Genomic DNA, 72,089 nt, shown 5'->3' with positions numbered 1-72,089 from the left:
ATCGAGGTAACTTTTGTTTACAAATAAATGGTCAGACTACTGACACTGGAAAAGGAAAGAGTGTTTGTTCCCATACATACATTCACACATCTCAGAATTCACCACCGTTAGTACTCTATTCTAAGTCTACATCTGTTCCCTTCCATTTCGGTCCCCTCTTTGCCTGTAAGCTCTTATATCCCTTAAAGATCAAAACCAAGAATATTGTGCAAAGAGCAATTATCACTAGTGGCTTCAAGATGGATCCCACTAATCCACTTCCCAAATCTCCAAACCATCAACCTACTGAAGCAAATCCATTTCCAATTGCTTCCCAAGCACCTGTTGATTCTAACTCCTTCAAATCTCCCTTCAGATCAGAGATGTTTTTGATAAAATTCTTCAACTCTTTGCTTTTGTCAGGGTTGAAAATACAGCATTGTTTGACCTTTAACAGCCGACAGACTCAACCCTCTTTTGCGAGCAGGCTATCTAAAACAAGAGGATTCTGCAAAACCACGGATCTTACAGCAACCATTTCAGTATCTACAACTAATAAAGCTCTTGCTGTACTGGTGGAACGTTTATCCACTATGGTGGACAACTTTGTAATTTTTATGTCATTTCAAAATCACACCTTCGGATGGAGTCATTGCACCAAAAATATCTCCTAGTACTTCTCCAGCACTAGCTCCTCTTTTAGGTCTAGCCTTCTTCTCCCACACAGGGTCCTCAAAATGTTCCACATACTAAATGTTCGTGAAAACCTAAATAACCTAAATAACATGTATCATACCTTCCTTTGGGCAACCAAAAATATGCATATACTCCACAAACATAATAAACTCCAGGAGTAGCAGGATCTTTACCTGCCAATAATGACTCCCAATGTCCTTTAGCTTTGAAGATGTGTTCACATTCACTCTTTCCCATAAATGTTGTGTCAGCTGTAGACTTTCCCCTAAATATGAATAATTTACCTTTGTGTCTCCAATCTAGTTCAATGCTGCTTGATTTCTGGCTACTTGATGCTCAGCTTCTTATCTAGCCCACTGATATCCAATTTAAAGAAACAAATACAATTATTTCAATGAGCATAAACAATGTCTTTTCTCATGATGGGTTTGGCGAATCCTTCAGCTCTCTATATTGTAAGTCTAAGGTTGAACGTTTAAATGCTTAACTATGGAAAATTCTGAAAAGATTAAATCATCATAATTCAAAAATTAATACTGAAAATGACCATGTCCATATAAAAAGACTCATTAACAAACTACAAATAACACAAAACGGCAAAGGAATATGATGGTACGTGATACTCTCCTCAGTTGATGCAGGTAATTTCGCAAAAAGTAGTAATCCCCAGCATCCGTAGTGTCAATGTACTCACAGAACAAATTATGATACACATTTGAAGAAAGATCTCCTCTAGATAAATCTGCGTGTAATTCACTCTCCTTCAGTGAATGCAAACCACTGTCAGTAGATCTCAGGGTGCTTGGGGTGACTCTAGATCTAATCTTGGTTAAACTAGGAGACATGGGTGAGTATAATCGTACAAATAGCATAATCAGTACGGGAATTACAGCTTTTAGCACACCTCTGAATATGTACCTATGTCTACTATTGTTATTATTAGGTTCCATAACGTTTTTAAAATCGGACCGTTGGGTGGAGAAAAGCAGCAGCAAAGTCTTCTCTATCAGTTTCCACCTGTGCCAATGGCAAAGGAAAGTTCAAATAATGTGTAATGAATTATTTGTAAAGTCTTCATGAGTCTTGCTTAGCCCTACTCCATGTTCTTCTAAGTGACAACCTTAGGCTCCTTCAGTAGCCTTGGGCCTCGGTACTCTTTTTAGTTCTTTGAACAAAGTCTATTTATATTGCTTCTATTCAAAATTCAGTCTAGAAATCAAACTTATTATAATTCATGTCAATCTATTCCGTGGCAAAGTAGAGTGAAAACACAGTTCCAAGTGTATATTCATGGAGGTTCAGTTGGAATTGCACTTTTATCCTTCAGGTCCCAAAACTCTTTTTCTTGGTCAATTATTGTAAGGTAGGTCCTTTCAGGGAAAGAGTACTTTGACAGGGTACTCTAGCTCTCTATAATCTCCTGAGTGCAGCCCTACTTCACTGTCACTCAAGTCAGAGTCCTCAGTATCCTCTGGAATAGTGTATGGCACACGTTCCTCAGGCAGACTCTCTCTCTCTCTTGCCTTTGTGAAAAAAGTTCTTCAGTTCTCACTCGCATTACCACAGGACTAGATCTTTTGTCAGGGCCTGAATCTGACTCAATCAACACCACAGGACGAGACCCTCATGCCTCAGCTTCAACTCTTGACTCATCAAGACCCCGGCTCAGACCAAACTTGTGCTGTTTCAAGCTCTTGTTGGCCCTCCACAGCTTGTCTAACCTGCTTCTGATTGCTTTCCATCACAACTGGTTCTTCTGGGAGAGATGCTGTGTTCATCATGGGTGTACTCAACTCTGCAAGTGTGGGTGGATTGCACCCAGTTGGGGAGACCTCCACACTTGACGGTAGTCATTGTCGCCAAAATGTCTAAGTAGGGATCATGCCAACAAGGCCCCAAACACGTTTTTCTAACGTGCTTCATCACCAGAATCCAATCTCTGGAACTGATTGATGGCACTGTTCCTGATCTGGCAGGGCTGTGGCGGCTCCAATCTGATGAGGCACAGAATGCATCACATTAGCTAGTCCTTTGCAGTAATCAAGAATCATGTTATCTGTAATGTTCACAAGCGCATTTTCAGGTACAGCTGGCAATCTCATTGCTCTGCCCATAATTATCTCATGGGGAGACATTAGTGTCCTCCAATCAGGAACACTGAGAAGACTCATCAACACAAGGAGCAACACATCAGGCTATTTCAAAGACGCTGAAGCACACATATTGACTAGTCTGGATTTCAGCATGCCATTTACTTGTTCTAAAATTCCTGAATCCTCAGTACAGTAGCTGCAATGTAGTCTCTGCTCAGCTTGCAATGCTATGCACAACTTTCTCAGAACCTCCTTATTAAAATTAGTTCCTCGGTCTGACTCCAGAAATGTCGGGTACCGGAACCTAGGTATTGACTCCCTCAACAACAATTTGCTACTCTGAGACTGTCATTTCTTCTGGTCGGGTAAGCTTTGATGCAGCGTGAAAAGATGCGCACAATCACCAGCCCATTGCACACAGACATCTCAATAAAGTCTAACTGCATCCTTTTGAATGGAACTCCTGATCTCCCTATGTGACTCAGTGTTACTGCAGTTCTCTTCCCTACGTTTATCAGTTGACACACAACACATCTGTGACACAGTCCTTCAGCCATCAACCTGAACCTGGGATTAATCCATGTCTGCTGGAACAAGCACATCATGGCATTCTGCCCTATGAGAGCAGGACAATGGTAATGTCTAGTAATTGGGGGCAATAGAGTATCTGAAAACACAGGTCTTCCATCTGCCAAAACCCAAATGTCATCATCTCATTTAACACAACCTACTTTGCTGTTCTGACTCTGTCACTTTTTCATGTAATCTCTTAACCTCCTCCCATGTATTAGCTGTGTTTAACAAAAGGTTGTGATTGGTCTCATCTGCTGATTTGTTCAAGTACTTGCCATTGAATGTACAAGCACAATGGGCACAGGAACGTGCAAATTTGTCAACGTAACTGTTACCAACTGTCATATAGTAATCTCCACTGCGGTGTGCAGAACATTTCATAACCGCAATCTAGGCAGGCAGCTATAGGGCATTGAGCAGCCTTTTTACATCTTTTCCATTTGTTTTGGGGGGACCTGAAGAGGTAATGAAACCTTTCTGTGACTATAACTGTCTGAAATCATGAACGACACAAAAGCCATACTGACGATCAGTGAAAATTGTCACTCTAAACTATGCAGAAACACAGCACACCCTATTAACAGTGATCAATTTAGCTACTTGTGCGGAAGTTACTCCTTGAAGCCAGATAGCTTCAATCATACCTGATACTGTACAAACTGCATATGAAGCTCTCAAATTTCCTGCATTGTCTCATAGACAAGAACCATCAACAAACAGCACAAAATCAGACTCAGGTGATTTTTTAGTAAACCTCCTGTATTGTATTGTATTGCAATTGCATTTATACAGCGCTTACTACCCCTGATGATGCGTTGAAGCGCTTTTTTGGCAAGTAGCACGCTACTCCGGAGCCCATAAAGGATTAGTGGTTAATTAGTGTAGTGAAAATATGAAAGTAATTTGGGTGGTGAATATATTAGTCAGTTATTTGGATTGAGAAGGATAGTGGAGGGATAGTAGAGGGGAAAAGGTTTGCATTTATATAGCGCTTGCTACCCTTAATGGGGTGTTGATGCACTTTTTCGGCAAGTGGCATGCTACTTCGGAACCCATAAAGTAGTAGTGGTGAATTAGTATAGTGAAAATAGGAAAGTAGTTTCAGTGCTGGATATGATAGTCAGTTATTTGGATTGAGAAGGATAGTGGAGGGACAGAGAAGGGAAAAAGGTTTGCATTTATATAGCGCTTGCTACCCCTGATGGGGTGTTGAAGTGCTTTTTTGGTGAGTAGCATGCTAATCTGGAACCCATATGTAGAGGTGAATCATGTAGCACCTAGTTGTGCCTGCACTTGCACCTGAAGGGGTGTTCACTTGAGCCGGGACTAGAGGAAATTGAGGATATCCTCTCATTCTCGAGTCCATATGAATGTTACCTGTAGTATCCATTCCAGTAGGAACTACTAAATTATGTGTTGTGTTTCCAGTCGATCTAGGCTAATACAGGGTAACTATGGGGCCAATAGTAACTGGGACAGTAAGTACATCTGGGACATTCAAAACAATAGTGGTCTCTCCCATCTGATTATGACTTGTGTTCACTGATGTGGTAGCTACTCCTCGGTTTCCACTGATACCCTCACCACTCACTCGCTCTACTTGGGCCGCATTTTATGGAGGTGGACTCCCTGACAACAGCGCGCTCAAAAGATAGTCACTAGAATCGCTATTCATGCTACGTTCTCACTCTCTACATTTTCTGTTATTTCCCCCTTTTTCTTTTTTTTTCTTCTCTTCCTTTCCTTTCTCTCCTTCTTTGCTTCTCAATACAGGGTACAGTTCAGCTCCCTCTATCATATCAGTTCTCCACTTCTTTTGTACTTCATCCCACCTAGCATCAGCCCAAGTATGCACTGTCTTTCTGGCTCATCCCTGATATTTTTCTTTCTGCCAATCATGATTGGTTAGCTCTCAAGCATTAAGTGATTCGTACTGTATGGGTCTAGGAAGAAGCTTCATTTCATATAGTATCCTTCTCAGCTTTTCAATGATTCTTAAATTAAATGTGCCAGATTATGGAAACATCAATGCACCTTCTTTCTTAGTGATCTTATGCCATTGGTTAAGCCAAATACATGTTTGAAGGTCCACGTTTATAGTGGTGCCTCTTCTAACCTCTCGAATAGGTATTCTCATATCTCCCCAAAACATATCTTGCACAACCATAAAGAATTTCATTTTTCAACAATTATCAAAAATGACAGTAAATCTTTCGACTCAAACCAGGCAATCATTTCTTTACCCACCATTCTCATTTGGCGTCAACAGCGAATACCAGCGCAGCACTCTATGACGTAGACAACCAATCTCAGCGCGTCTCAGCACCAACCGACCAATCCCAGCGCGGCACACTGTCATTTCAACCTCACTTCTCTCAGCAGTTCAGGCTCCTTTATCAATTTTACAAGCACACTCTTCCCAGCAATAAGCATGCAAAACAAAGCACAAAGCAACTTCAACAAATAACTTTGTATGCTCCACTAAAGAAATTGATAGTATTCAATCAAACAAGAACCAAACAAACATACCTTACTCTCACACAAAGATAAGTGTGCCATCACCAATGTCTCATGACGAGCACCACAAAACTTAGCAGACAATTACAATATAGTGTTTCTTCACTTTTTTATATTATACCAGGATCTTTCACTACTTCAACTTGTTTGCACTAAGCGCTACAATGATACAGCACCATAAAATATTACCAAATCACACCACACAATCTCCACATAACACCGCAAGCTATACATAAGAAATTGCAAGGCGCAACCATATAAATACTCACTCTTCCACGGTCACAGGTGTCTACCGAACTGCTGGAACTCTATAAATCCTCCGGCACAAGACATGGGCTTTAGGAACTCAGACTGAGTTTAGGACAATTCAAAATGGGACATCCTACCTCTCTTTACCTCAATAACCAACCATCCTCTGCTACCACCTTGATGGTACGTTGGTACGCGATTAATATTTTCATTGGCAGACCTTTGTGGTTGACTGAAGATAAAGAGAGTTAGCATTCAACAAATCAATTCAAATTCATGTAACCAGTTTAGCCGCACAATAAGGACCAGGAATCAGTAACTACAGTCAAGGAGGTTTACTACAATTTACTAATCAATTCAAATCAATGCAAATTAAGCATCGTTTAGATACATAATTCAAAAGGAAGCGTTAGTCGACAAAGTAAATCCAGTTCAATAGCATCAATATGTGACAAGGGCAGCCACATAACCTCAGTGGCAAAAGACTTAAAGTAATCTAACCAGGGCTCTAAGTTTAGACTGAGGATGGTTCAAATGGAAAATCTCAAAGACTATTCAAGGAATAAGAAAATAAAGCAGGAAGGTGTCAGCATTGTGAGGGTTTTAGTAGAAAACCTCTCAACGGGAAACAAGTTTTTAGCATAAAGCTTCACACTCTCAAGAATAGGGTAATCAGAAAAGTCTGTACCTCTCTAAGTCAAAAGGGATCTGCTTTAAACTCTCACAGTTTATATGTTAATTAAAACACACAAATACATTCTCAACATTTGATCCTCACGCCACCTTTCCAGGAACTAATAGAATTGCACTTCATGTTCAAAGTAACAACATTCACAAATGTTCCCATCCCATGAAACCTGGACATTCACACGGCCTTGGACAGTACACTGTTGCTGATACACGATGAATAGACACCTTTCTCCAAATTATTTGTTCTTCACGTCTCTGCCAAGATTTTCTTCTGAGGTATCGCTATCACTAGTACATGTTACTCCTTTCTCCAGTTAATGAAGCCTTGAAGCTGCATTTGCAGATGAGAGAACGTGCAAGGCAAAAAAAATACATTTAGAAATACAGGCCTAGTTAAGTTAGCCTAGTTGAACACTAAAATATGCATTTCGATTATATGATTATATTTGCACATAAAGCTTCAAAATAAATGTTGCATTATAAACATAACTTAGATGAATGATGCAATGCACTTCCAAAAAATGCAACACAACTTGAAGTGTAAATATGTATGAGAACTACATTTCGTTCATTGTTAGATTAAACATTAATGTGCACACATTCATGATTCTCTAGTTTCTGAAGTGAATGCGTTTCAGTAATATAGTTGAATATTTCTCTTGTCATTAATAAAGTTAGGCACACAGAATATTGAGTGCTAAGTGTGCATAAATATTGCACTTAAGTGACGTGTAAGGGTGGAGCTAAAATCACGCTGCTCCACAGGCACTGTGAGAAACTCGTGTTACCTTCATCCTCAATTACCGAGCTCTCAGTTGTGCTCCGTTATGAGCAAACATACACACCCACACACTTAAAGTTCACAGTATGCACTGCACAAGACTCATATGTTGCATGAAAACAAACACTACAGAAACATAAAATATGAAAAGGCAATTCAAGATTAAAATAAAAAGTTAAATGTAAACCAGGACGGTATCACTGACATGAAAAAGGTTTTTACAGTTGTTGTTTAGAAATCAATCAGTGTTTTTGCTTGTAAAGTTGAGGACATTAATATAGGGCTCTCTAAGGACTTGTTTCAAAGTAAGTTTTTCATTACTGCTGGATCATTCTGAGCAATGGAAAAACCCACCCAACTGAAAGCCCTGACAATAGCCTGCAAAGGTCACAGCAGTTGTTGTTCACTGTCCCCACAACAAACCTACAAGGCTTGTTTTTTCCTTCAAATGAAACCCCCTCTTGAAGGGAACAGAGACCGTACAATAAAAAACCCAGCTGCACCCCTATCGTGACTGTCCTTTCTCACTGTCACAAAGTATTTTAGGTCACTACTAGTTACGCAAGTTAGTTGAAGAGGCAGACAGGACAGCCTGTAGGCACATGTGAAACAGTAAAAAAGACAAATGGACATCCTTATATGTGTGGATGAGCCTTGAGTGGGCTAGAGGGCTCTATAGATGGTCGTGGACCATCTAGCCCCTCCTCTAGAACCCAGACTGAGTCACAACCTTCTCATGGAATTAAATACAACAGAAGGTACAAGGGCCACTAAGTGACAGCAGAAGCAGGGAACAAGAGAGGGTATCGCCGGTGTCTGGTGTGCCCACGAGAGACTTGTGAGGGCGGCAGTGGCACCACCATACAGTATCAAACAGTGAGGAATGTTGCAAAGCTTGTTAAAATGTTTTGAATTTATATAAACAACAATTATTTTCCACAGTTACCTTACATACTGCAAGGCATAGGTGTGGAATGTAACCTTGGTTTCTAAGTATGTGAATAATAAATCTTACTTCTGTCATGTCTGTGTGGATGTGCACAGGCTTTGGAAAAACCAATAAATACGTACTTGGGCAAAGAGTACCACTCTCTTCCCCCTCTTTGAAGACATCATGTAGGACCAATGAGAAGACGGTCTTATGGTTCTTGTAGTATATGCCTGGCAGGCCCTTGTCACCTTGTCCAAAGACAGAAATCCCTCCCTCTATTTCTTCTGCAACCTGGATAGGCACATGTGGTCCAGAAACGCGGCTGTGATGTTATCCTGACCGCACAAGCTATAAAGTGTTGGAAGAGGTTGTGAATGTCTTGGCAATGCCACCTGATTGAATGATAAGGACTTGGAGGTCATCATATATTGCAGGCACAGCAGTTTGGGTGGGATTGTCAGTGTGCATCTTGGGTGCCTGGAGCTAGCCCTCCTTTTCACCCCGCTCATAATGTCACCACTCTAGTCAGGCCGGGGCGTATTGCACTTTGTTTGTGAGTAGTGTTAAGATCAAAGTTCTTGTGTTCCTGGTTTTGTCACAGGTTTCTGGGCAGGTGTGTACTATAGCTAACAGTTAAATCCCTGTTGCATTATTTTTGGGTAGCTTGAGGATGTCTGGATTTGTGCCTATTTACAGCTAAATCCTCATCCTGTTGCGCCTCAGGGCTGTCTCACCTACAGCCCAAGCAGTTTGCAAGGTGTTCGCTGAGCCTTTGTTTGTGTGGAGATATATACAGAGGTGGTCTCTTAAGCATGCTTTGTCAGTTGGGAGCTTATATCTGGGTATATCCATTTGGGAACAGTGGAAACATGAGAAAGTTAATTGTCTATTCATACCAGGTAGTGATCTGTCTCGCCCCCCAGTATCGAGCAGTTGGATAACTTTTGGAAACTGGGTTACTGGTTAAGGTGGTGGAGTGAAACCCTACTCAAGCAATAACCACAACCTCTGTCAGGGTGAAACACAAGCAAACCCCACATTAATCTGTGCTTAGACCTCTGGTCGCTTGGTACCAAAGCAGTCAGACTTAATTTAGAGGCAATGCGATAAGTATTATTTCTAATCAAGATTTTCAGTGGATCCCACTGAACACCAGACAGTCATCAAGGCTCTTGTCACAAGTAGACTTGATTACAGAAACACCCTCAACATCTGAATCCCAGCCCATGTCCTATGTGGACTCCAAACCACCCAGAACGCCACCGCCAGACTCACCCTGAGCATTCCGATAAATAACCACATCTCTCCACACCTCCACAATCTCCACTGGCTCCCAGTCCAGGAAAGATGTAAGTTCAAGCTACACCCCCACACTTACAAAGCTCTCCAGAACACCGGTTCAGCTTACCTCAACCACCACTTCAACTTCTACCAACCCACAAGATAAATTTGATCTGCGTCCCAGGCAAGATTACACCTCCCTTGCATCAAGAAGACCAGAAGTGAGGACGCTCCTTCTCATACCTTGCAGCCAAGACCTGGAACGACCTCCCGAAACACCTCAGAACCTCCTCTCTCTCATGGACTTCCAAAGGAGCCTCAAGACATTGCTCCTCCAGATGAAACAGGCATCGTCTCCTCCTCCCCCCTCAGAACTGCCTGACTCAGTGCCTGGATACCCTCAACGGGTGATTAGCCATGCTCTATAAATTCACATAACATAGCATAACAATACAGCATTTCAAACAGTAATAAAGTGAAAACACAACACAAGGAATATCCCACACAATTCAGAAAATTAGAGTAAAATTAAACAGAATTATTTGAGACTAGAACGGCAAAAATCCAATCAGTAGAACAGGACTTATGCAATTTTAAAGTTTTAATTAAAAATAGTACGTAGCAGAACAAAGCCCTTGACAGGGACAAAGTCACAAGTTCAGGCCAACTGCGATAAAGCATGGGCCGGATACAGGGACCAGGTTAGGTCCACTGAACAAAGTCCCTTAAATCCTGGTTTCTTGAGCATTGGAAGATCCAGCGCCGAGGATGAGTTGAGCATTGACGGTTCTGTGGAAGCTGCGGTGCTGCGTTGCGGAGTCCTGCGTTGTTGACAAAGATGCCATTGACGAGGGGCTTGCAATGCGAAGTCCTGAGTCGAGGATGTGTCATGCAGCGGAGGTTCCGTGGAAGCTGCAGGGCTGAGATGCGAAATCCTGCTTTGTTGTTGTCGAGGATGCCACCAACGAGGGGCATTAGATGCGAAGGCCTGCATTGAGGATGAGTTGAACAGCCGCGGTTATGAGAGCTGTGGGTTTCAATGAGTGGCCCTGCATTGGTGATGTGTTACGCAGCGGCATCTCGGAAGTGGAGCTGAGAGGAGATGCATTGCACTGCGTTGGTTTTGCCCACAGGACCATAGCTGGGCTGGCAGAGCACCTTTCAGGCCCACTTCTAACGGTCAAGGACTCAGGTGCCTCCACGTGGCGGGGTAGGGTTCACAGCAGACAGAGTCCTGGTGATGGGTTCAAGGTGGTTTGAGCCTTTTCGGTCCCTGAGCTCTGAGCAAGAGACCATCCACCTAGCACTTGGAGTCACTCTGGTGGTCCAGGGTTCAAGATGCAGGTGCAGTCCTTCTCACTCAGCAGCAGCGCAACAGGGCAACAGCATAGCAGTCCTTCTTGCGGAGCAGCACAGCAGTTCTTCGGAGTCTTCCACATGTCTAGAGGTGAACTGAAAAGTTGAGTCCAATGGTACATTGGTTATAGCTGGTGCCCACTATGAGGTAAGAAAAGTTTCCTGAGGCTTCCATGCCCAGAAGTGCTTGGCATTCCCTGCCTCCCTGCCCTGGCCCCAGCCTGCCTGTGGTCACAAAAGGCAAGTATCAAATCCTTTGTGGTGTGCTCAGGCACAGCCTTCGTGATTTGCATATGTGGTTGGAGACAGCTCCTACCCCTCATCAAGTCAGAGAAGCCCCATCCTGCCAACACCTATTCCTCCTTTATCTCACTGTCTGGGAACAATACACAAAGGCCAACTGCCAGCTACATCTAGTCATGTGACCCAGGATGCAGGCTGCACGCCTGAAATGGTTAGGACTAGAAAATGCCAGCTTTCTAAAAGGGTAGTGCGACTCTGTCTAAGACTTTCTGTCCTAGATAAGTTTCTTCAATTTTGAATGGGTGGCAGGGTGTAACCACCGCAGAGAATGCACACCAACATTGATCACACTTGATTCATTGAGAACTTTGGCTAACATAGGAACTTGAGTGCATCACTGCTACTCCTTAATAGCTTTCTAAAAGCGGCATTTTAAGAATTGTGAATTAAAATCCATATTTAAGATGTTTTAAATTGCAATTCTTTAGACACCAAACTCAATATTTCTACTTGCTCCCAATAGAAACTTATCACTTATTAAATGTAGTAAGGTAACCCAATGTTATGCTATGGGAGAGGTATGCCATGAAGTAGTTAAAAATGAATTTAAGAGTTTTTCACTACCCAGACATGTAAAGGTTAAAAGTAAATGTCCACTTTTTAAATACAGTGCACCCTTCGCTATAGGCAGTTTAGGGCCTAACTTAAAAGGGTCACTTATATGTGTTAACAAGGAAGGTTTGGGACTGGCAAAAGGTTTATTTTGCCAGATCGAAATGGCAGATGAATACTGCACTACAGGCTGCAATTGCAGGCCTGCGACATGTTTAAAATGCTACTTAAGAGAGTGGCACAATTAGTGCTGCAGGCCCACCTGTAGCATTTAATTTACAGGCCCTGTGCAAGTTTTACCACATTATTAGAGCCTTACAAGTTGACAAACTGTGCCAATTGGGTGTACGCCAACATTACCATGTTAAAAGGAGTGAGCACTTTAGCACTGGTTAGCAGTGGTAAAGTGCACAGAGTCACCAACAAAAACGAGTCCAGAAAAAGGGAGTGTGAAGGCAAAAGGTTTGAGCATTCTGAGAACTGAGTCGGAAATTGTCTATTCTGGATCATGTGCTCTGGATGTGAGACATGAAGGCAGGTCAGATGCCAAGGGTCAACCAGGCCACTGTCATCCATGGAGTCAAGAAGGACAGCCCTGTCTCTTGCATTGTGCCTGTCCATGGGGCCATTCCTGTCTACTGCTGGGTCAGCTGTCATATATCCCTGTCACTCGCATTGGCAGTCTTCTCCGAGCCAATTTTTGCAATCCTTCCGTTTCTAAGAGCTGTTACTATGACGCTCAGTTTATTGCAGTCAATTTACCAACCTCTGGAGGACGGAAGACAGAGTTTACTTTGCTAGGAATAAAAACCTGTGGTCTTCAGATACCTGCCTTTGTGAGCTGACACCTCTCGCTTCTGGAGTGTATAATGCCACCTTTAATGCCAGCCTGATTGATTCCCAACGTGCCCAGGCCGGCACCGGTGCCTGCGGGGCGGGGGCATAGGTTACATTTACTAACTAGTCAGTTACACTTGTGGAATAGCAGCGATGGGGAACCTGACATGGACCCTACTCCGCTCCAACCCTACTCGCCTTCTAGATGCACTGACCTATGGGGAGTCTGCTATATGCTTGTACTCAATGTCACCAGGCATTCGGATGCTGACATGTGGCTGACTCTGCCCCAGCCCTCATAGCTGAAGCAGCCAGCGTCTCCGGATTTCTCGCTTTCCCACAGACTCATCTGTCTCTGCCTGGAGGCTTTTCAATGAGTCTACGATTCTTGCTGCATTGTAGAGTCCTGGAGCCCCTCGAGGACTGAGGTGGGGGCCCACGGCGGCCCCAGACTCCCAGAAAGAGCCATTTTATGATCACAACCGCAGCAGCCCCTGATTTAAACAAAATCACGTTTCCGGTTTTTAGAGTGAACTTTGTGCTCTGAGGAGCCGAGAGGGTGAAGAGAAGAGGAGTGCCCGGGTCATAAATCACGGCGCGTGAGTGATCGGTTCCTGGACAGGCGCGGGGCCCGGAGCCAGGATCTGGGATCTGGGATGGGACGCAGGGGACGGGCTCGCCTTAAATAGAGGCTGGAGGCAGCGGCGCTGTCAGACCGTCCTGGAGGCTGCGCCGAAGGTGACCCCGCTGCTTGCTGTGTGAGTTCACCCCCGCCATGAGCCCGCAGGTGCCCCTGGCAGCCCTCCTGGCGACGCTGCTCTGCGCCCTCGCTGTCCAAGGTAGGTCACCGATCTCATTTCTTCTGTATAGCGCTGAAACCTTAGAGCCTTCAGGCGCTTGGCGCTTGGCGCTTGGGTTGCGTTTAATTCACAAAAGTCCATTTTCTGCAAAGACACTCATTACGGGCACGGAGGTCATTCCGAATCTCCTCAGACTTCTGGCTATTCATTTACGGCATCCTCGTACGAAAAGATGTGTGATAATACTCCATGTGGCAATACCGCCCGCCACACGGTATCACCACGAAAAATATTACTGCGCGTGGTATTTTCACAAGCAGAAGCAGTCTGCTTTAGATTTCTGAAGGACGCTCTAAATTTGGAAGATTCTATTCTAGATTTAGCCCCCACCTCCACTCCGCGAAAGCCCCCAAATCGAGCATCTTTAAAGTTCCTAGACTGTTCTATAAATGGGTCGGTACTCACAGGCACCGAGTACCTGCACTTCTTTCCTCTGAGAGGGAGACACCCTGCACTTCTCAGCACGGATGCGATACATATGTTGGGGCAGCCCTACTGGTGCTCACAGTGACTATAATATAGGCACAAGTGTGGTAAAATGAGTAAACGTTAGGAACTGGATTATATGAACTGCTTGGGGTGGTGGTGATTTGTACAGAAGTGTTAACTATCGTTCTATTTCCTATTTTGTAAGTGGTGCGCTAGTTTTTATTTCTTTTGTTGCTGGTCTTGCAGTCGGAAAACGCAAAGGTTATATTTTGTCTTGTTGTGTAATCACGAGGCTTGATTTCTGATCCCACTTGTCCTACTACACCGCATTGTGGTGTGATCTTGTGACAGCCACTATATCCCGATACCTCATTCCCCACGTTATGAAACAGTAGGAACGTTCAGAAACAGCAAGTGGGCCCCGTTTTAAGCTCTGTGGGCATTCAGGACATTTGCCCACCGAAAGATTCGTCCCCAATGCTGATTGGTTTTGAATTTCCGGCAATAATAAATACAAAACACTTAAACTAGGCCCGTGGAAATACTGCTATACTTTAGAAATACCAGACCCTAGATTTACTAAGCCTTTGCGTCACACAAAGCGACGCAAAGTAACGCAAACGCTTGTTTACATTTGCAAAGCCACACAAGGCAGGTTTGCGTGACTTTATAAGAACTGTAATGCAAGGCAGCTGCTTGTGCTGCGATACGCTACATCCCATCTTGGGATGCGCTCCATGGGAGGAGCATGGGCGCTCCCATGCATCTACACATGGTCTTGGGAGGCGCTCCATGGTGGAGCATGGGCGCTCCCATGCATCTACACATGGTCTTAGGATGCGCTCCATGGGAGGAGCTTGGGCGCTCCCATGCATCTACACATGGTCTTTGGATGCGCTCCATGGGAGGAGCTTGGGCGCTCCCATGCATCTACACATGGTCTTAGGATGCGCTCCATGGGAGGAGCATGGGCGCTCCCATGCATCTACACATGGTCTTAGGATGCGCTCCATGGGAGGAGCTTGGGCGCTCCCATGCATCTACACATGGTCTTGGGAGGCGGTCCATGGGAGGAGCATGGGCGCTCCCATGCATCTACACATGGTCTTGGGAGGCGCTCCATGGGAGGAGCATGGGCGCTCCCATGCATCTACACATGGTCTTGGGAGGCGGTCCATGGGAGGAGCATGGGCGCTCCCATGCATCTACACATGGTCTTGGGAGGCGCTCCATGGGAGGAGCTTGGGCGCTCCCATGCATCTACACATGGTCTTGGGAGGCGCTCCATGGGAGGAGCATGGGCGTTCCCATGCATCTACACATGGTCTTGGGAGGCGCTCCATGGGAGGAGTATGGGCGTTCCCATGCATCTACACATGGTCTTGGGAGGCGGTCCATGGGAGGAGCATGGGCGCTCCCATGCATCTACACATGGTCTTGGGAGGCGCTCCATGGGAGGAGCATGGGCGTTCCCATGCATCTACACATGGTCTTGGGAGGCGGTCCATGGGAGGAGCATGGGCGCTCCCATGCATCTACCCATGGTTTTTGGTGTATTTCCAAATTTACTAAATTTACTAAATTACACCCTCTTTCCACGTGTGCTGTGTTCTTTGATGAAAATACCTCTAAGGATTGTTTTTGTGCAGGAAGGTGTTCCTTCCTGCACAAAACCAATCCTGGCTGTCGTACAGCTCCCTTGCAACCCTTACACTATGGTATAAGGGGGCTTGCATCGGCGACAGGCAGCACGCAGCGCGCCAGCGCAGGGAAAGAGCAGAAATGCTCCATATCTTTGTAAATATGAAGCATGTCTTTTCTCTCCTTTTCACGCAGTGCAGCGCAGCAACTTTGGTAGCGACCCTGTGTTGCGTGAAAGATTAGTAAATGTGCCCCAGATATTTATTGTGAATATTTTGGTGCATACTTTTAAGTTTGTGTCCATAAAATGCAGTATGCATTGGCAATGCTGGTCTCCAGCCACTGGGGACATGGGTAACTCATTTGGGCAGCTGATGAGGTCACTGGGGGTCTTGGGGTGGTGGTGATTTGTACAGAAGTGTTAACTATCGTTCTATTTCCTATTTTGTAAGTGGTGCGCTAGTTTTTATTTCTTTTGTTGCTGGTCTTGCAGTCGGAAAACGCAAAGGTTATATTTTGTCTTGTTGTGTAATCACGAGGCTTGATTTCTGATCCCACTTGTCCTACTACACCGCATTGTGGTGTGATCTTGTGACAGCCACTATATCCCGATACCTCATTCCCCACGTTATGAAACAGTAGGAACGTTCAGAAACAGCAAGTGGGCCCCGTTTTAAGCTCTGTGGGCATTCAGGACATTTGCCCACCGAAAGATTTGTCCCCAATGCTGATTGGTTTTGAATTTCCGGCAATAATAAATACAAAACACTTAAACTAGGCCCGTGGAAATACTGCTATACTTTAGAAATACCAGACCCTAGATTTACTAAGCCTTTGCGTCACACAAAGCGACGCAAAGTAACGCAAACGCTTGTTTACATTTGCAAAGCCACACAAGGCAGGTTTGCGTGACTTTATAAGAACTGTAATGCAAGGCAGCTGCTTGTGCTGCGATACGCTACATCCCATCTTGGGATGCGCTCCATGGGAGGAGCATGGGCGCTCCCATGCATCTACACATGGTCTTGGGAGGCGCTCCATGGTGGAGCATGGGCGCTCCCATGCATCTACACATGGTCTTAGGATGCGCTCCATGGGAGGAGCTTGGGCGCTCCCATGCATCTACACATGGTCTTTGGATGCGCTCCATGGGAGGAGCTTGGGCGCTCCCATGCATCTACACATGGTCTTAGGATGCGCTCCATGGGAGGAGCATGGGCGCTCCCATGCATCTACACATGGTCTTAGGATGCGCTCCATGGGAGGAGCTTGGGCGCTCCCATGCATCTACACATGGTCTTGGGAGGCGGTCCATGGGAGGAGCATGGGCGCTCCCATGCATCTACACATGGTCTTGGGAGGCGCTCCATGGGAGGAGCATGGGCGCTCCCATGCATCTACACATGGTCTTGGGAGGCGGTCCATGGGAGGAGCATGGGCGCTCCCATGCATCTACACATGGTCTTGGGAGGCGCTCCATGGGAGGAGCTTGGGCGCTCCCATGCATCTACACATGGTCTTGGGAGGCGCTCCATGGGAGGAGCATGGGCGTTCCCATGCATCTACACATGGTCTTGGGAGGCGCTCCATGGGAGGAGTATGGGCGTTCCCATGCATCTACACATGGTCTTGGGAGGCGGTCCATGGGAGGAGCATGGGCGCTCCCATGCATCTACACATGGTCTTGGGAGGCGCTCCATGGGAGGAGCATGGGCGTTCCCATGCATCTACACATGGTCTTGGGAGGCGGTCCATGGGAGGAGCATGGGCGCTCCCATGCATCTACACATGGTCTTGGGAGGCGGTCCATGGGAGGAGCATGGGCGCTCCCATGCATCTAAACATGGTCTTGGGAGGCGCTCTGTCGGAGGAGCATGGGCATTCCCATGCATCTATACATGGTCTTGGGAGGCGGTCCATGGGAGGAGCATGGGCGCTCCCATGCATCTACACATGGTCTTTGGAGGCGCTCCATGGGAGGAGCATGGGCGTTCCCATGCATCTACACATGGTCTTTGGAGGCGCTCCATGGGAGGAGTATGGGCGTTCCCATGCATCTACACATGGTCTTGGGAGGCGGTCCATGGGAGGAGCATGGGCGCTCCCATGCATCTACACATGGTCTTGGGAGGCGGTCCATGGGAGGAGCATGAGCGCTCCCATGCATCTACACATGGTCTTGGGAGGCGGTCCATGGGAGGAGCATGGGCGCTCCCATGCATCTACACATGGTCTTGGGAGGCGGTCCATGGGAGGAGTATGGGCGTTCCCATGCATCTACACATGGTCTTGGGAGGCGGTCCATGGGAGGAGCATGGGCGCTCCCATGCATCTACACATGGTCTTGGGAGGCGCTCCATGGGAGGAGCATGGGCGTTCCCATGCATCTACACATGGTCTAGGGAGGCGCTCCATGGGAGGAGCATGGGCGCTCCCATGCATCTACACATGGTCTTGGGAGGCGCTCCATGGGAGGAGCATGGACTTTCCCATGCATCTACAATTGGTCTTGGGAGGCGCTCCATGGGAGGAGCATGGGCTTCCCATGCATCTACACTTGGTCTTGGGAGGCGCTCCATGGGAGGAGCATGGGCGTTCCCATGCATCTACACATGGTCTTGGGAGGCGCTCCATGGGAGGAGCATGGGCGTTCCCATGCATCTACACATGGTCTTGGGAGGAGCATGGGCGTTCCCATGCATCTACACATGGTCTTGGAAGGCGCTCTGTCGGAGGAGCATGGGCATTCCCATGCATCTACACATGGTCTTGGGAGGCGCTCCATGGGAGGAGTATGGGCGTTCCCATGCATCTACACATGGTCTTGGGAGGCGCTCCATGGGAGGAGCATGGGCGTTCCCATGCATCTACACATGGTCTTGGGAGACGCTCCATGGGAGGAGCATGGGCGCTCCCATGCATCTACACATGGTCTTGGGAGACGCTCCATGGGAGGAGCATGGGCGCTCCCATGCATCTACCCATGGTTTTTGGTGTATTTCCAAATTTACTAAATTTACTAAATTACACCCTCTTTCCACGTGTGCTGTGTTCTTTGATGAAAATACCTCTAAGGATTGTTTTTGTGCAGGAAGGTGTTCCTTCCTGCACAAAACCAATCCTGGCTGTCGTACAGCTCCCTTGCAACCCTTACACTATGGTATAAGGGGGCTTGCATCGGCGACAGGCAGCACGCAGCGCGCCAGCGCAGGGAAAGAGCAGAAATGCTCCATATCTTTGTAAATATGAAGCATGTCTTTTCTCTCCTTTTCACGCAGTGCAGCGCAGCAACTTTGGTAGCGACCCTGTGTTGCGTGAAAGATTAGTAAATGTGCCCCAGATATTTATTGTGAATATTTTGGTGCATACTTTTAAGTTTGTGTCCATAAAATGCAGTATGCATTGGCAATGCTGGTCTCCAGCCACTGGGGACATGGGTAACTCATTTGGGCAGCTGATGAGGTCACTGGGGGTCTTGGGGTGGTGGTGATTTGTACAGAAGTGTTAACTATCGTTCTATTTCCTATTTTGTAAGTGGTGCGCTAGTTTTTATTTCTTTTGTTGCTGGTCTTGCAGTCGGAAAACGCAAAGGTTATATTTTGTCTTGTTGTGTAATCACGAGGCTTGATTTCTGATCCCACTTGTCCTACTACACCGCATTGTGGTGTGATCTTGTGACAGCCACTATATCCCGATACCTCATTCCCCACGTTATGAAACAGTAGGAACGTTCAGAAACAGCAAGTGGGCCCCGTTTTAAGCTCTGTGGGCATTCAGGACATTTGCCCACCGAAAGATTCGTCCCCAATGCTGATTGGTTTTGAATTTCCGGCAATAATAAATACAAAACACTTAAACTAGGCCCGTGGAAATACTGCTATACTTTAGAAATACCAGACCCTAGATTTACTAAGCCTTTGCGTCACACAAAGCGACGCAAAGTAACGCAAACGCTTGTTTACATTTGCAAAGCCACACAAGGCAGGTTTGCGTGACTTTATAAGAACTGTAATGCAAGGCAGCTGCTTGTGCTGCGATACGCTACATCCCATCTTGGGATGCGCTCCATGGGAGGAGCATGGGCGCTCCCATGCATCTACACATGGTCTTGGGAGGCGCTCCATGGTGGAGCATGGGCGCTCCCATGCATCTACACATGGTCTTAGGATGCGCTCCATGGGAGGAGCTTGGGCGCTCCCATGCATCTACACATGGTCTTAGGATGCGCTCCATGGGAGGAGCTTGGGCGCTCCCATGCATCTACACATGGTCTTAGGATGCGCTCCATGGGAGGAGCATGGGCGCTCCCATGCATCTACACATGGTCTTAGGATGCGCTCCATGGGAGGAGCTTGGGCGCTCCCATGCATCTACACATGGTCTTGGGAGGCGGTCCATGGGAGGAGCATGGGCGCTCCCATGCATCTACACATGGTCTTGGGAGGCGCTCCATGGGAGGAGCATGGGCGCTCCCATGCATCTACACATGGTCTTGGGAGGCGGTCCATGGGAGGAGCATGGGCGCTCCCATGCATCTACACATGGTCTTGGGAGGCGCTCCATGGGAGGAGCTTGGGCGCTCCCATGCATCTACACATGGTCTTGGGAGGCGCTCCATGGGAGGAGCATGGGCGTTCCCATGCATCTACACATGGTCTTGGGAGGCGCTCCATGGGAGGAGTATGGGCGTTCCCATGCATCTACACATGGTCTTGGGAGGCGGTCCATGGGAGGAGCATGGGCGCTCCCATGCATCTACACATGGTCTTGGGAGGCGCTCCATGGGAGGAGCATGGGCGTTCCCATGCATCTACACATGGTCTTGGGAGGCGGTCCATGGGAGGAGCATGGGCGCTCCCATGCATCTACACATGGTCTTGGGAGGCGGTCCATGGGAGGAGCATGGGCGCTCCCATGCATCTAAACATGGTCTTGGGAGGCGCTCTGTCGGAGGAGCATGGGCATTCCCATGCATCTATACATGGTCTTGGGAGGCGGTCCATGGGAGGAGCATGGGCGCTCCCATGCATCTACACATGGTCTTTGGAGGCGCTCCATGGGAGGAGCATGGGCGTTCCCATGCATCTACACATGGTCTTTGGAGGCGCTCCATGGGAGGAGTATGGGCGTTCCCATGCATCTACACATGGTCTTGGGAGGCGGTCCATGGGAGGAGCATGGGCACTCCCATGCATCTACACATGGTCTTGGGAGGCGGTCCATGGGAGGAGCATGAGCGCTCCCATGCATCTACACATGGTCTTGGGAGGCGGTCCATGGGAGGAGCATGGGCGCTCCCATGCATCTACACATGGTCTTGGGAGGCGGTCCATGGGAGGAGTATGGGCGTTCCCATGCATCTACACATGGTCTTGGGAGGCGGTCCATGGGAGGAGCATGGGCGCTCCCATGCATCTACACATGGTCTTGGGAGGCGCTCCATGGGAGGAGCATGGGCGTTCCCATGCATCTACACATGGTCTAGGGAGGCGCTCCATGGGAGGAGCATGGGCGCTCCCATGCATCTACACATGGTCTTGGGAGGCGCTCCATGGGAGGAGCATGGACGTTCCCATGCATCTACAATTGGTCTTGGGAGGCGCTCCATGGGAGGAGCATGGGCTTCCCATGCATCTACACTTGGTCTTGGGAGGCGCTCCATGGGAGGAGCATGGGCGTTCCCATGCATCTACACATGGTCTTGGGAGGCGCTCCATGGGAGGAGCATGGGCGTTCCCATGCATCTACACATGGTCTTGGGAGGCGGTCCATGGGAGGAGCATGGGCGTTCCCATGCATCTACACATGGTCTTGGAAGGCGCTCTGTCGGAGGAGCATGGGCATTCCCATGCATCTACACATGGTCTTGGGAGGCGCTCCATGGGAGGAGTATGGGCGTTCCCATGCATCTACACATGGTCTTGGGAGGCGCTCCATGGGAGGAGCATGGGCGTTCCCATGCATCTACACATGGTCTTGGGAGACGCTCCATGGGAGGAGCATGGGCGCTCCCATGCATCTACACATGGTCTTGGGAGACGCTCCATGGGAGGAGCATGGGCGCTCCCATGCATCTACCCATGGTTTTTGGTGTATTTCCAAATTTACTAAATTTACTAAATTACACCCTCTTTCCACGTGTGCTGTGTTCTTTGATGAAAATACCTCTAAGGATTGTTTTTGTGCAGGAAGGTGTTCCTTCCTGCACAAAACCAATCCTGGCTGTCGTACAGCTCCCTTGCAACCCTTACACTATGGTATAAGGGGGCTTGCATCGGCGACAGGCAGCACGCAGCGCGCCAGCGCAGGGAAAGAGCAGAAATGCTCCATATCTTTGTAAATATGAAGCATGTCTTTTCTCTCCCTTTCACGCAGTGCAGCGCAGCAACTTTGGTAGCGACCCTGTGTTGCGTGAAAGATTAGTAAATGTGCCCCAGATATTTATTGTGAATATTTTGGTGCATACTTTTAAGTTTGTGTCCATAAAATGCAGTATGCATTGGCAATGCTGGTCTCCAGCCACTGGGGACATGGGTAACTCATTTGGGCAGCTGATGAGGTCAGTGGGGGTCTTATTACATAAGGTGCCCCGATGTGCAACAAGTGCGTGCACCTGCTTTTTGCCTGCCCAGGGCACTCTGGAATTACCAAAGCGCCTGCAGACGCTTGTGCAGCCCCTTCTGTAATATATAAGCGTCATCACTAAGTCAGCACTGCCATGGTGCCGCAGGGGTGTGCCCCGACTGCATGGGGGCGTGGACCTCTGCCTCTGCACCATGTGACAGGCGCAGGGCAAAAAGGCGCCAAGAAAAGAGCCAGAGAACTGTTTCTTGCAAAATACCTGCCACTGCCTTATCCACTCTTGGCACATTTTGTCATGACCTGATCTGTGACAATGTCTAATCTTTGCAAAACTTTTATTACAAATCACTAACAATACATGGGTGAAACTGACACTTGAGTATATAACGCTCTTTCGCAGACGCACAGGGCCGGATTTATCTATATTTCATACAACGTAAACCAGCGAGTCACCTTGCTGGCGGCACAGCGTGGAAGAGAGGGCAGGAATGTGCCATATTTAACACTACATGGTGCATTCCTGTCCTCTCTTTGTGCTGGCGCACGGGTGCTTGCATTGCAGGCAGGATTATTTTTGTGCACAAAGGTACCCTTTCCTGTCCAAAAACTATCCTTAGAAGCTTTTTCCATTTTCTGAGTTTGTGCTGCAGAATGCAGAATGCGGCACACTGAGAAAAAGGAGAAATAAAGATATTTATCCTTGTTGCGCATCCCATGGGAAGGCGTAGCATTTGGAGGCATTCACAGGTTTTCCAGTCATGGTAAATCTGTGAGTGCGCCAAAATTCCGGGGTGCATCTGAGGGAACAACCACGCTCCACCCATGAAACGCCTTCCCAGGGCAGAGTAAAGCAAGCAGCGACTTGCGCTGCCTTGAGCTACTCCAGATTTACCAAGCATGGCAGGGCCATACTCGGTGATCTTGCCTTGCTTGGTAAATCTAACTTAAGTGTCATACCTGACGCCTTGGGCAATGGGCACTGGGTCCCAGCCAGCCCCTAGTCCTGGGTCATTGACTGCACCTGCCTGTAGGAGGATCTCTACTTCCGCTTCAGAGGTAGGCCGGGCCCACCGCCCCTGACCTGGTCTGCCAATGCCAAGCCTACGTTCGCACCCACCCTGGGAAGACCACCCATTTAAAGGTGGGCCACGGCGCAAACAGGGAAAGTGTGCCCAATATGCAATTCAGGCCCACAACTGGGAGGGAAGGATGTCTACCTGGCTGTTCCAACCCACAGCATAGGGGTGTAGTTTGTTGGTATAGCTCAAACCTGAGGGGAAGGCAGCTAGGCGCTATGCAGGGCCAGAGAGACACAAGCAATCAGAGCGGGACTCTATGATGGGGATGGGGGGCGGGGGTTGCTGGGTTATGACGGGTGTGCAGATCATGTAAAAAGTGTCACCGCCACAACTGCCACATCCAACAAATGTTATTGACACAGTCCTTGATGCTTCTAAGCACTATACAATTTTGATGTTGTTGATTCCCCAACGTCAATAGTTCTCACCTCAACAACCTTCAAACCACAAAAGACTGACGACCTCATTTAGGTTGAGCTGTTATCGGGTTTTACGATTTATTTACCTTTCATCTGACTTTTCTGCCGTTTAGTTATTATTCCGTGTTTTACAAATTAATTGGGTCCTATCATGAACCTACTCCCAGGAGGTGTTTATCGGTTTTTTTAATGTCAAAAGCCATAAAACTTTTACACTTTTCTAATGTTTGTCGAATTTGTAGGCACTTTCGTACCCGCGGCGTGAGTCACGCTAGCTTTAGTTCAAGAGACACATTTGGTTAAATTATGGCTTTTCACAATTCTTTTCCCATGGTGATGTAGCAACGATATTTACAAGTGCGCTCGTGACCCTATCAAGGTGCTACAGTCAGACAGAGTTTATCTTTAGTTTTTGTGTGGCAGAAGAACGTGGCAGAACCAGATGTATTTTTATCAAACAAAAGAAAAAAAGACAATACAATCAGTTAAATGCTGATGAGGGGGTGGTGCCCTTTACTATTCCAGCAGATACTAAAATAAGGACTGCGTACACATTTATGTGAATTAACCAACTTAACTTCCACTTCAATTTAAATACATACAACTAGGAACTGCCATACACGTGCAAAGTGCAAAACTATTTGTTGGTTATTATGCGAACGGCATTCACATCTGAAGTCTGTAAACTGCACCAAGATCAGCGACACATGGTCTCAACCTACTGAGCTACCATCCCAGACTAATACTGTTGTCACTGTTGTCATGTGAAGAATGCACTTTTGAATAATGTTTGGTTTAGTTTCTTAACTTTCACTGGTCCGTGTTTGTGTCTGCTTTGATTTAAACAAATAAATCACACAAACTAAACACAGTGCACTCGTTTTCATAAAATCACTACAGTAACACAGCAAATTCTTGGCGAACAGAATCTAACACTTAGAGCTAGGTCAGTTTTGTTGTACTTGGCGAGCTGGTTTAGACAGTAAATATTTACAAACGCTCTTAGTTTACTGGCGTTTATAAAAGCACGTTGACAATAAATAAGCTTTGGTTTCTGTGAGCCGTGCAGAGGTTGCTGGGAAGTGTGCGCTGGCGGCCATCTTGTCTGCTCTTTGTTTTTCTGTGAGTGTTGCAGAGGTTGCTGCTAAGTGTGTGCTGGTGGCCATCTTGTCTGCTCTTTGGTTTCTGTGAGCGGTGCAGAGGTTGCTGGGAAGTGTGCACTGGCAGCCATCTTGTCTGCTCTTTGCTTTCTGGGAGCAATGCAGAGGTTGCTGGGAATGTTTCACTGCAGAGGTTGCTGTCTGATGCCACCATGATTAGCTCTGAGACTACAGTAGACATAATGTACAATAGTTTTGCCAAAAGAAAAGCGCAGGATAAATCGAAAAGCATATATAATGCAAAAAAATACAATTGAACAAGTGTAACAGAAAGTGTTAGACATGGCTTTTCCAGCAGGTTTATCCCCAGACATTTTGCTCAATGGCCTCCTGTTTTTGACCCTGTTTTTTTTGGATTTATGATTCTGGGCTCTTTACCACTGCTGATCAGTGCTAAAGGGCATATGCTCTCCCTGTAAATTGTGTTTATGGATTGGTGATTCCATGATTGGCATATTTGATTTACTGGTAAGGTCCTAGTACAGTGCACTGTGTGTGCCCAGGGCCTGTAAACCAAATGCTGCTAGTGGGCCTGCAGCACTGATTGTGCCACCCACATGAGCTGCATGTAAATGTAACTCAGACCTGCCACTGCAGTGTCTGTGTGCAGTTTGGTACTGCCATGTCGACCTAGCAAGTGCACCCACTTGGCAGGCACGTACCTTCCCTTATCTTACAGGTGAGTCACCCCTAAGGTAGGCCCCAGGTACCCCTGCATGCAGGGTGCAGTGTATGTGAAAGGTAGGACATGCCCTGATGTACATGGAATGTCCTGATAGTGAAATACTGCCAATTTTGTTTTTCACTATTGTAAGGCTATCTGTCCCATAGCATAGAATGGGAGTTTATTTATAACATCTTATAAATATAACTTCGTATTGGGACAAGATGGAAAGATGGAGTTTAGTATGCCTGAACTCAGAATATAAAAATGCATCTTTTAGTAAATATGATTTTTATATTGTGTGTCTGAAAATACCACTTTTAGAAAGTAGGTCTATTCTTGCTTAGCCATCCTGTGTGCCTCTGCTGGTTTGTGAATTGACTGTCTGGCTTTGGTGTGACTGGGACTGGGGAGGTGCATTCTCTCAGACAGCCACCGGGGGAGGGGGATGGTGTTGATGTGTGTTAGAGTGGTGGGAGGAGATTTCCCTTGCACCTGAATAGGCCCTGTCTGCCTTACACAATGTTGTCTCCACCTCCTGCTGGGCAGTCGCACCAGAGAGGACAGAACTGCTTTTGGCTCGGCAAAGAGCTTCTCTGCCACCAGAGAACAAAGGAATTTGTGCTATAAAAAGTGGGGCCCAGACCCCTGAACTTTAGACTACTGCTGAACTAAGGAACCTGCCTGGAAGAAGAACTGGGAAAGCTGGAGGAGGAGTACTACCCCTGTGCTGTTTGCTGTTGGGGTTGGCCTGCAGTGGTTGCTTCTGTCTTAGGTTTAAATCATTTTTATAGATTTGGAAAACAAAACATGATGAATCAGCAATAAAGCCCAAATTGTAGGCCATGTGAAATCGTAATGTTACGCAGAGCATGAAAGAAAACAGGAGAAACATTCCTACCCCTCTCCTCCCCCCATCCCGCCCCTCCCCCCTCACCTCAGCCCCTGCAAGAGAAAAAAAAGAAAAGAGAAAGGGAAAACCAAGCTTGCTGCGAAGTAAATCGCTATGTCTGAGATTGGGTAAGATCCTGTGCCAGTGCGGGTAGACGCAGTAGCCGCAGGTATCTAGGGCATGTAAACTCGCGAAACTCAGAACACAACAAAGAAACAAAGGGACACCACAAATCTGCAAAGGAGTCTCCCTCTCCCTGGAGCAGAGAAGAAATGCACTCCATACCGAGCACGTACCACAGCCTGTGTAGCCATCCCTGTATCATGGGAATTTTATCCGTACCCCAGAGTGATAATATATTCTGTAGCGCTGCTCTTAAGGTTATTCCCATCTGCCTGCCTTTGCGAGATTTGAGGGGGAATGTGACTCTGTCAGAGACCCCCAGGATGACATACTCCTTAAAGCGTAAGATTTAGCTGTCAATGTGTTGGTCAATCTCGTCCAGGACCTGTGTCCAATACGTCTTAAGAATGGGGCATTCCCAAAGCAGATGAAGTAGTGTGCCTTTATCCTCACATCCTCTCCAGCACCTCGGAGAGAGGCTAAAGTCGCACTTATGCAGTCTTGGGGGGCGTGAGGTACCAGTACATCATGATCTTACTGGCAGATTCTATACAGGAGATATTACGTGCTGAGTGTCGGGCCCTGTAGTGAGTGTCTCCCCACTCCTTGGGGGTCAGTGTCCGTCCCAGTTCCATTTCCCACCGTCTTTGGCCCGCAGACTTAACCGCTTGCTCCAGAGGGGCGCAAAATATGGTACAATTCTGTGACAAGTCGCTTAGTTGATTTGTTTGGAGAGTAGCCACCGCTCACATGGAGTAAGCCCTCTCTCTGCTCCCTGTCGTATCTGGGGTTGCATGACCCAATGTTGTATCTGCTGATAGTGGTATCTCTCGGTTTCAGGCATTGCAAAATCGGATCGAAAATCTTTAAAAGACAGGGGACCCTTCACGTTAAAAAAGTGCCCTATGGATCTGTGGTCCTTTTTGTCCCAGTGACCAAAGGCGGCCTGATCAAGGCCCGGATTGAAGTCAGGATTGCTGGTGATAGGGGTAAGAGGCGATGAGAATGTAGTTAGTCCGTTGCGTATAGCCGTAGCATCCCATGCCTATAAGGTGGCCCGCATTATTGGTGAGCCATATACTATAGTCCAGGGGGTCTGGGTATTCTGCAAATAAAGGGGATTTTCCACAAGGGCTGGCCAGCTAGCGCACGCTCCATAAAGAGCCAACGCTTCTCAGATTCCGGTTGAGCCCATTCTAACAAGGATCGTATCTGCGTGGCCTTATTATAATGGTAGAGATTAGGAATATCCAGGCCCCCCTCCCCAGGGGGTTTGTAGCTCATCTCCCTGTTAATCCGTGGTTTCTAGTCCACTCAGGCAAAGGAGGAGAACTCGGCCTGGAGCTGTTTCAGCATGCCTGGTAGCGGTTCCTGGAGTAGATCTGAAATAGGTATAAGATTTTCGGGAGTATGTTAATCATAAGGGCTGCCATTTGACCTAGCCACGAAAGGCCAAACGGTCGCCAGCGTATCAGATCCCGCTGTATCCGTGCCAGTAACTGAGTGTAATTCAGGGAGACCGTCTCAGAGGTAGAAACTGATAACGTTATGCCCAGGTATGGAATGGTTTTCTGATCCCAACAAATGGGACACGCCCTAGCAAGAGCATCGATAGTTGGCTGCTGTAGGGAGAAACCCAGAGCCTGGATTTGGCCACGTTAACTTTAAAGCCCGAGGCGCCTGAGAATGCCTCTAGTTCGGCAAGGAAATCCAGAACAGACGTCTCAGGCGTCCCCAACTTGGCTATGACGTCGTCCGTATACAGGCTAATGGTATGCCTCCCTCCCCCAAAAAGAGCCCCCCTGATCTGCTGGTTCTCTCAAACCCTCCGTGCTAGCGGCTCCATATAGTGAGCGAACAACAGGGGGGAGAGAGGGCAGACTTGACACGTGCCTCTAGCAATTAGGAAGGGGTCTGCCGTGAAGCCGTTCACCCGGACCGTGGCAGAGGGGTGACTGTATCCGCTTAGCAACCACCTGCGGAATCGTTTCCCCACCCGAACTTCTCCAGGGTTGTCTCTAGGAAGGGCCAATTACCCTGTCAAACGCCTTTTCAGCATCGACGGACAACATGACTCGCTCCTCTGATTCATGGTGCGCCTTGTCCAAGAGGTGAAGCGGTTTCCTGGTGTTATCGCTACATTGTCCAGTCACAACAAATCTGGCCTGGTCAGGTTCTATTAATCCCGGCATCAGCGGGCCCAACATGGCCGCTAGTATCCCAGCAAAAATCTTAAAATCTATATTTAACAGGAGATTGGCCTATATGAGGCACCATATCTGCCGTTCTTTCCGGGCTTCGGCAGAACTGCCACCGACGCCAAGAGCATCGTGGGTGGAAGGTCGGAGAAGTCTCCAATTGCATTAAAAAGGCGGGTCAATATCAGAGCTAGGAGTGAGCAAAATGTCTTATGAAAGATGGCGGTAAACCTATCTGGGCCAGGGGATTTGAGAAGCTTGAGCTTAGCTATAGCCAATATAACCACCTCGAATCGAAATGAACTATCCAAGGAAGAGGTCTGGTCTGATGTTAGTCAGGAATGTGTTTTGCCCTGGTAATACGCTGTGGGGTTCTGCTCTGGTAGTTGTTGGGCTGAGTAGAGGTCTGCGTAGAAATCCCTAAATGCACAGGCTATATCCTTCTCTCTAGTGAGTTCAACTCCCCCAGCATCCAGGATCAATGGGACCACCACTGCCTGACCCTGAGGGCGCAATTTGTGGACTAATTAACGGCCACTTCTGCCCCCTCCCATGTAAAACATATGTTTCAAGCGGAGAGCGGCATGCTCAGTTCTATTGAAGTCCAGGCTAGCTAGCTGAGCACGCGCCGCTTTCAACTGCCTTCACACACTAGGAGCCCCGGTTTGCTTGTGGATCCCCTCCAGTTCCAAGACCTGTTTGGAAAGCTCCTCCCTTTTCTCCCTACGCAACTTGTCGTCAGCAGAGGACGTAGCTATAAAGTCACCCCTAGCCACTAGTTTAAGTGTTTTCCATAAAGATATTATGGAGGTTTCTCGAGTATCATTAACAGCTAAATAGTCCTCTAGTGTCGTGGTAAGGCATGCAATAACTTCAGGGCAGTGAAGGACAGAGTCCCTTAGTCTCCAAGAATATGGTGGCCGATGAGTAGGGGGAAATAGAAGAGTTCTGGCTCTGAACCGACCGGTCTAGGTGGCCATCTAACACAATATTCAGGTTACCCCCTAAAAGTATTTGTCCATCCTGAGAGGATGTTAAGTCTGCTACCGTGTTGCGTAGGAACATCACTTGCCCTCGTTAGGAGCGTAAATAGTGGCCAGCGTAAGCGTGTGCATCCCGAAGGTCACTCAGAATGCCAGAAGCCTCCCCTTGATTTCTGACACCTTCGCCCACACCCTCCCAAGAAATGTCCGAGATATGAGTATAGCAATCCCATCCCTCTTAGCTGGGAGAGAAGAGAAGAATTGCTGTGGAATGGCCTTGGAACGCATTCTATGCGTATCGCCTCGCAACAGGTGGGTCTCTTGCACTAGACAAATATGGGCTTTGGAATTCTCCAAATAGGACAAGATAGCTTTGCACTTGACAGTGTTGTTAAGCCCCTTCACATTCATAGTCAAAATTTTACTGCTCATCTAAACGGGTGGCGTGGGCGTAAAGCACAGCGGGTGCAAAGAGGCGGGTCACGCCCTCTCTACGTGGACTGTGAGAGATCTCAGCCCAAAGGGCCTAGTTAGGCAAAATTCGCTGACATGCAGCACAATCAAAGGGAGCGCAGCAAAGGAGGGAGGGGACCCCTTAACTAAAAAAACAAAACCCAAACATAGCAAACACATAAGTATAACAAAGTATACAAACAGTCAATATCCAGAGCATGTATCCTCCTGGAAAGAAAGTAAGGGGTACATGTGGCCTGCGGTTCCCCGCTCCCCTCAGGCAAAGCCCATAGAGATGCCTAAAGTGTCTCAGCGACCGGCATGGGTGTCAACTACGAACCGTCCAATTCCAGCCTGGATATTTCCCTCTTCACTCCGTGGTTGTGCCTGTCAGTGACGCCAGAACAGCCTGCTGCTCCCTGGCCATAGTGTCCAAGTCTGGATGCGCTGTCGGATTAGGGGTCCTAATAGTGGTCCAGTCATGACTACTTTGTCTTCTGCTGGACCGATTGTGTTGATGTGGCTGGTCCATTGTGGGTTCCTCAATTCCCAGAAGTTTGTAAGCGACTGAGAGGGAGCGAATCCGCCTTAGCTCCCCTTTGAAGTGGAAGATCAGTCTGAATGGGTGCTCCCAAGAGTACTTCATCCCAGCTTCCCGGAGATGTGATGTGATCGGATGAAAGGATTTGCATTTGAGTAAGATGGAGGCCGCCAGATTCTGGTATAGCGTAGGCTTTTGACTTTTGTAGGTAAAGTCCGTATGGAGGATCCGCTCCTTTAGCTGGTAGTCGTGGACACAAGTTAAGATGTCTGCCAGGGGAGCAGGGGGCCCCTCCTCGGGCCCACCCTGTGAGTGCGGTCCAGTCTGATAGAAAATTATGGAGTTCTGCCCAGGAAGGCACAGAAGAGATCCACCACCAGTTCCTCAATGTCACTGTCCCCCTCATCTTGTGCCATGCCATGGATGGGATGCGGATGTTGTTCCACCGAGACCTGTTCTTCAGGTCTTCTGTGTGGGCCTGGAGGTCCAGATTTCGTTCCTGCAGCTTGAGGACTTCTTGCTGGAGATTCTCAAATTCTTCACCTCACCCCATCTCATGTTCTTCCAAGGTGCTGATCCGCTCTCCCAGGACATCCACATCTCGGCACATCTCCCTCAGATCCGCCGACAGGTCGCGCTTCATGGTAGATAGATCTTTATGGAGGGAGGAAAAAAGTGACTTAAGGAAGGATCGACTGACAGGAGCCTCCGGACCCACAACACCCTCGGCCTCCTCCAGGTCCTTTGCTCCAGGTTGGCCTTCCCCCTGCTGCGCCATCTTGAGCAATAGGTTCTTTACTGATCTGTCCTTCTTGCCATTTGAGGCCGCCATTTTACCGCAACGCTAGTGACTCACGGGGCGGAAAGGGGCCTGACGTGGAGGCTCAATAAGCAGGGGGGCACTGCGTTTGGGGAAGTGCGAGGGTAGTAAAGCTCTCACTGTCATACTCCGTCACAGTGCTGTCCTGCCCTTGATTTTCTGCTTCTCTCACCTTAGTAGGGCTCTGCATTGTAGTGTTATCGTGACACAACCTTGCCGCCACCTTCGTCTTACGATGGGCTACGTACGCGTACATCAGACCGCTCAGGGCCACCCCAATGAAGCAGGAGATATGGTGGGGATATGGTTGGGTCAGCAGTCAGGTGAGCTCAGCTTTGCCTCTTCTGGCTTAGGACACTCGTGTCCCCAATTATTCCAGGGCCCCACAGTGGCCCGATGCCCTGTGTCTGTCTCTGAGCCATATAACTCCAAGCTCACCTCATGTGTGGCTCCCTGAGCAGCGAGCGTGCCTCCCCTCGGACCCTGCGGCCCGTCAGTCACTGCCCCAGGGCTCCCAGCTCGCTGATCACACCAGGGAGGAGGCCTCTGCAAGCGCAGTGGGCTCACAAGGTCTTCCGTGCGGCGGATGTCATCCACGGCTCCAGCCCCCAACAGTCATCAGTGGTGAGGCCTACCCTGGCCTATGAAGCCGGGGACTCACGTAGCATCTCAGGCCCAGACCCCTTGCTTCCCACAACGGCAGGGTCCCGCTTCGCCTGCAGCCGAGGGTGCCAATCAATTCTCTTCGCCACAACGGCTCCCCGGCAAGACACGGAGGTCGGCGGAGGTCCCGATTGAGGCACCCTCCCGCCGAGGCCTCTACTCGATTCCCAGCCTGGTCTGCCTGCACTCGCTCAGGGCCGCCACAGGGACAGCAACGTGGCACCTCTTGGCCTCTCGGAGGCTTGCACTGCCGTGGGGGGAGGTCCAGGCTGGTTTAAGAGCCCCCCCCCCGGTCACCGAACCTGCTAATTAGGGCCCAGCGGGAGTGGAGAACAAAGGATCCATGTCCTACTGAGACGCCATCTTGGCCACGCCCCCGGGTTGCTTCTGTCTTGAGCAGGGAAAGGACTGGACTGTGCTTTCATCAACCTGCTGTTAGAGGTTTCTCCAAGGGCTTGACGTAGAGTTTGCTTCCCGTTGGAAGTCTCAGTGATGGAAAAGACTTCACAGATTACTTCTGGGAATCAAGAGGAACCTTTGCCAAGGTGAAGAGTTTGAGAAACTGAGGAGAAATACTACCCCGTGCTGTTTGCTGTCTGGGTTGGCCAGCAGTGGCTACTTTCTGCCAAGGAAAGGAGAAGGTCTTGGCTGCGTGCTGTGTCCCCTGCTTGAGAAAGCTCTCTATTTGTTTGAAATAGAGCTTGCCTCCTGTTCTGAAGTCTCAGGGACACAAAGACTTTACCCCCAGCCCCCCTTAACTCCTTTGCTGAGAATTCTGACCTGCTGAGAGGTGCCTGCCAGTGTTCTAGACCTCTTGAGGTTGTTTTGGGGTTTACAACTGCATGAACTGTGAAAATCCACTCATCACCTGTTTCTGACGCATCGCAGCAGTACGAGAAGAATTTTCCACTTCCGAAAAATCAACGCAGCGCCTGCTCGCTGCTGAAGTGTCTGCTGTGCGACGAATCCTGAGCACCGATCTTCGATGTCCGAGATCACCGCACCGATTCTGATGCAGGCCCTGTTGGGAAAGAACCGACGCATTGAGGGGACGTGGCTAAAATCATTGCAGCGCTTCCCAGGACATCACGCATCGCATCGTACTGGATCGTCATGCATCCCATCGAATCGTCAAGTCTGTCGCATCGTTGAGGGATGCAGTAGGAAACCGACGCATCACCGCCCCACGCAGTAAGAAACCGATGCATCACTTCCTCTCCAGTAAGGAACCAACGCATCACCTCCCCTGCGCAGCAGTAAGGAACCGATGTATCAACTCCCCCGGAGCAAGGAACCAATGCATCACCTTTCCTGAGTCTAAGGAACAGACACATCACCTTCCCTGCGGTCCTTCTTGCTTGTCTTTTTCAACGCATCCAAGGTACTTTGTGTAACAGTGTTGCATCCCACATCTTCTTGGAACAGAACTGTTTCTACCTTTTAAGAATCGTATTTTTAGTACTGTACTGTGGATTTTTTTTGTTTTCGTCTTGTTTTGGTTTAGATAAAGATTACTTATTTTTCTAAACTGGTGTGGTGTCCATTTTTAGTGTTTTCACTGTATTACTCTATGGGCCATATTTACAAGGATCTATCGCCGAGCAAACGGCACTTTATCGCAGCCAAAGTTGCGATAAACTTATCGCCCCAATCACAAGCTGGTGTTAACATCCCACAGCACCAGCTTACCTGCGATAGCAGCTGCAAAAAACATCGCCACAGATGACCCCCGCAACTATCGTTAATGAGATGCACAGTAGACCTTCCCGTGCGAAAAGCTGCGACAACACCACACCTCAACATTCTCAACAACCAGCCACATCGGCGATAAGAGTACAAAACAGGCGATAAGGAGCGTTAGCACCTGGAAACTAACACCTGCTCAGACCTGGTGCAAAGCCGGATGACAGCCTGCACCACAAAAGGGAGCCCAGCCCACAGCCACATCGGAAGGGCAACAGATGCCATGGAGCCACTGGTCATGCGGCCCGGACACCCAAAAGGGCCACAACACTCACCGCCACCACCCCAGGACCCAAACACCCACCCGGAACCCCCCCACCACCACCACAGAGGCAGCGCATACAAAGACAGCGGACCCCCAAGAAACGCACCAGCCTCACAGACCCAATACATGACAATGTCATTGCCCAGTACAGGCTCAAAAGGACAACCATCGTACGCATCTTGACCATCATCGCCCAACAGCCTGACGGCACCAACACTGCGGACAACCAACATCCCACCCCGCACATAGCTTCTGGCTGTGCTGTACCTGTTGGCCCCTGGTACCCCCTAACCAACACCTGCCAGAGTCGGAGGAGTCTCATAGCCAGCCACATCCACGTCCCTCACACCTGTCCTGGACATCATCATCAGCCTCGTACCCCAGTCCCTATATGTCCAACACAATGGGCAGGAGCTGCGGGAGACCAAGCAATGACCATACGCCATAGCTGGATGCACGCACGTGTTGGGGGCAATCCACAGCACACATGTCCTACCTGTGCCCCTGGTGACACAGCACACAATCACTGCAACAGAAAGCACACGTCTCACATCAATGTGCAGGCAACATCCAAACACCGTGGAATCTCCACCAATGTCGCCTCCAAATACCCAGCCAGTGTGCATGATACCTCCATCCTCCGACAGTCCATCAGCAACCAGCGTTCCCAGGATGGCACCAAGGAAAAATGCACAGCCCCTTGGCAAGTTCCAAATGAACACCCTACTCACCTCAACTCCACAACCATGCAACTCACAACCCTGGGAATGCACATGTCACCAAATCACAACCAACATGCAAAACAAAATGCCCACACACCAGACACAACAGAACAACTCACAATGGTAACCTGGGCAAGCCGTGAACATGAGCCATCAACGGGATGGCACCCCAGCCACACAATAGCCGAATGTGGGGAGAGGTGGCAACCAGGCATGTGTGAAGGATGCAGGAGAACCATGATTGGGAAAGTACACAATGCCAAGAGTGGTGGAAATGTACTGGACAGACCGCAGTATGCAGAACACACCCATATCCATGGCGACATACACCTCTGGTGTATGGAGTGTAGTGGACAGTAGACAAAACCATGTCACCCCAGCCAGTGGGGAGGTTCGCGGAAATGTTACCTGTTACGTCCCCCCCATAAGCGTGAGCGGAGTGAGATGGCCCGGCGTACGCCAGGCCAGCGTAGGGGTGTGAATAAAAAGCACGTAGCCTTAGGCGTGGTCCTCTTCCGGAAAGCCCAACGTCTCTGCCAGGTAGGCGCCTCTCACCATGCCACGAGGCCGACGCCGTCCCCGTGAGCGGAGTTGTCTGCGATCCTGTGCGCCTGCGGTACCCCAGCCCGCTGGACCCCAAACCCGTCAGGCCCGCCCCTGCACAGCCAGGCCACACTGATCACCTTCCAACACTGGCGTGTGTCATGGAGGGCCCATCACTTGCCTGTGCAAGCTCCAAGCCCAAGGCCCGTGACTTTGGCAGCCTCCTCAGACCATCACGGCCTCCACGACACAGGCCCGCTTTACTCTTTTCTCGTTGACATACTCTGCTGCTGCCTCCGGCCTACACTTCAGTCAAGTAGGTCACACATTTGGAACTGAGTCTTGATTACACCATGGCAGTGAACATTATTTAAGGCAGAGTTTATGTCACAATACTCCCTTTGATGTGGTGCTACCAAGTCTGTGCATAGCATTACAACCACAAGTGCCTGTGTGCCTTTGCGGACTACTGCCCTCGGCCTACGCTGCGCACGAGTAAGACACAGAATTGGAACTGAACATCGATTATTCAAAGGCAGAATACATATCATCGCACGCAAGGAGAGGCGTAAGAGGATGACGCGTTGCAGTCCGGAGGGAATAGGATCATCGTTAGGGAGGTGATTGAACACTACCGACAACTGCCCTGGTGTCACTAACTCTGTGCATCGCGAGCCAACGACAGGTGGACTTACCTCAGTGCACTGCAAGTCACCGTCCCGTGGCAGGGTGCCTGTGCCGGCCGCTGTGAATCCGGGGCCACTAACTCTATGCTGGTCAGGTCCGAGACCCCTTCTTCTGAGATATTGGATGGTCTCTGAGGCGATGGCCTTCGGGTCATCAACGCCATGTGTCTGTGGCCCTGTGCTGTCCGCTGCCTCCAGCCTCAACTGCGGTCCACCAGGGCTCACACATCAAATCAAGTCATAACCGGCCCGGACGTCGCATCACCGCAGGAGGCACACGCCACCACCGTCAGGACCACCTCCAACCACCATCTGCCAGAGTCGGAATGGTGGTCCTGACAGGCTTATGGAGTTGCTCACACCTGTCGTGGATGCCATCATCAGACTGATACCCTGCTCGGCACGCCAGGTGCCACTGCACCGCATGCCATTGTCTGTTACTGATTGAGTTTTGTGCTGTGGTGAGGTTGCGCAGCAATGTCACCTCAAGCAGTGTGGGAGACCTGGGACGTTGATGAGGAAGATGATGCAGGTCTAACACATCCCACTGCATCTGCATCAGGAATATCTCGAAGGGACACAATCCGAGACTTTTTCTTCACATGGGCGCGCTAAGCTGTAGTGCTCCAACCTGAGTGCACTGCAACTCACGGACACTTCTGTTTGCATGTTGGGTGCCCTCTGGACTTTCTCTGGCTCCCTCCATGTTGCTCAGCAATTGACTCTGTGATGCAGGTTTTTTTCAGTTTCCGTTGCACTGGTGTCCACTGTTCAAGTGGTTGCCAGCACCAAGCGCTGGTTTACACTCACCCCACACACATCCAGCACAGGCGTCACTGTACATGTGGCCCTGCCAATAAAGGGACAGGGCGCACGTGCCCATAGCCAGTTCAACATAATATCTGAGTGTGTCCCTGTGGTCTTGTTGTATGCATGAGGGCCCTGGGCCCTACGACATTACATTGTGCTGTTTACAGCAGATGCAGACAGGTCACCGCAGGCAGTGGGTTGGAGCTTGGACATGTAGCTTGTCGTCACCCACTCAAATCGTAAAGGGAGTGGTTTGGTCTGTCATACGCAGAGCCAAAGTGGGTGTGTGTCTGCAATTTGTGTGTCCCTGGGCGTGGTTCTGTACTGTGAATGTGCATCTGCATGTGTCTCTATGGCAGTGTAGGTCTCCTTTGTGGGGTGTAGGTGGTCCCTGAAGGGTAATAGACACTAACGTGATCTAGTTCGCCTTTCATGGGTTCGGAGACCACCCACACCTGTTGGGCCACCTCCTTTTGGCGTGCTGACACATGGCATTGGGGTGCCATGTGTCGGTGGGTGAAGTGTCGTGAGCCGGATGTGCTTGCGGTGCTTCCTGCTGTGTGGTCTGTTGCAGGCTCTGTGTTCTCCTCTAAGTAGCTTGGCTGCCTGGGTCCTGGTGGGGAGTTGCGTGGGATATCCATGGGCTGTTGTAGGGCGTCGGTGTCGAAGGTGTGGTGGTCCTCTCCAGCATCACAGATGTTTTGTCTACTGTGCTCTGCTGGAGGTGTTGTGTGCCCCGCTGCAATGTGAAGGGGAGATGCATGTTGACATTGCATTGAAATGTATGTTGGCGCATTGCTCTGGTTTACATGCAGACTGTATGACAATGTACATTGTGACTGTTTGGGAGGTGCTGAATACTGCTGCGTGACAGTGCGCATTTGGACTACATGACGGATGTGAGGTCGTATGCGTCCATTTTCATTTCACAGTTTCCTGCTATGTCAGATGGAGTAGGCATGTTTCTGTGCATGTGCGGAGCCAGTTGTATCTTCTGTTCTGCAGTATCGTCTTTGCGCATTGTACTATGTTGTCGTCAATGTGGGTGTGCTGTTCTTGCTATGTGTGTGTGCGGCAGTGTGCCAAGGGGATCAGGGACATGATCCTGGGTAATTGTGGGTGTGCAGTGTGCTACACCTTGTTGTGCATGTGTGCCATTGTACCCATCTCCCCCCGTCCCCTCAGTCCCTGGTCGTTACTCACCCTGTTGATTTTGTGTCAGGTCCTCTCGAGCTGTGTCCGTACTCACTACTCCTTGCACCATCTCCACACTGATGACTGTGGCCTCGGTTTCCTCCAGCTCCTCCGGTGGCGCAGGACTGCCACCTCCTGTCACTATTGCAGCCTTCCTGTTGGCAACGGGTTTGTACTTGATTTATGTTGTCACATCATGCCAGCGCCTCTTGGCCTCCTCGATTGGCCTCCTCGGCACTCCGACTGCATTCCAGGTGGTCTACTTGTGGGTCAGTTGCTGGTAGTGTTCTGTCACCTCCGTGACGCTGATCTGGTTTGGCTGCGGACTGTGGGGGTTGTGGGGTTCGCGTTGGCCTCTGCGCTCGGTCAGGGTGCATGCATTTTGTTACATGCTTTGGCTTGTTTCTGGTGTGTTGTTTCTATGGTTTTTATGGTGCATTTTCCCGCCAGACGCGTGGGATTTGCAGGCCTGTAGCTGGTTTTTGCTACCTTTTGTACCGCAATTGGCCTCATCGCATGATTTTTTGCGTTCGTGTTTCGCATTTTTGAGGCGTGGCGTTGATTTTAACGCTGACACTTGACGCATTATCTGGTGACTATCGCATGCTACTGCCGCGTTGTGAATAATTGGTTGGCACAGCGTAATTTTCCCGCGATGGGCTGCGATGTTGAGAGTTGCGTTGAGCTACTCTTGCGGTAGTTATCACACGTTCTTGTGAATATACCCCTATGTGTTCACAATTGGTTTACACACTGTCTCTGAGATAAGCCTGTCTGCTCTTGCCAAGCTACTAAGGGGGTGAGCAGTGGTTATTTTAAAAGTGTATCCCCCTTACCCTGACTAGGAAGACGGGTCCCTACTTGGACAAAGGTGCAAACCCTTGCCAACTAGAGACCGCCATTTCTAACAGAAAGGAAATTAAATGTATCTTAATGTCTTTGCACAAGAAGCAGCTATCCATTGTGAAGATGTGACACCCCATAACTTGTAATGTTTTTATACTATATTGATAGAATTGGTGCTGATTAAATATACTTGTATAGGATTGATTTGAATTTCTTTAAGACAGCTTCAAAACAAATCGTAATCTAATCATGTTGTTTGATATTAAGTTTGGTTCTAAGCACTGCCTTGTTTCAAAGCTCTGCCTCTCACAATTTTTGCAGACATGGAAAATGAGATAACATTACTTGCAGAGGATTATACAGGGTAGTGTAGCAGAGAAGCCAGGAATGTTGTTTAAAATTCAAACAGCCCGTAGACAAAGCCTTTTTCATCGACATAGGGTATACGTAAAGCACATATTACACTCATGACGTAGTTTACACCACATTTCTGCTTGTTTTAGTGTGTTTTCATACCCTTGATTTGTACGTTTCAGTCGTTTAGTTTACACTCCTTTTGAGGGTACCAGCCAGCACATTTTGTCATGTACAGACATCTTAGAATCTCACAGAAGACACTCTGATTGCCTTCACAAAATGTCGGATTTTCCTCTGGGACTTTGTCCCCTTTTGTGGATATGACACTGGTGTTGATGGAATTCTGCTCTAGGGATCCTGTGGATGTCCACGTGTTTTCCAACAACGTACATGTGCACACAGCCCGGCTCCCGTGTGTCCACTGTCAGTACCTGGGTCCCCTTCCACCTGACACGTGCTGGGCATCGCCTACTAACCACGAGGCAGTGGCCGCGAGAGTCTCAGTGCTCCCCCTTCCCAGAGACCTCTTGATGGCTGATGCCTGCCCCTCTTCTCATAACGCCTGGGGATTGAGAGAAACCCCCGCCCCCCACAGAAAGTTGTGCATGTTCCAGATTAGGGAAGAATTCACACTTAGAAGGATTAGTGGTCGGTTCCAGCTAAATGTCTCTAGATCCGCAGGAGGAGAAATACAGTCTTTGGAGGAGGACAATAGACCCCTGGCTATAAAAGCCGACATATAGACCCCAGTGCTTTAAAACTTGCCTGGAGGCTGTCTCAAAGAAAAGAGCTAAGCAGGAGTCGTTGAGAACATGCAGCAGGCGACCAGGACTGACTGAAGAGATGCTGCACCCTCAAGAAGGACAAGAGCTAATTTAGAGGCATCTCTCTAGAGTCCTCTGAATGCCTCGGTACTGGAATATCAGTGTACTGCACATGTCAATATAGATGCGCCTCTTTAGAGCCCTGTGTATGCCTCAGAACTGATATAGTAGTGCAATATGCATGTCAATATAGAGGGGCCTCTCTAGAGCCCTGTGAATGCCTCAGTACTGGGATATCAGTGTACTGCACATGTCACTATAGAGGTGCCTCTCTGGAGCCCCGTGAATGCCTCAGTACTGGGATATCAGTGCACTGCACATGTCATTATAGAGGCGCCTCTCTAGAGCTCCGTGAATGCTTCAGTACTGGGATATCAGAGTACTGCACATGTCAATATAGAGGCGCCTCTCTAGAGCCCATGAATGCCTCAGTACGGGGATATCGGTGTACTGCACATGTCAATATAGAGGCGCCTCTCTAGAGCCCATGAATGCCTCAGTACGGGTATATCGGTGTACTGCACATGTCAATATAGAGGGGCCACTCTTTCTAGAGATCTGTGAATGCCTCAGAACTGAGATAGTAGTGTCCTATGCTTGTCATTATAGAGACGCCTCTCCAGAGCTCCGTGAATGCCTTCGCACTGGGATATCAGTGCACTGCACATGTCACTATAGAGGCACCTCTCTCACCATAGCCCTGTGAATGCCTCAGTACTGGGATATCAGTGTACTGCACATGTCAATATAGATGGCGCCTCTCTGGAGCCCCGTGAATGCCTCAGTACTGGGAAATCAGTGTACTGCACATGTCACTATAGAGGCGCCTCTCTAGAGCCCATGAATGCCTCAGTACTGGGATATCAGTGACGGCACATGTCAATATTGCACTGTCTCTCTAGAGCCCTGTGAATGCCTCAGTACAGGCACTTGATGTTTAAGTCAAACAATTAAATCTCATTATCTTCTGGAGTTATTTGATTACAATGATTTGAATATACACAAAGAAATGTTCATAGAGAAAGAGATCATGGATTTCACATTCAACAAAAGTATAATTAAAATTCATGTTAACACGTTTAAATATCTAAAAACGTCTTCTGTGCATACTGACATCAATTTTAATGGGAGTTAGATCCACCATTCACATTCCTAATTTTAGCATTGGACTGCCTTTCTATAGCATAGCTTTATAGACATATGAATATGTTTTAGTGTGGCATGCTCCAAGTTGTCTTGGTGCCACAGCCTACCTGTTTTGCATAGTGTAAAGCTTCTTCAGGATGTTGTGGGGCAAATTAAACTGATGTAATTAGGTTATCCAACAATGCAGGGACATGAAGAGAAGAATATAACGTTGCTGATAATTGCTGTTATTATAAAAATGCATCTATTCCACAAATATATCCAATCCCAGTTTACTAAATTAAATAATTATGCAGCCTTCCAAAATCACCTACAGTGATATTCATTTTATATAAAACTATCCTCGGAGAGCTATAATGGTCCTACTTCTCAATGCCCTTCTAGTGGCTTGGTGCTTCCGTCAGACGTGATCCTGGGGAAGTCATTTAACTTCTATATACCTCTTCCCATTAGAAAAGAAATACAGATGCTAAGAAAGAGTAGCACCAACAATGAATATGTGAGTAGAATTGTAAACCTTCATTATGCTGCAGACCTTCTCCCTCATCTTCCTTCCTCTCTCACCCCAGGCACCGATAACATCGCCATGGACTGCTGCCTGAAAACCAGCACTCACCCCATCCAGCTGAAGATCCTGCAGCGCTACGAGGTCCAGAACCCAGACCAGGGCTGCCTGATCCCAGCGGTCGTGTAAGTGCTGACACAGCCATGAGATTGTGACCTTCTGCATGTAGTGAATGACAACTAAGTAGCAATACCTCCAATTTTCTTGCCCTTTAACTATTTGTGACACCATTGCCATCTGCCTTCTGCCAGATGTATAGAGCTATTTTATCACAAACTCTACAAGCTCAGACTTTCCACACACTTTGCGTAGAAGGATTACAATTCAGGACAACCTTTATAATCTTACTCATCCTGATCTTTGATTCTTGACACTCCACGCATCTAAAAACATCACATCTTCTTTCTACTCAGAACGCCTCCCTTCCCTGACTGTGTCACTGCTTCCCTCTGGAATTTTTTTTTCAGAAGCACCCCAAACACACATCCCACGTCAGGACAATTTCTCTATCCTTGAAGAGCTCCTCCAATTCTCTTTGTGAGCATCGCCAGGAGTCGCTAAACCACTACTTCCCCTCCTAGCTCCTCACGAGACCCCTCTCTCTCCTGTTGTGTTAAACCCGTTTCCCTGATCTCCCCTACGTCTACTAAGCTGCCTTCAACTACCTACAATAAGAACTAGGTCCTCTAGCCTCCGATCTCCCACTTACAATCCTTCTCCTTCAGAAACACATCCACTATTCTAACCCCCAGAGATAACCAACATGCCACACCATGCTAGTTAAAAACCCCATTCACTGACAAACCAGAGAGGACAGCCCCTTAATTTTCATGTCTGCCTATGGGTCGATGTCATAATATATACATTGACAAGAATTGCCATCTGTACCCACACATCGAACACAGATGCAGATTCGCCTCAAAATGGAAAGGAGTAGAATGGAACTTCAGCAGACACTCAGTGTTCTCTCCTCCACAGATCTCAACATATACTCAGTTTCCTCACCTCTACAGATACTTAGTATGGTCTCAGTGTTCTCTCCTCAATGGATCCTCAGAATAGCCTCTAAGTTCTCTCCTAAATGGATCCTCAGCATACGCTCAGTGTTCTCTCTTCCACTGATCCTCAGCATACGCTCAATGTTCTCTCCTCCACTGATCCTCAATATACGCTTAGTTTTCTCTCCTCCACAGATCCTCAGTATAGCCTCAGTTTTCTCTCCTCCACAGGTCTTCAGTATAATCTCAGTTTTCTCTCCTCCATAGATCCTCAGTATAATCTCCGTTTTCTCATCACCATGGATCCTCAGTATAGCCTCAGTTTCCTCATCTCGATGGATCCTCAGTATATCCTCAGTTTTCTCATCTCCACAGATCCTCAGTATAGCCTCAGTGTTCTCTCCTCCATGGATCCTCAGTTTTCTCATCACCATGGATCCTCAGTATAGCCTCAGTTTCCTCATCTCAATAGATCCTCAGTATAGCCTCAGTTTTCTCATCTCCACAGATCCTCAGTATAGCCTCAGTGTTCTCTCCTCCATGGATCCTCAGTATAATCTCAGTTTTTTCATCGCCATGGATTCTCAGTATAGCTTCAGTGTTCTCTCCTCCACGGAACCTCACAATAGCCTCGGTGTTCTCTCCTCCACAGATCCTCAGTGTAGCCTCAGTGTTTTTTCCTCCACAGATCCTTAGTATAGCCTCAGTGTGTTCTCTCCGCCACAGATCCTCAGTATAGCCTCAATGTTCTCTCTGCCACAGATCCTCAGTATAGTCTCAGTGTTCTCTCCTCCACAGATCCTCAGTATAATCTCAGTTTTCTCTCCTCCATGGATCCTCAGTGTAATCTCAGTTTTCTCATCTCCATGGATCCTCAGTATAGCCTGAGTGTTCTCTCCTCCACGGATCCTCAGAATAGCCTCTGTGTTCTCTCCTCCACAGATCCTCAGTATATCCTCAGTGTTCTCTCCTCCACAGAGCCTCAGTATAGCCTAAGTCTTCTCTCCTCTACAGATCCTCCGTATAGTCTCAGTGTTCCCTCCTCAGTGGATCCAAAGTGTACACTCAGTGTCCTTTCTTCCATGGATCCTCAGTATAATCTCAGTTTTCTCTCCTCCATGAATCCTGAGTATAGCCTACGTGTTCTCTCCTCCACAGATCCTCGGTATAGTCTCAGTTTTCTCTCCTCCACAGATCCATAGTGTACACTCAGTGTTTTCTCCTCAATGGATCCTTGATATAGTCTCAGTTTTCTCGTGTCCACAGATCCTTTGTATAGCCTCAGTGTTCTCTCTTCCACAGATCCTCAGTATAGCCTCAGTGTTCTCTCCTCTACTGATCCTCAGTGTACGCTCAGTGTTCTCTCCTGCACAGATCCTCAGTATAGCCGAAGTGTTCTCTCCTCCACAGATCCTCGGTATAGTATCAGTTTTTTCTTCTCCGCAGATCCATAGTGTACACTCAGTGTTCTCTCCTCAGTGGATATATAGTGTACACTCAGTGTTCTCTCCTCAATGGATCCTCAAAATATTCTCAGTTTTCTCTCCTCTACAGATCCTTGGTATAGTCTCAGTTTTCACTCCTCCACGGATCCATAATGTACACTCAGTGTTCTCTCCTTAATGGATCCTCGGTATACACTCAGTTTTCTATCCTCCACGAGTCCTCAGTATAGTCCCAGTCTTCTCTCCTCCACAGATCCTCAGTATAGCCTCCCCGTTCTCTCCTCCACAGATCCTCAGTATAGCCTCAGTGTTCTCTCCTCCACAGATCCTCAGTATAGTCTCAGTGTTCTCTCCTCCACAGATCCTCAGCACACGCTCAGTTTTATTTCCTGCACGGATCCTCAATATAGTCTCAGTGTTCTCACCTCCACAGATCCTCAGTATAGCCTCCCTGTTCTCTCCTCCATGGATCCTCAGTATAGTCTCAGTGTTCTCTCCTCCAGAGACCCTCAGTATAGTCTCAGTTATCTCTCCTCCACGGATCCTCGGTATAGCCTCAGTGTTCTCTCCTCCACAGATCTCTGCACACACTCAGGGTTCTCTCCAAATTGAAGACATGTGAATTCACTACTAACAAGGGAAGTTAAACATCTTGCTACCCCTAAGGTCAAACAGGACGATGTCTAGTTTTTACATTTTTGTGACTCCATCTCTATATAAAGAAAATTGGCAAAAGTAGAGACACAATAGGGAAAGATATGCCCATGGTGCTGCAATTTCCTTCTGAGAATTAGAGACATTGCAATGTCTGAAGTTCTTCAGACCGCAGCCATTGGTAAGGTCTTTGGCTCACCCCAGGACCGCTGCCCTGCCTACATTATGAAACAACGCTCTCCTTCAAACGGGGTTCCGCCCTGGCCAAGGCACGGAGACTGCTCTCCTCGCTGTCATCGAGGAGGCAAGGTGCATTTTGGACTCGGGGGGATCAGTGGCAGTGATCCTCCTGGACCTTAGTGCAACCTTTGACACGGTGAACCACCGTGTCCTGCTCCATCGGCTGGCCAGGGCGGGACTTGGGGGCACCGCGCTGGCCTGGATAGAGTCTTTCCTCTCGGATCGCTCGTTCCAGGTCTGGGATGACAACTCCCGCTCTGACTCCCTCCCTCTGACAAGTGGGGTCCCCCAGGGTTCCTCACTTAGTCCCACTCTTTTTAATGCATATATGGCCCCTTTGGAGGAGGTAGTCACCCCCTTCGGCATCAAGATTGTGAGCTATGCGGACGACACGCAGTTGGTCGTCTCGCTCTCTCATCTTGAGCAATACCCAGATAACCTTCTGCACTGCCTCCAAAAAATTAATCTCTGGATGTGCGAGTCCTCACTCAAACTTAATGGGTCCAAAACGGAAGTTATGCTGATGGGGAAGAAGTGGTCAGTAATTCCATTATCCGTCTGGCCCGATGTTATGGGTGAGGTACCGGCCCCAAAAAAAGAAATCAAGAGTCTTGGGGTCTGGCTCGAAACGGACCTTTCCATGAAGACCCAGGCGACTAAAACAGCGAGAACCTGCTTTGGACTTATGAAGTCAGTCCGCAAGATCCTTCCCCTGCTTCCCCCTCAATCCAGGAAACTCCTGGTTCAAGGACTGGTCCTGGCACGTTTGGACTTCAGCAATGCTGTCTATTTAGGAGCCCCAGAAGCCACTCTGGGCAAGCTTCAACGAACCCAAAACGCAGCAGCCCGGATGCTGATGGGTCTCCCCCCCAGAACCTCTGCCAGACCTGCGCTTAAGGCTCTGCATTGGCTACCAGTCCGAGAAAGGATAGAATTTAAGGCAATGTGCATTACACACAAGCTCCTCTACGGACAAGGTCCTCTGATCCTGGGAGACATGATAACCCCTTACAAAGCTCCGAGATCTTTGCGCTCGGACAATGAAGGCCTGGTGACTGTTCCCAGGTTTAGGAGGGTGCGCTCCGGAGGCCGTCGCTTCTCCGTCAAGGCGCCCAATCGCTGGAACTCCTTCCCCGCAGTCTGCGACTGGAACCCTGCCACCTGCGTTTCCGCAAACATCTTAAAACTCTGCTCTTCCCAAAGTAAGTTTCCCCTCCCTTCCTGACTGACTCAGCTCTAACAGAGCGGGGATGCCTTCGGGTCACCAGGCGCTTTACAAATCCTTAAATAAATAATAATAATAGCACCACTACTCAATATTTGTCCGAGGCAGGTGGTATGCAAAGCTGATTGGCAGTGGTGCATGCTCAAGTGGTACATAAAGTACATAAAACAATAAAGTGAATGACTTGTATAGTAAAGAACAATATTTTATATTTTAATCATTGTGGGGGGAGATAGAAGAAGCTGTGATCCATTCAGCTTCCGGCTAGTTATTCATAATCAAAGGGAATGGATCACTTGTAGCTGTCACCAGGGTTCAGCTGCTTGTTTCCTATCATTGGTAAAGAACCCTCATTCACGTAAGATGGTTAAGGGATGGTATATCTTGGTTCTCCGCCTAGATTTTAAATACGTGATAGCATCATCATAGGGTTCTTTCCATGGTTCCTCCGTCCTGGAGGTAACCGCTGGGTGTGTTTCAGCAGTGATCAGGGAAAAAAATTTAAAAAATTGGGTGAGATGTGCTCAAGTGAGGTGAATGAATAAAAAATTCCTCTTGCTGCCTGGACTTGACTTTATTCCGTTAGGTGCAAGGGAGGAGATATTAAAAAACAGCTATGTGCAGATGGGATGTATAATGAATCCGCTGCAGTCTTAGTCTGAATGGTTGGTCGACATGTTTCAGCCTCTTAATTGCCCAAAAGGGTCAGGGGGCTTTCTTCAGGACCTTAAGTGAATCGTGATGAGTGAAGGAAGTGGATAGTATCCAAATCCAAATTAAGAGTGAAAGTTCGAGTATTGCTCGCATGAACTTGAGAAGGAATAGTGCCTAGAGGGAGGGGAGGAAGAAGGAAAAGATCAACACACGTGTCCTCATTGAGTCGAGGAAGTACGGGTCTATGGTAATGTAAAATAACATTAATAAAAGCAAATACAAATGGCAAATCTTTATATACATGTTAGTTGTTTTGTCTTAGCAAGTGGAGATTCGAACACGCTGCTATAGTAGATATTGTAATGCACAGTATATGAGTTGTACAAATGAACTGTAAAAATTGGGTAATATAATTTATCAAGCATAGTTTGTCATATTGATACTGTAGAGAGACAGTGCAAGGTAAATCATACAGATTCACTGTAAAGTATGATATACGTGGAAGGACATTAATAGCGCATGCTCGGTTAGTAGGAAACACACAAATCATATTAAGGGAAGTTTCGGAACTTGATGATCAAGCCATAATAGTGCTAAATTTGCTGTGTATCCATTGGTTCCCACCTCGAAGGTGGGACCGAGGGATAACTTCTTGAGCACAGGCTTTCATTATCGGTTCCCTAGTGCCCAAATAATTGGAGGAGACGAGGCGTGGTTGCAAATCTAGTGTTGTGCCCGCCAAATCCCATTTGGACGTACGGTTAAGGGACTGTATCGGTAGCAAACAAGCACAGGTGAACGCCACGATGATTAAATGGGCGTATGGGAGAGAAACGGGTAAAACATGGTGGCTCGTACCTTGGACGTTCGAAATCCGAACTTCGTAAATCAGGGATGCGTATTTACTATTTAGATAAAGATAAAAATAAAAATAGAAATTCAGCAATTTCAACAAGTGTAACTTATTTCTAGCAAAGGCTCACAATGATTCTTCCTACCGCGGGTTAGTAGCGGGCACGACTTGTGCTGACGCTGACTTCCTGTTCACACGGAAAGCTCGGGGAACGGGATTAAATAAGCCTTGCAATGAAAAAAAGACTCATTGTGTTAACGTGACAGTATGAATGCCTAATCAAAATTTGGTGGAGACATGAATGAATACCGCATCAGAAAAACAACACTTTGTACAAAAAGGTATATTCACCATATTAAAATTTTTAAAAAGGTTGAAAAAGATGTTTATGAAAAAGGTGGCTTGCAGGGTGCTGTCTCATATGACTAGACACTCAACCAGGGTATATCGTCATTAAGTCCTTGTTGGTTAGTCCTTAGGCGATGTACCCACCTCTGTTCTTTTTCAAAAAGTAACTTTTCTGCGTTGAATGGTTTTGAAGTTAGAGTTTCAAGTATAATCCATTTGAGGTCATTCACGCTGTGTGGATGATCAATAAAGTGACTGCTCATTTTTGTTGTTCCTCGTTTACACTTTAAGTTGCTCCTGTGTTCGCAAATTCTTTGCTTGACTTTACGACAAGTCATGTCAATATATCTAAGATTACAAGGACATGTAATCATATAGATGGCATGAGTCGTATTACAATTGGTATGTTGTCGCATGGTCCAGGTCAATTAGGGTGTTAGTTCAATGGTTTTAGTGGTCTCAGTCAAATTGCACACGGAGCATTGACCACATGGAAAGTGGCCACTCACTGGGGGCAGTCCCCATAAAGTATTCGTGATTGATCTAGGTTTGAATTCTGATGGTCTTGTGTGTACTAAGATATCTTTGTAATTTCTGGTTCGCTTGTTGGCGAACAGAGGTTTGGGCCAATTTAGCGTGCCTGAGGTCAGGATACGCCAATTTCTAGTGACGATTTTCTTGACTGAGTTGCTGACTATACTATACGTAGTTACACAAGTGAGTTTGTCAGGAATTGTTGCTTTTGATGTAGTCTCTAGGAGGCTCTCTCTAGGCTGATTTCTAGCTCTCTTTTGGCATTTGTTTATGGTTCTTGCAGGATAGTCTCTTTTGTAAAGTTTCAAACAGAGATCTTGTGCTTGTGTCTTGTACTCTTTTAGTTCACTACAGTTCCTCTTGAGACGCAAAAACTGGCTATACGGTAGGTTCTCTCTTAGAGGACGGGGATGGAAACTGTTAAATGAAAGCAGGCTATTTTTAGCAGTAGGTTTGAAAAAAGTTTTCGTTTTGATGACATTGTTTTCTACATAGATGTTAAGGTCAAGGAAATCTAGATGTTCTTTGTTGGCATTATAGGTGAACCTGAGGCATTGGTCTTGTATGTTCATCCAATTGTGGAAGTCTTGTAGGTCCTCTTCTGTGCCTTCCCAGAACATGATGACATCGTCTATGTATCTTTTCCAGAATAAAATCTTGGAGAAAAAAGGATTCTTGTCATTGTGTATGAAAGTGCTTTCAAAATTGCTCACATAGAGACCCGCCACGCTTGGAGCGAAGGTACTTCCCATGGAAGTACCGTGGCATTGTTGATAAAGGGTACCGTCATATTCGAAATAGTTTTCTGTAAGAGCCAGTCTGCAACATTCTAATACAAAATGTCTGGGTGTATGGTGTGGCCAGTTTTGTTCGAAGAGCAGATCTTCAAGAGTTTTTAAGGTAGATTGTTGTGGTAAGCTAGTATATAAACTTTCAACATCCAATCCAACGAGCAACATTGTCTCGCTGTTGAAGGTCTGATCTTGCAAGTGATTGAGAAGGTCTCGCGTGTCTTTCAGATAAGTAGGTGTACGTTGTACCATAGGTTTGAGGTACTGGTCAGCGAACTGGGAAAGGGGTTCAAGAACTGAACCTATACCAGACACTATTGGGCGTCCAGGTGGAGGTTGTCTAGCCTTGTGCACTTTGGGGAGAGAATAAAAGTATGGTATTCGTGGGGAATTGGTACGCAGAAAGGAAGCTTCATTCTTAGAGATCCATCTATTGGTCTCTGCTTCTTCTACCATTAAGTTGATCGTTCTTTGTAATCTTGGTGTAGGGTCTTCTTTTATTACTTGGTAGAATTTTTTGTCCGATAATAGTTTGAGGCATTGCACATTATAACTTTCTTTATTTAGTATGACAATGCCTCCACCTTTATCAGCAGGTTTGATAATGATGTCCTTGTGCGTTCTAAGTTCTTCCAGGGCTTTGTTTTCTTTAGTTGTAGTGTTCATGAAAGGTTTTCTGACTTGTTTGTCAAGGTCGTGGACTTCTTTCATGATTGCTTGTTCAAAAGCCAAGATCACAACAGGAATTTGATGGTTCAAAGGGCAGAAGGTAGACTTAGATCTTAAAGAAGTATCACCTGTATTAGAAGTATCAGAAGTGTTTTCTTTGTTTTGAAAGAAAGCCTTTAGTTTTAAAATTCCGCAGAACTGAGCGACTTCACTTTGTAATTTAAAAATGTCTAGAGGTGGAGTAGGTACAAAGCCTAGTCCTTTGTTAAGCACAGATTCTTGTTCTTTAGAGAGAGAAATGTCAGAAAGGTTGAATATAAGCGAGTCACGCTGGTACTCAGTTTTTCCTTGGTCAGATTAGACATACTCCTGGTTAGTACTTGTCTCTCCTGGTCTGTCCAAGTGACGCCTCTCCTTCTTCCTCTCTGATTGGTTCGGCCTCTCCCTAAAAAAGGCGGCTGTTGTTGATAGGGTCCCATAAATAGTCCCTGTTGAGGAGATGCTGTTTGATATGGATTAATCCATCCTTGATAATTCTGAGCGAAAGGGTGGAAGAGGGGAGGTGGAAAATCCCCAAAATGTGGATTCCGCCATATATTAGGTCTGCGCCTTTGTTGTCGTCTGTTTGTTCCTCTAAGTTTCCGTTGCTGTGTGGTATCTTCCCCACTCCAGTCTGAATTACTAGAGGAATTCCCGCTGGATTCATTGTCAGTTTGACAGTTCGGTGCTTCATAGTCATCTTTACTGTATGGGTGCATTTTTTCCATGGAAAAGCGTTTAAGATCTTTGCTTAATTGCTGGATTTTGTTTTTTGTTAGGTATTCCTTGGTTTCATTCATCTCACGGTTAATTTCTTCCAGTCTTTTTTTGTATACCGTGATGTGCACCATATTTTTGAGTTTAGCCTCACTCAATTGTATCTTGATAGCGAGGGTCTCAGTCAGTCTGGTTGCAGTCTTAATTATCAAGACAAGGTAGTCCCTGGTGCATTTCCATGAAATGGCTGACCAGTCTTTTCTAAAGGCTAGATCTTGGAGAAAAATTCTAGGCACATTGTGTACCCAGAGGCCTTTTGGTGCAGCATTTGCACGAAGGTATTCTGTCATAATGACGCCGTGAATTGCAACTAACATGTATATAAAGATTTGCCATTTGTATTTGCTTTTATTAATGTTATTTTACATTACCATAGACCCGTACTTCCTCGACTCAATGAGGACACGTGTGTTGATTTTTTCCTTCTTCCTCGCCTCCCTCTAGGCACTATTCCTTCTCAAGTTCATGCGAGCAATACTGGAACTTTCACTCTTAATTTGGATTTGGATACTATCCACTTCCTTCACTCATCACGATTCACTGAAGGTCCTGAAGAAAGCCCCCTGACCCTTTTGGGCAATTAAGAGGCTGAAACATGTCGACCAACCATTCAGACTAAGACTGCAGTGGATTCATTATACATCCCATCTGCACATAGCTGTTTTTTAATATCTCCTCCCTTGCACCTAACGGAATAAAGTCAAGTCCAGGCAGCAAGAGGAATTTTTTATTCATTCACCTAACTTGAGCACATCTCACCCAATTTTTTTATTTTTTTTCCCCTGATCACTGCTGAAACACACCCAGCGGTTACCTCCAGGACGGAGGAAGCATGGAAAGAACCCTATGATGATGCTATCACATATTTAAAATCAAGCGGAGAACCAAGATATACCGCCCCTTAAGCATCTTACGTGAATGAGGGTTCTTTACCAATGATAGGAAACAAGCAGCTGAACCCTGGTGACAGCTACAAGTGATCCATTCCCTTTGATAGTAAAGAACAATGTCATTGGCTGTGTATTATTAAAATACAAGAACTGGGGTTAAGTCAGTAGCAAACGGTCATGACCCATTAATGCTCTTGGGCAACCTAGTCCAAATACTGAAAAATAGTTGGTGTTTCAACCCCTATTGAATTCATTGAAGAAGATCTTCCTCTGGATAAAGTACTGGCGCCAGAAGTTCTAGTTTTCTCCAGAAGTGCTGAAAGACCTAATCAGCATACATGAATTGACTGTAACCCATTCTAGTCAATGAACTGCAAAGAACAATTTTGTTAGTAAACAATACTTAATATCAGGAAAAAAAGCCAGTCAGTCTGTCTTATGTTTCCCCAGATAAATGTGATGCTTAACATACAGCACAGTCTTCACTATCTCCAGTGATACATAGCACAAGTAATTTACTAAGTGATACAGAGCAGATTTATATTATTGGTATGTGTTCACTTTTGGGACCACTGATATCAGATAGGGAAAGGCCCACAGGGCCTCCAGTGCCAGACATGAAACTAGATGACAGAGGTCCACTTCCTCCTGGGGAAAGTCAAGTGCACATTAGTGCAGGGGGGAAATTATGGGAGGCAAAGTATCCTGATGTAGAGAAAAAGAGTAAAAGGGGACTGTCAAACAAAGAATAGGATAGTCCACTTTTGACATTGGCATCCTTATCACCTCAAAGGGGCAACCACAAACTCGACAGAGGGTACGCATGGACTGATATTTCTATAACACAAACCCAGCTAGCAAGCAACAGAGCAGATAGTGTGCATCAATTGAAGATTATTCAGAAGTTTTCCACACTTTCAGGTGCTGGGAGATTGAGTCATTTGGCCAAAATAATAATGGTGAGGCAGGCACCACGGGCCGGATTTGAACCAGGGGCCTACGCTCCCAAGTCCATAGCTCTAGCGATAAAGCTAGAACTCCTTTAAAAGTTTCCTTGTACTGTATCTCTATTAAAGGTATTGACTGGGGGTTTTATGGTCTGGGTGAAAAGGCTCATCTGCAGCATCCCAGGGCAAGCGAGATAAGAGCAACATTGAATCATACTTTTAAGTGAAATGGAGTTTCTCTAATTTATGAAGATGTTGAAAGTTCAGACCTAAGTTCATTGGGGGAAGGTATGCAGTTACATATATATTAATTATGCTGTTGAGAGCAAGATCCTTGAAGGCCATGAGCCTTTTGGTTTATTTTTTAAGGCTTGCAAAAGATAAGTGGGCCACTGGAGGGTGAGGAGAAGTTTTTTATTTTTTTATTTCAGTCAGTCAGAGATACAGTTAGGATTTGTTACACAGCTTTAAAACTTACAGAATAATAACGAAAGAATAATAATAACATAAATAATAACCAAACATACGCTATATAAACAAAAGAAAAATAGGTAATCATTTCTGTGAGAAGAATAAAAACATTTCATAACTTCTCTAAGACACCTGTTTCATCAAAAACTGAGGTAAGTACTTTTGTTTACTACTGGTCATCTAGAGTTGATCTAATCCTTACTGCACTGTGTAGTTTAATTCTTGGTATATTGTGGACACGTGAGTAGATTACTTTCCTGATCCCTGACGTCTGATTTATCCTCCCAGCAAGTGTGGGCTGCTAGAAAACGGGAACATTTTCCCAGAGTGAGCATTGGGGGACCAGCATTTGCTCAGTATTTTGGGTTCATTCGTCTCTTCAGTGATGGTTGCAACCACACTTTTGTCCAGATGATGACCCTTTTCCAAATGTTTTTGCTAGGGTCGAAACGTCAACAAACTGTAATAGTGGACTGATACCAATTAATATAATGTATATAGTATACTCTTACTTGGAGTCTGGTTGGTAAAAATATATATTCAGCCCCTGGTTTTGCACTTATGCTTATATATAGCCATGAATGTCAATTCACCAAAATGCCAGAGATAGCGGACATCACACGCCCTTTGACATCACACACCATTTGACCTTCAGTTTCACTCACACACACATGCTTACATATACACACATATTCACACGTCCACACACTTTCCAACATAAACGCACACTCACCTGCAAGCATGCACACAACATACATCTGAAAGCATTTTTTTCACTTACCTCAGCTGCCAGGAAAGGTCATATTCCAGCTAATTATGCTCCTTTTTTTATTGCACTAACAGTCAATAATGAAACATTATTCATTATTAGTGTAATAAAACAATTAAGAGAAAACAAAGAGAGTGCAGTCCCAACCGATGTCCACAAGGATGAGCTGCCACTGTGCTCCTGTCACTGATTCTGAAACCTTGAGGACAGGGGTCGCAAAGGCAGTACCAGGGGTCGCAAGGGGCATACCAGGGGTTACAGCTGTGACCCCTTGCGACCCCTAAATGACATTCATTTATATAGCACAAGCGCACATTCATTCACATTTGTCACTATTGACTTTTCTCTGTGTCGTCTTGCTGGAGCACCTGTTTTATAAAGTAATGTGCAATGTGTTCATGAAATTATACTGTGAATAAATCCGTTTTCTTCATATAGGTGAATTTGCATATATTTTGCCAAGGACGTCTAGGCCTATAATGGCCTTCGAGGGGACCATTGAATATGTTCAGCTGTTATACACTGATTAGCTGCCCAAGTCATTCATCCCCAGCTGACTCAACAGAAAAGCACTGGCAAAGCTAATATGGGAAACCATTTTGACCTACTGCTTTGTCAATGATTTTTGCTGATACAATGCAGCACCGGCAAATAATTCGGAAAAAAGGCACAATGATGGTGTCACTGCTTCTAGCCGCATTATTCTGTGGGTGCTCAAGCACATACATGTGCATGATTATGTATGTGCAAGCGCATCACCAGGCATACTCGTGCCTGCACTGTGACATGTGCTCCACTGAGTTTTCTTTTATTTACTGATCCAAAATGGCAGATATCTCATGGATCGGAAAAAAACACAAATACTTGTGTGAAAGTGCTTTTCATAAAGATTAGCAGCAAATGGCAGCTGACGGGCCCTCCCCAAAAAATCAAGGGGCAGATTTATGAGGCCCTTGCGCCACTTTTGCGTCACTTTTCCCATGTTAAAAGTGACGCAAAAGTGGCGAAAGGGGCTCATAAATCTGCCCCCAAATATTTTATGTTACGGGCTGCGCAGTGTGGGGTCGCAACTGGGGATGGGGTCGGCTGAGCGGATCAGATGGAAGCAACAGATGGTTGCAGGTATTAAAAAAAAAAATCTAGGTAGTGCAGGCATGGCTGGCTCTAGGGTGGAGCGATCGGCGCTGACTTGGGGTGGGGGCAGTGTTTTAAATGGGCCGGTACTCACAGGTACTGAATACCGGCACTTCTATTTTTTATCACTCTGAGTACCGGCACTTCTCTACTGCCGTGGAGACTACCGGTACTCATGAAGGGTAGGCGCATTGGCCGCTAGTGGTGGTTGCCTGTCTCTTTGACAGCCAATGCACTTGTATAGCCCTGAGCTGAGCCCCCACTGAACTACTCAGCGTGGGCTCATTTGCATAAAATCCGGGTGTTCGCCGTCATGTTGTGTAAGGAATCGAGGCAGCCCAGTGACAGCACAATGAGAAAATCCATGGGGGGTAAGGAGGTTAAAGGACCTGATTTTTTTGTGTGCAAGCCTGCCTATGTTTGTCTGTTTGCCTGCTTGTGTGTGCGTGTTTTTGTATGAGAGAAAAAGGAGAAAAATATTACAAAACAGGGAAATGTTAAATTATCACTGTGTTTAACTTTCTTTTGTATAACGAATTCACCTGTTTTGTTTATAGAAACACATTTCTCGTGTTTTGGTATGTGCTGCAATTAGTATATAAGTCAGTAAGCTTCCCATGTCTTGCCTTTAGCCCCGCCCCTAGCTCCGCCCACTCACCACATTTAAATGAGTACCTGCACTATATTATTCCCATTTAAAGCACTGGGTGGTTGCGCCACGTTTATTATTTTGAACGCACCTGATGCCACGTTCCTTGTCCCAGCTCTTTTTTTCAAGCACCTATTTTACAATAATTGTTACGCATCGCCTACAAGCGATTTAGGCAATTGTGACCTACTACACGACCACACATCAGTCATGACTACAGCACTGCGTGGTAGATGTAGTTTATTGTTTATCACAATATTATTGCCTACACCAGGGCACTACTGTAGTTAATCTATTTACACACAACCAGGTCTCCACAACCGCCCTCTTGGTTTGTTTAAGATTGGTTTACATGCGATTATCCTCGTGAGACACCTACTTTATTATGACAATTATAGCTCGCTTCAGACTTAACGCCGGACATCGTGCGCCACCTTAACTTAATGGGTTAACGGACCCTGTGAGAGTCTCTGTTCCTTCTCTCCCTCCATAATACTGTATCGTGACACAATCGTTCACGTTCCTTAACAACCAGTGATATCGAACTTGCCGACGCCGTGAAGAAGCATACTCCTTTACGCCCCGGCGTCCTGACCCGTCTCCATAGTAACCAGACACGTCAGCACGCAACGCGACGACACGTGACAGTAGGCTTACTTTCACTTTGGGTATATCTAGCCTTGGCGGCAGACGGTCCTTACCACCCCGGACTCTGACGGCTTGGGTAGGTCTAAAGTAGAAGCGTTCGTTAACGCTGGTGAGTACGTTCAACTCCTACACACCTGATATTCTGTTACTCACTATTGACCTTACTTTGGCGGGCTATTCTCCCTCGTAATTGATTAAGCCGTTTTACCGCGATTAACGGCATACTTTGGGTCCTGTCTTTAGTCTGGTGGGCTACTTCAACCTGGCAATAATAAATTTTTTCCCCCAGTCTTTGACTAAGCCGTTTACCGCGATTAACGGTGTACCAGGGGTCCTGAACTCCTACCGGACTCACCCTGAATTGAATCAGTATAATTCCAAGGCCAGACAGAATCATTGCATAATTGTTACTAGAGATAAAAACATTAGTACTAAGCACTGTCGACATCACTGTCTCTTTCGATTTGTCTTGATTGTCAGGGTTTGTTTGTTTGTTTGTTTCTATACCCCCTTTACTCCAGGACCCAATCGGTGTCCTTTATAGCCGCCAGCTCCGTTGCTAGCTCATCTAGCTAACGCATTAGGTGAGTGAATCCTTGCTGTCCGTGAGAACATCATTAGTGTATTAGTAGATCTAATACCACCCACCCCCCTCCCACCTGTTTTCACGTTCACTGATCCTTTGAAAATTGTGTACCTTGAACTAGTGTGTCACACTCACATTGTGCACGGTGATTCTAGAAACACCATTGTTGAAAGATTATATACTCGTTGAAGAGATGTTATTGGTTTTATCCTTGATATGGTTATTTTATCTCCACAGGCCAGCAGCCTAGGATGTGGTATGTAGAATACACATTACCACTTTTTATGTAGACAGTCCCTGATCCTGATGAATTGCCCTGATCCTCCTGACACACATGGCAAGAAACATGTCGATCATTCTAGAGTAGAGCTTTACGTCTAGACACTTAATTTCTAGGACTTAGCCACTCTACACCATTTTTAATAGGGTAGTCTACCTTCTGAATAAAACACTTTTAGGACTGACCAACCCTTTTTACTTCCATATTCTGCTACATTCATTCCACTAGGCCCCTCACACCCAAGCATATATCGGCAGGAACAAAAGATCCCCGACAAAGCGCCCCGGTTTCGGGAGCCCATCAAGGATTGCAGCGCCGACTTGACGAGGGGCAATGCTCATATGATGAAGCATGACACCTAGCTTGCTGGGTGTGTGAGAGCATTAGTTCCACCAAGGGAAATTTCCCTGGCCTTCCACTGATTACTTCATCTCTTCTCTCCTGTACTTGAGGAACTCTGTACCCCGTTTTGGATAAAGTGATTATGAATACCTGTGTTTACATGCATTCACATATTAAGACCAGCCCTATTGGCTTTGCCAATGTTAGCACAGTTTCTACTTGGTCATTTTTACAGAAACGCTTTAATTAGTGCAATTAAGCAAGAGAAAATACCAACTTTACCGAATTCACTTTTGTTCCACTAGTACAACTGCAATTGTTCTTAAGTATTCTGCGTTGCTTTGCCTCCACTCAGGTTCATCACAAAGGCTGACAAGAAACTATGTGCAACCCCTGGATTGACCTGGGTCCAGAAACGCAAGAAGCAACTGGACAGTAAGAAAAAGCCTGGTGGGAAACCAAAGAAGACAGATGGGAAGAAGAAAAACAAGCCCAACAAGCCCAAGAAACCCAAGGGCAAGCAAGCGCCATCCGTGTGAGAAAGAAGATGTCGCGTGGTAAGACTTGGGGATGAGCTTGAGAAGGTCTTCCGATTGTCAGGAGACATTCCAGATTTTGATGCAACTGTATGGATTTATATGTACTTTAGTTTACCAGCTAGCTTACTGCTGATGTACACAAAAACATTACATGCAGAAAGCAACAAAGTTGTAAACGATTTAAGATACATAATCAGCCATGAACAAAGTAATCTACATTAAACTTCAAGAAAAAATGTTTCTAAGTTTCTAACATGCTCACATGCGGTGGGCAAGTTGACAAACATTGGGGCATATTTACAAGCTGGCGATAAAAAATTATCGCCGCTTTTTTGCGGCTGTTTTCGGCCGAAAAGCGGCGATAATTTTATCGTCTAATTAGCAAAGCCACGCTATTGCGTGAAACCTTGCTTTAGCGTGGGGATTCCTAACGCCCAACTTTGCATCTCTAATGACCTAACATGACAGGAGAAATGTCGCAGTGACATTTCTCCTATCATCAAGCCCCACGCTATGAGGCTTCAGGACTGACTTAGCCATGATATCCTATGGAGGGTGGATATCATGGCTAAGTTTGTGAGTCCCTATCAGCAAGCTAACGCCACATTGCGTGAGATTATCGCTGTGTTTCCAGCGATAATCTCACGTTAGGCAGTTAGCGTGAGGATTTTTATCGCTGAGGAGATAAGTGTTGCTAATAGCATGCTATCTCAGCGATAAAAATCCACGTTACCCGGCGATAATTATCCTCACGCTAAGAGCGCTGAGCGATAATTATCGCCGGTTGGTGCTGATATGCCCAATTGCTCTTTGTGAAGTTTTTCCTCTTTTTCTCGCTAAAAGCTTTCAGTGGCAGAACTCTGTTAAACAGGCTGTTTGCAAGGCTTTCCCAGTGCAAAATGGACTTTTGTCTGAAGATTTCCACTGTTAATTTTTGTCGCAGCGTTGAAAACTTCATGTAGTTTGTCAGTCAAAATTACTTTATTCGGCAAATGCATTGCTGTTATAGACACATAAAAACCTAAACATCTATAGGAGAAAAGCATAATAAAAAAATACATAAAAATCAATATATGAAATAGCAGCAACCCCCACCCTGCAAGAGGCCCATGACAATGCATCTAATCTGGCAGCCAATACATACTCCAAGGCGAGATATTGCAAACTATTGCCCGTACAAGGATCTCCTCAATCTAACAGCAGCTTTTCAAAAAGGCACACACCCTGTGACACACTTCATAAGTATTTAACAGGAGGAGGTGAAACAGTTCATACTTGCACTAAAACCTAAATATGTTTTAATGAGGTTTTAAAACAGCTTTAAAATATAATCTATAAAAGGTACAAAAAACATCGAATGCATCAGGGTTTGCTCTGAAGAATCATCACAGGGGCAAACTGTTCTTGAAAGCGGCACCTGTGTGCCCAGCCCTGGGGAACTCAAAAGCCGTACCACAGTGGCAGCCCTGAGCCAGCCAGGCCTGAGACCGAAAAGGAGATACTTTTTCCACCGTGACAAAGGTAAAGTGAGATAGAGGGCATTCAAATTCATGAAAATCAAGATACAGTGTGACAGTCTTTTTGTTCATTTCACTTGCAAATCCCTGGGAGTGGCAGGGATCTAAAAACAGGAATTTGGCCTTTTCAATCACCTTTTCCTTAATTGTATCCGGTGAGCCAAACAGAGTTGATAAATTCAGGACATCACACATTTTAATATATATGCTAACCACAGGATGTCAAGATATTTATCTTAATTCAGGCAATCCATATTAATGTCCCTGTTTACAGTTGCCTCGCAGTTAGAAACAAGGCTAATCCATAGTAAAAGTGGATCCGACTTGGCCAGGCCACTGATATATGAAAGTGTAAGTTCTGTGGGCAGGGTAAGATTCGAGCTTGAGGGCGGCAAGTGCATTATCCGCCTACAAACACAGGGGCAGATTTACAAGGAAATGACGCATCTGTAGAGAGGCATCACTTTCCCTGCACCACCCTGTGAAGCCCTTGTGCCACTGGGGATGCGCCGTATTTACAATACCAAGGGTTGACAGATGCGTCAGAAATTCTGACGCATCTGTTGGCACAAAAGTCACACATTGCTGGAGTCGTGTCACAAGCACAACACAACTCCAGCAGTGCATCGGGAGGCCTATCCTCATTGTGCTGCGTCACTCCTTACGCCTGCTCCAAGCAGGCGTAAGGAGTGACGCAGTGGCATTCTAGATGTGACGTACTGAAATCTTGTAGATTTCACTACGTCACTTCTGCAAGGCTTTCCTGCATGGGAACGCCCACCCTACATACATTATACCTGACGCAGGTATAATGTGACGCAGGGCTTTACAACGTGATGCATCTCCCTAGATGCGTCACGTTGTAAATGGTCTGCATTTTTACACCGCCACTGAGTCACAAAAAGTGACGCAACGACGGCGCAAAAATGACGCAAGAGGCTAGTAAATCTGCTCCACGGTTTTCTTCGGACTGCAAGGCGTTAGTTTTGCCAAAACCCCATATCCCAGCAGCGCAGACACACTGAGCGTTATAGATGTTAAGAATAGGGGAGAAGGTTCGCCTTCCATCCCCCAAGGGTAAATATAAAACTGCTTCAGCCGCTCTACTGAGCTCTAGGCGTGCACTTGTGATCTGGGAACGCCAAGTCCCTGTACTGCTAAAAGTAGCCCCTAAACTGTTGAAGTCATTTATACCACCCAGAGGAATCCCCTTCACCTTGATCCTACCTAGGGAGATCTTCCCTGGTCCACAGCCCATAATGTGCGACTTGCTGTAGTTTGTCTACAAGTTGACAAAGGGCTCCAGGGGTCCGTGCCTTTAGAACTGCATCATCTGTGTAGAGTAATGCAGGAACGAACGTGGTCTTAATTTTAGGGATGATGCTCGTAATTACGACCAAAGTAGAACGCAAGTTGTTAATACAGATCACAGAGAGCAGTGGGGCCAGAATACAACCCTGGCATACCCCCCCTCCCCCCCAAAAAACAAGCGGGAATGAGGCTGATAACTGCCAGCTTTGCCAAACCAAACCCTGGCGACCATATTCTCATAAAGGAAATAAAAAGATGTGAACTAGCTTCCACTTCACCCTCAGATCCGGCAACATCAGGCAATGCTTGGACCTGTTGAGATTGTCAAAGGCGGTTGACAGGTCCATAAAGGCCACGTACAGTGGACAGCGCTTGGCCATGGTGTATTTGCCAATTATCAGATTCAGATTCGAGCCCGGTTTAACGGTACCCAGCCCCTTACCGAAACCAAATTGATGAGGGCATGAGATGTTATTGCCATTTGCCCAGGACTTAAGAAGATTGAAGATGACCGTCCCAAGGTATACCTAGCTGTCAATTAAAGAGATGGGACGGTGGCACCCTGGTGAATTACAATTCCAATTCGGCACGATAGTAGAAAAGGACCAGGATTCGGAGATCTGCCTAACCAGAGGGTTATTAAAGGTGTTCAGCTTCATTTAGTTAATTGAGCTCGGTGTCACCCTTAGTAACAGCTAATCCAGCCTTATTTCTAGTCCTGGTTTTATAGCTTGGTATTGTTAATGGAGACGTCTTCATCGACAATGTAGCCTTCTCCCATTTGTTGCAGGCTGAGCATGCTTGTCTCGTCTGGGATTGGTTCCAACAAGATGAGGCCTTCAGGCATGTTTGGAGAAGTGTGGGGGTTTAAAAGGACCTCAGTGGATGGAGTGCATGAGAATTTTCAGTTGTGCTGTAATTTCCTGAAGTGACATAGCACTTAGGTGTGGATTTGTCAAAAAAGAACTTCATGACAGTGTTTTTGTCTTTAAAACAGTGTAAATTGATCTTGCAGTACCAACACCTAGTAAGTTCTTCTGCACCGAAGTGGCAGACTGCACCCACATCCACTGGCCCCCGAGGGTGGGGGCTGTCTCTATTAGAGTGACTAAACACATGAAAAGAATGCCCTCTTTAGTTTGCAATTTAAAATCCTCACTGGTTTGTTCTGTTCTTATTCCTGGAAAGTAAACTAAAACAGATTCACAACACTATAAAGGCTGTATTAAGTGCCTATGGCTTGAAACACTTCCTTACTAGAACACCACTCAAAAAGTGAGTGGCACTTGCAAAGGATACCATTTTCGACAACTCATCCATTCACTCATTGCTTTAACAAGACTCTTGACATATAATTTTTATTGCCCTCTCCTTGCAGTCCACAAAAACTACCATGTGCACCCCCCAGCCCCATTAATTCCTGAAAGGATCCTGAGGCAAAGATGTACTAAGTGTTTGCAGCACGAGCCTTCTCACCAGAGCGTTGATACGAGCACAATGCCCAATGGTCTTGCATCACGCAGCACCATACGTCTCATAATGAATGCCATGGGGCAGCAGTAGCGGCTCCTTGAGGGAGTGCTGCGGGGCAGTTGGCGGGGCAGGGGAGAGGCAGGGCGGGGGTAGTAAACTCCGGCATACGGCCGAACGGAGGTAAGTAAATAAATAAATAAAAAAAATGAATTACATTGTGCGCGCTGCATCCCAATGGTGTGGGGAGGGGCAGAGTGGGGGGTAGTAAACTCTGGCATGCGGCCGAACGGAGGTAAGTAAAGAATAAATCAATAACACAAAAATGGCGATGCAGCGTGCGCAATGTAATTTGTTTCTTTTTTTATTTCTTTACTTACATCCGTTCAGCCGTATGCTGGAGTTTACTACCCCCCTGCCCCTCCCCGCCCACCGCCGCACTCACACGATGAGCCGCTACTGTGGGGCAGTAACAGTGCATACACCCCTAGGATTCTTAGGCAAAGTGAGATCTACAATAATAGCTCGATATGGCTTTGTGTGAAATTCTAGCAAATGAAACCAGGTCCCAACAATGGGCGCGTGGAATATCATGTGATAAGATGCAGTGGCGGCTCCTCTGCTGAGGCGCAGGAGTGTTGCCCCACTGCCCTGTGAGCAGTTCAAAAAGGAAAAATAAAATGATAATAACGCAATGTTATTATTATTTTATTTTTCCGATGTGGCTCAGCTGGTTAGGGGCGGGGCGGGGCGGGCTGGGCTGTGAGAGGAACAGGGGGAAGAGTGTCGGGCACTCTCTTAAGTGCGCACGTTGGTTTGGCCGCGGCTGTATTGCACAGCCTGGGTGGAGAACATGCACAGCCTCACAGTCCCTCTCTGAACGCCGAACCACAGCGCTCAGACCCATCACAACGCTTCTGCAACGCAGCGTCGTGATTGGCTTGGGGAGTCTGGTTCCTGCTCCTAGAGCCGACTGAAGAGCCGAAAGAGGACTGAGAGGCAGCAACAGCTGGCCTGCAGGTAAGTTTAAAAAAAAAATATATATATTTACCCAACCTCCCAGGCACCCGCCCCACTGCGCCACGCCCATTAACCCCTTGGCTGCGGCAGGAATTCCGCCGCAGCGCTGGGGGGGGGTTTGGGGGCAGCGCGGTGGCGCTGTGCTCATGACGGAGCCACTCCGTCATGAGTCACGGTTGAGCTGTGCTCATGACGGAGTGGTTCCGTCACGACTCCGCCCACTGCGCTAATCGCCCGCACAGGCGGGGAATTAGCGCCGCGTGGGCAGAGCGGCGGCCAACGGCCGCAGCATGACGGAACCACTCCGTCATGAGCACAGCGCAACCGTGGCTCATGATGGAGTCGTTCCGTCATGAGCGGGGAAGGGGTTAATTAGCAGCCGCCACTGATAACATGGAATTTTTTTTAATTACACCTGTTGCGCGGCTTACACTGGGGTGTCTGTCATCATTTATAAATGTGTACTGGAGAGTGTTAATTAAGTACAAATATTTAGAAAGACACTGCTGTCTCAATTTGTGTGCTGTGGCAAAAGCACATCACACTAAAACAATGTTTTGTTCATCAGTGGGGCCATTGACATTACGGCTCCTTGCTCTGTGCTGCCCGACTATAGTTTCGACTCTGACTGAGCCTATGCACCCGATTCACTTGCGGCATCGGGTCCGCACTCATGGCGGAGTCTCCGCACTCTCGGAGGAGTGTCTGCAGTGCATACTCTATGCAGTGCACAGTGCGGAGATTCCACCCCCAGTGTAGAGATTCCACACTCCTAACTTTACTACACGTAAGTTACCTTCGTGAATCGGGCCCTTAATATCGAGGTCTGGAATGTAAAGCAGGGCTCCCCTTCCCTGTATTGACTGCATATGGAAGTCGATTATTGCCGGGTCTAATCCTGGTTCTAGTCGAGGAGCATGCCATGGGGCAGTTATGGCATCGCATTTCATCGGATACTTGAGGTATTCCCTGAGATGGGCCAGGTTGCAGCAATGTCCACGTAGCGTTCACAGGAGATATCTTTATACCCCTGTTGGAGTGTTGCTTTGAAGATGCTTTTCCGCTTTGCATTCTCCCTATTTCTCTTAAAACATGTACGATGGACAATGTCATTGAGGTGGCCCTGAAATGCCTGGACCGCTGGTCTATACATCTCCTTCAACCTTACTGTAAGGAAGTCATATTGGAGGAAATTTGACCTTGTTATAAAGGACAGCTGAAATCCAGAAGGTGTATTGTTTCAGAACTTGTTCCTGCACCTTGTCTCTGTTTCATTAGACTTCTCTGCGTGTCCATATGCACCATCCCTAAAGGCCTTATGTGCTTCCTACATGCACCATCTCCCAACAGCCCCTTTGCATTTCCCAAAACAAACATTGCTCAACAATCCTTTTGCGTTACCCACAAGCACCATCTCCCAATTGCCCTTTTAAGTTTCCAAAAGAACTCTCTCTCAACAGTCCTTTTGCACGTCCCACATACACTATCCTCCCAAAACTCGTTTCCCTTTCCCCCCAAGAGCCATCTCCCACCAGCCCTTCTTTCCCCCACAAGCACTCCCCAAGAGCACTTTTGTTTTTCCCAAAAGGCCACCTCCATGCAGCCATTTTGCATTTCTTCCAGAGGTCCTTTTGACCTCTGTGACCAGCTGGACTTTACACATACTTGTGCAGACCAGCAGTGCTGCCCTACTGGAGAAGACTACATAGGTTTTATTCTATAGCATGTTGTCAGTGCATTGTGAAAAGCTTCTTTACATTGAGGATCCTATTAAAACCATCTATAAGGTTGCAGGTAACATCAATACAAGTACACAAAGTTTCAAAAAATGCATAATTATATTATAAGAAAGCACCACCTGCCCCTGATATATGATGACCAAGTCTGGCAGTTCCTGTATGCTTTCTTAAAGGTGTTGACATCATCTCATTATTTCTTCTACAGGAAGGAGCGGCTTGGGTCCTATTGTCCGAAGCCTGGTGGACTCTCCTGTGAGGTGGACATCCTGTGTTTTAGAGTCTAAATGAATCGCGCTTGCTGAACCCCTGCGGCTGATATGCTTCCTCTCTGGCGTTGTACTAAGGACATGTGTTGACAATTTAAGGATTGGTCGCTGCCAGATCCTTGCAACCCGTGCCAAGTTGTCGAAGAGTTGCTTAAACAAGAGGAAACGCACTTCCCGAGAACGAACAATATTAATCACTTTTCACTGATGTAACATATTTTTAATGGAAAATGTTCTTGCCATGTACTCTTAGGATAGTCTTCTAAATGTGGTGTCTCCCTAGGGATGTTCAGAAATCAACGCGAGAACCAACACCCTGGAAACAACAGCAATTAAATTTTGTGAATGCTCCAGATCTTTTTGTCCTTAACAAATGCAAAGCGGACCATGAACCCAAGAGGAGTGGGAAGGATGGCGCGGTCTCATCTGAAGTGGACGGGCCACCCCCCACTTGGGTCCCAAACAATTGTATTTGCTCCTCCTGATCTTTCAAAGGCAACATACTTTTCTAGCTTTTTGTAAAACCTCCTTGAAAACTCACTTCTTTCCTTCATCATGTTTCTGTTCTTTCTGCAGGTCTCTCCTCCTCTGTTGATCGGCGCTAGTTCACTCTTTTGGGTATTCGGGTTTCTGCAAGGAGGAAGGATCTCCTCCCTAAACATAATGCAGTTTACATCCTCACGTGTGGTCCTCAATCACCTGACCAGACCGGAAAGAGTAGTGTATGTGAAACTTCAAACCTTCACCCACCCCTCCATGGGACTCCACAATGCACTGCGGCACATCTAAGGACATCACTGGTTCTATCCTGTGTACAGATGGCCTGGCTGGTACACCGCCAGGTTATCCTTGTGATGTGGCTTCTTAAACCCATTCTGCACCCTTCTCTCCTCAACACTGGAATGTGGGGTCCATCAATAGAGAGCTTAAAGAACAAAACTGTGCTTACCTTGGCGAAGCGAGACATTGCCAGGCAGTGGAAGGATGAGCGGGCCCCCTCGGTGGCCGCCTGGAAAAATGGTCTGGACTTCTGTATGGGCCTGGAACAACCTATTTTTGTGGCTCGGGGCTGCCCACGCAAGCATTACAAGATTTGGAAGCGGTGGGCGGATTATCGGGGCCTGTGGCTGGAGCCCCCTGCTGTGACTGACGATATCCCAGTGGGAGTGGGGTAGGACTAGAGTGATGGGGGCTGTTCTTTGGGGAGTCGGGTGCCATAGGGGTACGGGGGCGGCCTGGGTGAGTCGGGTCTCTACCAGGGTGGATAGGTCGTGGTCCTTACTCCCTTTCTGTGGTTACCGGGCGCGGGTGGGTGAACGATTTTCAGTGAGCGAAGCGCAACTTGGGGGGGGTGGTGGGGGGGGGGTGGAGATCTGAGACTATACTATAGATCAAAGAATGTAATTGCTTGGTTTGTTTTCGGTGTTCTGTTTTTCTTTCCCAAAAAAAACACAAAACGAATTGTCCTTTGCGTTGTTTCTCCATGTAACTCTGTGCGGTAGTGGCTTCTGGGGTTACAGAGCCCTGCCTCTTATGTGCAAATGACAAATAAAATCTGTTGTTAAAAAAAAAAAAGAACAAAACTGTGACCCCTCTCACACGGTGGAGAAGGTGGAAGAAGCAAATCATTGTCATGCGATGAGATCAAATACAATAGATGGAGGCCACAGATATGTTTACAATTTTGCACAAGGGCGATGTTGACATTGGTCCTGATCTGGAGGAAGTACTAAATCTGGAGGAGAATCTCGCAGCGTTCTGCTGCTGGATTCTCAAATGGATGTAGCTCTTCCACCACAAATTCTTATTCGGGATTCTTATTTACCAACCAGTTCTGAATCAAGCTCTTTGACTACATTTATAGACCCAAACGTTTCCAGTGTCTTCTTCTACATTTGCAAATGGAGAGGAATGAGTTAGAGGACTTCCCCAATGCATAAGCAACATCAATAGTGAACATCAATGCTCTGGCAGAGACAACTATGGTCATGAAGGAGGAACTGAACAGGGCTCAGTGTGTGGGTTAAAATGACCCGTTTCTAAAAGAGATCATATTGTCCCCCAGCTGAGTGTCCGACTGACTGAGGGTCACCTGAGCAGGTACTCTCAGACAAAGAAGGCATGGAGACAGGAGCTTTGAACTGTCATGTGCAGAAAGCACAAGCACTGAAGCTACCACTTTGGATACCACTTGAAAAATCCATTTAACATGGACATCTACATGCACACTCTTGCTCTGTCTCTCAAGTTCACTTTCCCTGCCTTACCCAGAGAGTAGACCTCTGTTAAACCTGCAAGGCATGGGTTCCACTCCCAGCAGGGCTGCCCCAGCATTTCATAGAACCAGCATCCTCGAAGGAGTACCCTTCAGTACTAAGGAAACTTCTAACATATAGCAGTAGACTGTGGCCCTAGGCGCTATGTGATAATTGATTATTAATATCTATATATTGAATAACCCTGGGCGGACAACTACGCTACGCTCGCGTAGTTTGTGCTACTTTGCGCTACACGAATTTCACGTAGCACAGTGCAAAAACGCATAGCGTAGCATAGTTGGCATTTTTTGCTCGCTCGTGGTCCTCAACGTCAAGTTGGCGACCGCGAACGAGCAAAATGACATCCCGGCGAGACTTTTTCCTCGTTCGCGATCAGTAACATCAAGTTGCCGATCGCGAGCGTGGAAAATAAACCTCCTCGCGAGATTCTCAATGCGGGGAGGTCAGGTTTCTCTTTGCGAGTGGTCGCGTATGCTCGCGACCGCTCGCGATGAGAAACTACCAGTCCGTGTTGAGAAAGCTGGTGCTCGAGTAAAAAAAATCTACTCCAGCAGCAGAAAACGACAGCTCGCACTGTACAAGATGCCGTTTTCAATGATTGCACAGTGCGGACAAGCATCCAGCACTGTGCAATCATCGTGAACAGCGCACTACGCAGTTCGCGTATTGCTACGCGTTTCTCACCTAGTTCAAAGTGCACTTTGCGTAGCTACGCGTAGCGCTACTACGCAAACTACACCCAGGGTTAATATTGAAGCCCGCTTCATGGGAGTACCTTGGGATGGTCACGTGCACATGACTGTAAACTTTCTATAAAGATGAATGCCCCCCCTTGTGTTACACACACTAACTGATGGCTGAGCTCCAGCTGAAATCAGCCTCCTCCAAGGTGCTAGTACCAGCTCCAGGGACCAAGCATGGACTGAGAAGTTGGAACAGGCTCTTTCAAAAATGGGATTTTCTCAAGATGGTTCAAAGAGATTCCTTTTGCTGAATGTTCTCAATCTACTGACTTCAGACCTATTTTAAGTAGCTCTGAATTAATATCCTTCTGATACTCAGTTAGTTCTGGTTCTGTCACTGCACCAGCTGAAGTGCCCACAGAGCACGCGAGCATTCGCATCTGATTTAAATTCTCCTGTGATACTACACAATGCATAAGTGCTCAGATAGACTTGTGCTCCCCCTTCTGTAATTGATATTACAGGGACATGCAGCATGCACAGAATAACCTTTACTTTTCCTCGTTGCAATGCAGGCTTTGCTTCATGCACATGCGGCAACATCTGTGCACCTACGCATACTACCACATATTATTGAGGCAGGGGCGAACATGGCTTGGGAAGGTGCACAGAAGGCTTCAGGGACCCCTCTCCACTGGCATGGCCTGCAGAAAGCACAACTCAGAGCCATGGTGCAGTAGCTGCTCCGCGTCCCGAGCAGGTCTGTGTGCCGAGCTGGTCTGTGTGCCGAGCAGGTCTGTGTGCATGCTCACTTGCAGAGTTAGCGCCTACACTGACACACAGTATACTTGTGCTTGACTTCATTCTGCACCTGGATGCATTCGAGCACAACTACATATTATGACTCCTGCAGCACTACTTCTCTACAGCCTCCAATCACACGTGTGCCTTTATGAAAACCGTGTTCCGCTTCCTCAGAACCTAATGTGAATTAATCACTGACCCCAGTCTTCATATCCCGCAGCCCACCTTTTATTTCCCTACATTCCGCATAACTGTTCCGATCATGCATTATTTGCTCTCTTTAAGTGCCTAATTTGTGCCAGTGTTTTCAGGGTCTCGGTCCCTGCACGTATATATGACAGTCCATCACATGGTGGCGCTGTGTGGCTGCGAGCAGAGCACCTCAGCAAAGAGTTTAATAATTATATGTACATTTAAAAGTTATAATACCAGCGCCTCTAGGCCATTCTTACAGCTGTGGGAGCCCAGGAATAATCCAGACAGGGATATCTGTAGAACAGTAATGGTTAGTAGGCGGCGCTGGTACTGCCGTTTGGCGGCGCTAGAAGGGGCAGTGGTTGGTGCTAGCTGCAGTCGCCTCCTGAGAAATACCATGGGCCCTAGCTCTTTTGTTTTTTTAATTAGGCAAACCCCCGCTATTATATTATTTACTCTGCTGCCTCCCCTTGGTATTTAACACTGCCCTGCATGGCTGGAAGCCCTTCAAGTAGGTATAATGCTACATATTTACAGTGCAGGGGCAAGTTCCCCACTTCCTGGTAAATAAAGACCCTTCTAGACGAAAATGGGACTACTTCATTCCATATTTAGAGTGTCTTAGGTGATGTGCTAGGAAAGAAGAAAACAAGGTGGCAACCAAGCAAGGCAGCAATATCCGCCCATGCACTGCCCATGTTGGCTGACAAGACCTGCTCTGAACTGTCCTGTAGACAGGGGCGTTGCTTCCATTGGTGCAGAAGGTGCAGTAGCACCAGGGTCTAATGAACACTGATTATTGCTATATTTTATCATTCAGACAGCAGCCAGGGGGCCCACTTCCTTCCTTACACTAGGGTTCATGACAGACCGCCTGAGGGGCCACAGCCAGATGTGTAGATTCCACTGGTGCACCAGGTGCAGTAGCACCAGGGTCTAATGAACACTGATTATTGCTATATTTTATCATTCAAACGGCAGCCAGGGGGCCCACTTCCTTTCTTGTACTAGGGCCCATGCCACACCGCCTGAGGGGCCAGAGTCAGGGGTGTAGATTCCACTGGTGCACCAGGTGCAGTATCACCAGGGTCTAATGAACACTGATTATTGCTATATTTTATCATTCAGACAGCAGCCAGGGGGCCTACTTCCTTCCTTACACTAGGGTTCCTGACAGACCGCCTGAGGGGCCGCAGTCAGATGTGTAGATTCCACTGGTGCACCAGGTGCAGTAGCACCAGGGTCTAATGAACACTGATTATTGCTATATTTTATCATTCAAACAGCAGCCAGGGGGCCTACTTCCTTCCTTACACTAGGGTTCCTGACAGACCGCCTGAGGGGTCACAGTCAGATGTGTAGATTCCACTGGTGCACCAGGTGCAGTAGCACCAGGGCTCACTGAAACCTGATTATTGCTGTATTTTATCATTCAACCAGCAGCCAGGGGGCCAACTTTCTTCCACTAGTGCCCATAACACACCTTCTGAGAGGCCACAGTCAGGGGCGTATCTTCCATTAGTACGGCAGGTGCAGTGGCACCAGGGCCCACAGAACCCTATATGCTTCTGTATTTTATCATTCAACTAGCAGCCAATGCTCCATTTCCTTCCTTGAACTAGGTCCCATGACACACTGGCTACACTACAGTGTGTACACATTTACCAAAGAAAAAGCATACTAATTTAGGAGATTGTGTGAAAATGACAAAAGATATCCAACAAATCCTGCAGAAATGTGAAGTTTTGAGAAATGTGAATGGCTCGTTGGAATGTGCTGTGATGGACTAGTGCCCACGCTGGCTCGCGCCATCATAGAGGATGGCCACTCCCCGTGCGGATGGAGCCTCGTTCTGAGGGCGACGCACCTGAATTGTTTCTGACAATATGAGAAGACAATAGATATGAAATAGCATGCCCTCTTTTAAATCACGCGCACAATACTTTTGATAAATTTACTTTGGTACCTGGTTCAAATCTCTGCTCTGTAACACCGAATTTAGTGTGATTTTGAGCGAACCGCTAAATCTCCCAGTAGATATGAGTTGTATAATTAAAAAAATGTAAGTACTCACTTGATGTATCATATACCATCTTGTATGCTCTCTCAACACCCTCATAGTACACAGAGCTCCATTCCCTCTCAGCTAAATTCAAACTATAACAATGCCAAAACATACATACATATTGCTCTATATTGATTAGCAGCTGAGGCACAAGAATATTATATGATGTGCACAGGATCACACAGTATCTTTAAGCTTGAAGTAGAAAGCAG

General features: G+C 47.0%; 1 protein-coding gene across 1 annotated transcript; it reads left to right on the top strand.

Annotated features, from left to right (window-relative positions):
* Nucleotides 1-13,520: 13,520 nt before the first annotated feature.
* On the top strand, nucleotides 13,521-67,308 carry CCL21 (C-C motif chemokine ligand 21). The gene is made up of 4 exons (XM_085628292.1): nucleotides 13,521-13,677; nucleotides 42,051-42,171; nucleotides 58,345-58,546; nucleotides 65,791-67,308. Exons 1-3 carry the CDS (start codon nucleotides 13,614-13,616, stop codon nucleotides 58,526-58,528), a joined length of 369 nt encoding a protein of 122 aa, XP_085484418.1. The 5' UTR covers nucleotides 13,521-13,613; the 3' UTR covers nucleotides 58,529-58,546; nucleotides 65,791-67,308.
* Nucleotides 67,309-72,089: the final 4,781 nt, after the last annotated feature.

Source organism: Triturus cristatus, chromosome 2_1, assembly GCF_964204655.1.
Source record: "Triturus cristatus chromosome 2_1, aTriCri1.1, whole genome shotgun sequence".
NCBI classification, from domain to species: domain Eukaryota; kingdom Metazoa; phylum Chordata; class Amphibia; order Caudata; family Salamandridae; genus Triturus; species Triturus cristatus.
The sequence above is the reverse complement of the archived record's forward strand: the minus strand, read 5'-3'. Positions and strand labels throughout refer to the sequence as shown.

What these genes read in the sequence shown, in the direction of transcription:
- CCL21 (XM_085628292.1), top strand. Translation starts at nt 13,614, where the DNA reads ATGAGCCCGCAGGTGCCCCTGGCAGCCCTCCTGGCGACGCTGCTCTGC. An exon ending in CTGCGCCCTCGCTGTCCAAG is followed by an intron (nt 13,678 to 42,050) that starts GTAGGTCACCGA and finishes CTCTCACCCCAG; the next exon opens with GCACCGATAACATCGCCATG. An exon ending in TGCCTGATCCCAGCGGTCGT is followed by an intron (nt 42,172 to 58,344) that starts GTAAGTGCTGAC and finishes GCCTCCACTCAG; the next exon opens with GTTCATCACAAAGGCTGACA.